The sequence below is a fragment of the Anser anser genome, assembly GCF_964211835.1.
Source record: "Anser anser genome assembly, chromosome: 3".
Classification (NCBI taxonomy): Eukaryota; Metazoa; Chordata; class Aves; order Anseriformes; family Anatidae; genus Anser; species Anser anser.
Window position 1 is genome coordinate 89,553,531 of NC_139722.1, and position 69,815 is coordinate 89,623,345.

The 69,815-nt window shown below is 47.0% G+C and overlaps 2 protein-coding genes and 1 long non-coding RNA gene across 5 annotated transcripts; 1 reads left to right on the forward strand and 2 right to left on the reverse strand.

Moving 5' to 3' along the window:
• The first annotated feature begins 3,243 nt into the window (after window positions 1-3,243).
• On the forward strand, window positions 3,244-30,149 carry CMTR1 (cap methyltransferase 1). Of its 3 annotated transcripts, none has more exons than XM_083828471.1 (24): window positions 3,244-3,437; window positions 3,644-3,778; window positions 7,350-7,492; window positions 9,848-10,006; window positions 11,358-11,450; window positions 12,173-12,244; window positions 12,888-12,982; window positions 13,087-13,159; window positions 13,362-13,560; window positions 15,629-15,747; window positions 15,995-16,091; window positions 17,332-17,464; window positions 17,985-18,164; window positions 18,571-18,627; window positions 19,393-19,450; window positions 20,083-20,151; window positions 20,329-20,460; window positions 20,976-21,098; window positions 21,822-21,913; window positions 22,569-22,637; window positions 24,045-24,092; window positions 24,634-24,746; window positions 25,278-25,386; window positions 27,152-30,149. In XM_083828471.1, exons 2-24 carry the CDS (start codon window positions 3,649-3,651, stop codon window positions 27,282-27,284), a joined length of 2,496 nt encoding a protein of 831 aa, XP_083684597.1. In that variant the 5' UTR covers window positions 3,244-3,437; window positions 3,644-3,648; the 3' UTR covers window positions 27,285-30,149. The 3 variants fall into 3 exon arrangements, with proteins under 3 accessions (XP_083684597.1, XP_083684596.1, XP_083684598.1); XM_083828470.1 differs by having other exon boundaries at window positions 3,244-3,427; XM_083828472.1 differs by having other exon boundaries at window positions 3,253-3,403.
• Window positions 30,150-30,617: 468 nt separating this feature from the next.
• CCDC167 (coiled-coil domain containing 167) lies at window positions 30,618-41,376 on the reverse strand. The gene is made up of 5 exons (XM_083828483.1): window positions 41,230-41,376; window positions 35,354-35,448; window positions 33,163-33,215; window positions 31,187-31,329; window positions 30,618-31,086 (listed from the first exon to the last, which is right to left on the reverse strand). Exons 1-4 carry the CDS (start codon window positions 41,266-41,268, stop codon window positions 31,226-31,228), a joined length of 291 nt encoding a protein of 96 aa, XP_083684609.1. The 5' UTR covers window positions 41,269-41,376; the 3' UTR covers window positions 30,618-31,086; window positions 31,187-31,225.
• On the reverse strand, window positions 37,769-41,223 carry LOC310896318. The gene is made up of 3 exons (XR_014581383.1): window positions 40,899-41,223; window positions 39,941-40,100; window positions 37,769-39,378 (listed from the first exon to the last, which is right to left on the reverse strand). It is a non-coding gene; the product is annotated as an uncharacterized lncRNA (long non-coding RNA).
• Window positions 41,377-69,815: the final 28,439 nt, after the last annotated feature.

Genomic DNA, 69,815 nt, shown 5'->3' on the forward strand with positions numbered 1-69,815 from the left:
GGCCTGCCAGCTTAGTTTGAATTCTTTATCTTCCACCATCCACTCATTATTGAAGTAAACTTTTTTTGTATGCATATAGAAGATAAAATGATTAATGATGAGAGTATTCCACTATTCTATGTCAGGCACAAAACATGCTAAAATAGTGTTATTTTGATAGAGAACAAATTAAGCTATAACTATCTTAATTTTTTGTCCACCTTTTGACAGTGTTTCATACAAGCTGTGGAAAAGTATGTAGGTGAGGTTATTTTAAGATCTGTTCACAACTTAGTATATTTCATAAATGAGTTTTTGGTGGTAAAAGGATTTAAAGTGGAGATGTTTCTCTTCCCCTCTGCATTATGAACAAGCATAAGATTCTACGCTTGTGCTCTTTTGTAGTCAAATACAGATTTGAAAAATTTGGCCAGAATTGGCCAGTTGCAGAGAGTGGAACGAGGGAGGTATTAAACAATCTTCTGCTGCAAACAAAGGTATGTATCTGAATGCGTAAGTGAGTATAAGTCATATGTACCATTAGGTGTTTCTTCATCTATTCAGCACTAGGAAGACCCTAGCAGTGCTGTGTCTGAACTTAAGGAATGTGCTTCAAAGTGAATTTGGAACAGTTGGAGAAACAGATAGATGTGAAAGCCAAGAATGGTGACCCCGTGCAAAAGATTTAAGAAACTTCATCTTTCCCTCTTTCTGAAAAAAAAAAAAAAAGGCGAGGCAGCTGTGAGTCTTCAAATGCATCAAAAGCTGTTTTGAAGACAGAGTAATCTGTTTTTCCATGCTTATAGTGACAAGGACTAAAAGTAATCAGACTTAAAATTGCTATAAGGAGAGTCCTGGTAGCATTTTTTTCTACCTAAATGTCTCAATAATACAGATAATGAGAAACTGCAATACTTTAGGGAGATTTTTTATGATGTAGAATATTCAGCCCTTACAAATAGGTCAGGTACACATTTGTCGAATGAGTGAGTTTTTTCCATACGTTTTTCCCTGCCGCACCACCTACGAAATCTGTGGTATGTGAAGTACTATTTTTTTTTTCTTTCAAAAATTTTGTTAATTTCAAAAGGTGGTGTCTATACCCCACTGGAAACTATTTTAGAATTTAATTGAACAATGCTGTATTTATGTATAGTTCATCTGTATTTGGGGGAAGTAGGTGATGTCTCAAGGTCCCTTTTCCTATGATTCTTTGGAGCAAGTCATTTCCCCCTCCCCATCCTAGTGCCTGAGTGCTCTGCCTGGACCGGTCACTTCTTTCTTTTTCTCCTGCTGAGTAAGTGACGCTCTCCTGTTGGTTGTGTGGGACCTTCCCTAATATTTGCTGCATGGGCTCGAAGTCTCTGCAGACTCTAAACATACTTTAAGGGTGGATACAGCATCCAGGGAAGGGTGGGTGTTTACAAAGGAGGAGCTCAGTGAAGTTTTTTTTTCTTTAGTGGTGCTATCGCTGCAACCTTGACCCTGCTTCTTAGAGTACTGTGAAGATGGTGAGTATGGATCTTGTTCGTGAGGTGAGTTCTTAAATCCATACTGAGTGTTAAAGTAATTGGTTGGAAATTACTGTTGAAGGAGGGCACAACAGTAGTGCCCTGTATGTTGGTGGGACTTGTCATGAACTTCTAGTAGACAATATGTGCCTATCACAATTTCTTTTCCTTTACAAAATCGATCAACAACAAATAAAACTATCTTTCAGATTTGGAGAAGAATAAAACTTGAGTTGCTATGAATTGTCGTATCAATGAGATACCAATGTTTCATCTATTCCAACAATTTAAGAACCTCGTTTTACCGTTGTTTGCCTAGATAAGAACACAGATGCTTGTGTTCTTTTTTGTTTGCTTTATAAAGGAAGTGTGCCACTGAAGTCATGAACCTGCTATGAAGGACTCTTTGCACACATGAATAATAGTCCTGAACACTGGGCCAGTTGCATCACAGTCACTCCCCTGTTTGAATGTCCACTTGCAGGGGTCATGCCTTGCACTGTTACCTGTCTTGGTGTGGCATCAAGCACTTGGGGTATCACATCCAGGATTTAGGTTACAACTCATAACAGTTGTAGGGTTGGTCACAGTTAATCCACAATATCCTTGATGTATGTTCAAGACTTGCTGCTGTCTTTTGGGAGAGCTACCTTGTAGGGTGATAAAAATACCTACATCAGCAGGAATAACTAGAAAGGAACTGTAGCGCATGAAGGAATGGGACTGTCACCAGAGAGATGCTGTGTTGCTCAACTCCTACTGCATTTCTGTGGATTCCGAGATCAGACTGGCAAACACTTTCCTCTCATGCATCTAATCCACCTTCCTAGTGCTTGGTGAGCTTTAGCAGCAACTGTCATGTAACTTTGGAGAACATGTAATAACCATTTTACTAGTCGGGCCTTTCACACACCCCACCCCTATTTATTTATTTATTTTCCTAAAGATAGGTAGTGTTGTCCTTGCTGCTCCTACTTCCTTCCTCCTAGTCCCGTTTGCCGGAACTTCATATATGCAGGCATACAACTTACAGCACCTAGATAATCATAGATGACGCTTTCCTAGTAGTGTGCAGTATTCCTGTCTGTCAGTGCTCTCCTGTTGGCTTGGTTTTAAGATTAAGCCCAGGGATTTCAAGTTTTGTGAGAAGCAGCAGACAACTCTCTAGTGCCTGAAGCCATCACAACAAGGAATCTAGCTGTGTGTTAGGCTTTTATTGTGTGAAAAGCTTTAGCATCCCTGGCCTTACAAAACGTGGTCTGGCGACTGAGGTGTGGTTACCGAAGGACAAAGTGCCTGGAGGGGAGCAGCTACAGGCTTCCCAGGGGCGAACATTTTCTGGAGAGGCCTGTGCAACTTGAGCTCACGACACCCAGTGCGTCCACCGAATGGAGCAGGAGTCACCGAGCAGAGCCTGCAGCCATGACTGAGGGGGGGGGGGACTGGCAGGTTGGGGAAGCACTGGGGCAACTTTTCCCTAGAAAAATGCCATTCGCGAGGCTGCGGCCGAATGACCGGTGCCAGCGCTTTGTGCACACCCTTATACATAAAATATTCAGAGCGTGTGCGTGTACAGACGGTGTGTGTAGGGTATACACAACGGGTATGTACGCGTAAGGGGCGCTCTCCCCCTCAGCACCACGGCGAGGGACGGGCCCTTCCCGCCCCGCCGTTGCTAAGCGGGGGGGGGGGCGCTGCTTCCGCCCGGGCGGCCGGGCGGTGCGTCACTGCCGTGCGCCGCCGGCGGCGGGGGCGGGGGGCGGAGGCGAGCGGGGAAACGAAAGCGGCGGGGCCGGGAGCGGGCAGCGGCCGGGGGCAGGCGGACGGGGACGGGGGGCGGCGGCCGGAGCCCCCCCCCCGGCTGCAGGGAGGAGGAGCCGAGGCTTCGCGGCCCGCTGTCCCGCCGGGGCTGGGTGCGCGCCCGTTCGGGTTTGGCGGTGAGAGGCTGTAAGGGAGCCCCGGGGGGGGAGTTGGGGTTTGCGGGGGGAGGTTGGTGTTGGGGCGGCTCGGGGGGGCCCTGCTGCCGCCGCCTGAGGGAGGGGTAAGTTGGGAAGCGTAGCGGTGAGTGCCTCGTGAGGGGGCTGGGGTCTGCTCGCTGCACGCGGGGAGGTCGGTCCGTGCGTCGCTGAGCGGCTGCGACCTGCTCCTTGCAGGCACGATGAAGAGGAGGAGCGAGCCTGACTTCGGCAGCCCCCAGAAGAAGCAGAAGAAGAAGATAGAAGACCTGGGGCTGACCCTCAGCTCCACCTCAGACGACGAGGCGCAGTTCAGCAATCATACCACGCAAGGTGAGGCTGGAGGCAGGGTGCGGCGGGCTGCTGTGGGGGCCCAGCCAACGGGTAGGGGCTGGGGGCACGTCTAAATCCTCATCCGTGGCCCTCATCCACGAGGTGTGGAAGGTGGAGGTGGATGACAATTGCGTGCCCCAAAGCTGTGGAATTCTGGTCGTATGTGAGCAGCGTTAGCCTTCTCAGGCTCAGGTGCTACTTTTGGTTTTGAAACTTCCAGTAGCGAGGGGCTGTGCAGTAACAGAGCATGACATTATTTAGGAGAATCTTATTTAAGGCTGACTTATTTAATTTGAGGGGAAATTTCTTCTCAGAAAGAGCAGTCAGGCATTGGAACGGGTTGCCCGGGGAGGTGGTGGAATCACCGTCCCTGGGGGTGTTTAAGGAGAGGTTGGACATGGTGCTTAGGGACGTGGTTTAGTGGGTGATAATGGTAGTAGGGTGATGGTTGGACCAGCTGATCTTGGAGGGCTTTTCCAATCCTAATGATTGCATGTTGGAGGTGTTTAAGAGATGTGTGGACAGGGCACTAAGAGATGTGGCGTAGTGATGGGACTCGTTAGGTCAGGTTAATGGTTGCACTTGATGATCTTGAAGGTCTTTTCCAACTAGATAATTCTATGATAATGCCTCATTGTATTAAAAAACCAACCAACCAACAACAACGAAAAAAAACCCACACCAATATTACTGCCACATTTTTAGCAGATGGGAGAAATTGAGACATACAAAGTGGGTTGACTGGGGCTCTTGTGTTGTAGCGCTGTCCCTTTTGCTGGTTCAGCGTGATTTTTGTTGTTGCTGTTGTAAGCTGTGGAAGCTTGCAGGTATTTGGTTTCAGGAAGAGAAACTGCTTTGGAGTTTGTTAACTTAATTGCCTGCTTTGTTCTTTAAGCTGGAGTTTGCTTTCTCACTTGGAGTATACCAAAGATGAGGAGAGTTCCCTACACAATTGTTATCCCTATTGTAGAGCGCTTTAAACCCTCCCAGGGTAGTGGTACTACATGTTGTCTCATACATGTGCCTGCTGCTTCTCGGTCTTGGGATTTCCCTTGATAATAGTATTAGTGAAAAAGGGTCTGAACACAGAACGAAGCCTTCCTCTTGTGAAAACAGAAGGGGATGTGTATGGAAGATGAGTGCTCAGTTTGGGAGTAGGCGTAGTGACAGGGTACGGTGTTTGTACGTGTCTTGCAAGACCACAAGTGAATGAGGAGGTAGACTTGTAGGGTGTTGGAGTTGGGATAAAGGCTATCAGGAACTGAATGCAGGACTAGGCTGAAAAAATCAAAAGTTTTTCTTTTTTTTTTCCCTTTTTATTATTGAGTTCAGTTATGGGTCAAAATAGGCTGTGAAACTTTATGGAACGAGTCAATGCAGTTCAAGGAAGACATTCTGGATAGGTTTAAATGTTTGGTAGTCTGTTACACCCGTTGTGGTTTCAGATGAAAAAAAGTAGGTTGGAAGAGAGAAGTGTTTTGAGATATGGTGCATGTATTTGCTGATCATGGCCTAGTGAATGTTAAAAGTAAGAAGAGATTTAAAGGAACTTTCTTGAGATTTTATAACAGGTATTGTGCTTGAGGCACATCATGAGACCTGGAAAATAAAAAATAATGATAATAAAAAACAGCTCAAAAGCAGACATCAAAGATAATTGAAGCCGTGGACTGGAGAAGCAGAAAGCAGTAACTGGTCCTAAAGTAAAATCCTTTTTGATCCAGTTCATCTCTAAGAACTTTGTGAAGGAAGGAGAAACGTAGCTTGTATGACAGATGTTTGGAAAGCAAGATGGGCATATAATATTGCAAACATGCTGTGTCATAGCTTTCTTTGTCTTTAGCTGGAAGTCTCAAAGGTTGGTACTGTAAGCTCTAGCACAGAAGTTACCTTAAAGGGTGATAGTTCAGCTGCAGAGGTTGGACACACATTGAAACAGTTTTAACTACAGCCGCATATTTCACTGTGGTCTCTCACTTTCTGACCTCTTGTAATGACCTTTGCTAATTCTCCAGTTGTTTCCTGTTACTCCACTGATGCTCTGTTATCCATAACAGGAAAATACAGAGGTCTGTGAGTTGGGAGAGGAATATTGTGTTTTTTTTCTTACATCAGAAAAATTTAAGAAGAGTTCAGTCCTTTCTAGGTTATACCATGCTTTAAACATGTGCAGCTACCTAATTTCTTTTTAAGTGATAAAGAGGAAAAGGTAAACTCTATTAACAGCAACTTTTCTGCGTTATCTCCTGGCAACTTAGGTATTTCAACTTGTAGTTGTGTAAAGGAGTACAGGATGACTTCTAGCCCTCTGCAAACAAGGAAGGCTTGAGAGGCAGAGGTCTGATGAAGAGCGCGGCTGTGCTTGTGGTTTGCTGCTCCAGTAGTCTTTATGGCCTGCCCCACTGCTGGTGCTAGACAAATTTCAGGAAGGAAATTTGTGCCGTTGCTTCATCCTTGTAGTGATCACACCACAGGAAAAGGGGGGGAACTCCCTGGGTTGTAGGGCCTCCCTCCCTCCCCACCTGGTGTGGGGCAGTCTGAGACAGCTGTGACATGACTACCACCCGATTCCTGCCCAGCTCCTAGCTACACTCAGAGGAAATAGGTTTGGGCATCTCACAGCTGTGAAGCAGCAGTGAAGCACTGCGTAGCTCATCCAGGTCTAGCTTCTTAGGCCAAATAGATCCCAGGGTAGAGCTGGGCGCAGGCAGAGCCCAAAGTTTGGTGCTCATGGAGGTTTGGCTGCATCAGTTTCAGGTGACTTTCAGGTGACAAAAATTGGGGCGCGTGCTGTGTGTGGTGTTCCATTTCTGCCTTGATTGGGTGATTGACTTCTTTAACTTCCTTGAACGTTGGTCATTTTTTTTTTAACCTAGATTGCCATTCTTTTGCATGGATTTGTATGCATTGGTAAACTTCTTTAGAGGTGAAAAATGGTCTCTTTCGGTAGTGAACTTATGGCTTTCGCTGCTGAGGCAGATGATGGAGTCAACTGAAGTTTCTTGTGGGGTGCTAAAAAGGATGCAGCTCTGTCTTTCTGCATTATCGGCCATTTTGTAGATGTCCGTGTACCTGATTTTTGTTCAAGTCAGGGATGCACATGCCTCTCTAATTAGGTAGGGAAATGAGGAGAATCCAACACTGTGTGTTATCAAGGTGTCAGTAACTGCTGTTTATCCTCAGGAAGGAACCTCTGGACTGTCTAGGATTATTGTAAAGCTCAGACACAGCACAGTGTGCTATTGTGGTCGTGCCGTGGCCTGCTGTGCTGCTGGCATGGGGTTTGCCAGGCCCTTTTGGGTATGTGGAAGCCACTGTCTGAGAGAGGTGGTGTGCATCCCTGGGACAAAGGGGTTGATAACCAAGTGTTGGTTCCATGTGGTATTTTATATTGCACCTGAGTGCTTCCTGTAACGCATTTGAGATACTGAAGTGTACTGTCAGACTCAGTGTTTGTTGAGATAATTTAATGAGTCGCACTGTATAGCTCTTGATGTGATTACTTGAGATGTCTTGCTTTTTGTCCTTCTTTTTTTTGTGTGTTCACTTCTCTTGCTTTTCTTGTTTTCAGAGTCTTCCAGTAGCAGCAGTGGGTCTGAGAGTGAAAGCGATGAAAAAAGACCAGTCTTCAGCAGTGAGTTCAAACAAGACTCTCTTGTGGAGGGTACTTCATCCCGCTACTCAATGTACAACAGTGTCTCCCAAAAGCTCATGGTAGGTCAAAATAGTTTGGGTCCAAACTATCGAGATCTGATGAGAGCAAACTGAAAAGACCAGTCTGTTCTGAGATTTTTTCACTGTGATTCTGATCATTATTATAGTGAGGTTCTCTGTTTGATCCAGCTAATAAGCAGCTGGGGGAGGCGGAGAGAGATTTGTAGATGGGGATTTGACTTTTTAAAAAAAAATAAAGTTGAATTCACATTCCAGGCCTTGGAGCAGGGAGGTGAATGTGAAGAGAAAGATTTCTGGTTCAGGCAGTTTGCTGAGCTAGAGAAAGAGCCCTACCTTGTGTTATTTTGCAAATATGTATGGTTGAGTTAACAGATGCCCTGTAAGAAAGGCCTTTACAAATTCTCGGATTGATATTAATTCCTTTTAGTCTTGGCAGCTGGCTGGCCTGCCCTTGCAGAATTATTACCGTAATTGTTAAGGTATTTCTTTCAAGCAGTGCTGCTCTGGTTTATGTAGGGCCAGAAGTTTCTTGGAAACACATGGAGTTGTGAATAATAGTAACTGTGACAGCTAAACTTTGAAGATGATCATCAAGCCCTTCATTACACAGTGTTAGCATGGGGAAGAAAGAATTTCTAGGAAGTTTTAAGAAAATTGTTGACTGTTTCTTTCTCATGGTAGTCCCAAAATTAGCAAGTTTTTTCTGAGTCTAGAGGAAATAGCAGGTTGTAGAGAAAAGTTTCTCCGAGTCCGTGCTGCTACACATTTTTCCCAATGCAAAATTCATCACTGTGGTATTGTGAGCATCATAATCCTGAGAGCATTTCTATTCTTGACAAGAGAAACAAAAACATTATCGCCAGGGGCAGCAGGAAAGATGAGCCATAGTTATGTATGACTTGAAATGTGACAGGAGGTCTGGGACTTGGAAGAGGACTGAACTCAGCTCTCTCTTTACGCTGTGCTGCTCGCAGAGGAGCAGGGGTCAGCAGTCCGGTGCTTGGTGGTACACCAGTGTGTAACTTCCATGGTGGTACACCAGCGTGTAACTTCCTTTGCCAAGTTAGAAGTTCAGTCTCCACTAGAAGCTGGGAAGTGCTAGTTCTTGCTAGTGGGAACAGGGAGCTGCTGCCTTTCCAGGAGATGGAATGCTGCTAGCCAGCTCTATCATCTCTCATACGGAGCAGGAAGTTTCAAGTCTTGCTGAATTCAAAACTCAGCGGGGTCCAGAGGCTGTGAGGTTCTGATCTAGCCCCTCTGGATAAATCCTATTGCCGATCACTGCATGTCTGTCCACACGCGTTTTTGTAACTGGGCTGCAGTTTGCTGATTCTAGCACAAGACTGCCTTTCTCTTGGAGAGTTCACTCCCGATCCAATCACCACGGTACAGGAACTTCTGCTACTGAATTCAGAAGGCTCTCCTTTGTAAGGCCTCATAAATCTGAATACAAAGATTGATTGAATGTCTGGTTGGACAGCTTGGTAGCATTAGGTAAGTAAAAGGAAAATAGTTCTTCATTACTAGATGTTCAGAAGTCTGTCCTCAGAACTGATGTATAGCAGGCTCAGTGGCTGTCACACTGGATGTACATATTTCAAGGACTGCCTTTCCAGATAGCAAAGGCAATGGGTAAACTCCATGTACCTTTGTATAAAAACTGTCTGATATTATTGTGCTGCTTCTCATACAGGTTGATAACAAGCAGTGTCTTTGTTGCTTTTCACAGGAGGGAGCATATGGATGATGTATTCATCCAAGTGAAAATTCTTAAGTCTGTTATTTACTTCTTGTTTTGCGGATAAATATTGGAGGGAGTAAAATTGGCTGCATTCATGCTTTTTTTGTTGTTCTCTTATTGCTAAAAATAATAAATAGAAAAGCTGTTAAAGTAGCAATTAATGAACATCTTTTTTTGAACTGAAGGGATGGAGTGTGTTTCAGGAGCAGTGTGTTTTGCATTCCTCATCTGGGTATTAGCTGAATTTTAACTGATACTTGCAATGTATGTGACTGCATGTACACAACAAATAATATCACCACAACATGATTTTTTTCTCATGCCAACATCTTCTGGTTTATGAATTTAAAAACCCACTGAACACAGTGGTGGATGTGTCCTTGCTACTTCTCCTTTGGAGCAGTGTGTTCCTGAATTTTTCTAATTTGTTCTCTTTTCAAACGTCATTCTTTAGATCCGTTTTTTTTCCCTTCCTGCCTCAGTGGAGTGAACTCAGTATTAAGTCGTGAAAGCCACTACTGAGATTAAAAGTTCTCAGTGGCTCCAAGTCACTTCAGTGTGATGGCTCTTTTCTGGGCTAGTCTTTAATCCCAGTGGCAGTACATAAACTCATATCTACTTGCCTCAGTGTGCTCCCTTTGTTTTCTTTATAGGCCAAGATGGGCTTTCGGGAAGGAGAAGGTCTGGGAAAATACGGCCAAGGCAGGAAGGATATTGTTGAGGCCTCCAATCAGAAGGGAAGGAGAGGCTTTGGGCTGACCCTCAAAGGATTTGATGGGGAGCTGAATATCGATTGGCAGGATGAGCCAGAGGTAAGTATTTACTGTTTTGAATCCCTTTTCCATTGCTGGGTTCAGGATTTGCTCTCTGGGAATATTTTTATAGTGCTGATATAACTGCTACTGTCAAGTGGTAGACCCAGGCCCAACTTTGTCCCATGACAAAGCATGTCAAAACTTGTTTTATGTCACATGCATTAATGGTCTGGCACAAAATCTTTCAGGTGGAGTGTTGCTGTGATCTGTGTGATTTGTTTCTGAGCTTGTAGTAGAGAATGTGATGGGAAACTGTTATCAGGCTGTTCTGAATTTACCCTTTTTATTTTGCATGTCGTTTTTTATACCTGCGTAGGTGGCTTTTTTGTAAGTATTTTTCTGGATGTGTTTAGTAGTCGTATCTAAACTGCTGTGATGTTTTATTCCTGTCTCTTGACAAGCTCCTCAACAGGAAAGAAAATTGGAAAATAGAAATGGGTGTTGTCAAGAAGTTAAAGCCCAGTTCTGGTATTATTTGATACAAAACAGCTGCTGTATCCTTGTTTTCAAGAGGAAAAAAAACCAACAACACACAAACAACAAACAGTGCACAAAAAAACACTGAATCCTAGGGATCTGGTCAAGTGGAGGCCAAGCCAGAAGGTCCCAGCCATTGTTAGTGAAGGGCAGCAGTGCTATTGAGTCACACGGTGTGCTTTATTGTACTTGGTTCTCCTTTCTTTGAGTAGTTTTCAGTGATTGGAAATAATAGCAGAGGTTATTCCTCCAGAGCCAGGAATTTGAAGCCTGTTCTGTAGGCTTATTGGCTTAGGGTTCGTTCTTCACCATGTTTCTGCATCTCACAGCAATTGTTACCTGTGACTTGCTCTTGTGGATGATAGTGCTATAACAAATGTAAGAAGGTGAGATCTTAGCAGCCGTTCTTTGTGAAAGAGCGGCGTCACTGTGGTCTTCACTGCCAAAACAATTTCTTCCCAAGATCATAAGAAAATGTTTAAATCCTGAATTAAGTCATGGAGTGGGGGAGTCTTTCAGAAGAAACTGTGTGAATGGATGTGTAAAACGCCACCAGGAAGTTTTTTTTTTTTGTCAACCGTCTCCTTTGCAACGTCTCTAAAATGTACCTTGAGAGCACGAGGCTTTAGCTTTATTGGTTATTTATCAGATGAGAGAATAGTACTGTTCTTTTGTTGGTGGTGTTTTTTTTTTTTTTTTTTAATCTGATGAAATGAAATGTGTTTTAGGCAAGGAGGAAAAACTATAGGGCCCTAAAGTCATGGCATAACCCTCTATGGTAGGATTGGTAGGCAAACCTTTTGGGAGCAACTGGTAGTTACATTTTGCTAGCAAAATCTTACTTGACTCTTCCCATGTTTTGTTTTTGCAGCCTAGTGCCTACGAGGAGGTGGACTGGTGCCTTGAGTGTACCACGGAAATCCCTGATGCCCAGGAGCTGAAGGAGTGGATGACTGTGGGGAAGGTAGTTTTTTAGATCCCAGTACTTACCAGCCTAAGAAGACACGGGAATGCTCAGCCTGAAACAATTGCCTTGTCAAAGAGTTGTAGAAAATCTAGGCTGGAGGAAGCCTCTGGAGACTGCTCCTGCAGCTTTCTGCCTAAAGCACATCCAGCTAGATCAGGTTTCTCAGGGCCTTGGGTTGAGTTCTGAATATTTCCAAGTACGGAAATCTCACAAGTGTTTTGAACATCTGCTTCAATGTTTGCTAACCCAATTAGCAAAATTATCTATATAGCTAATGGGCATTTATTGTGTTGCAGTTTGTGTCCATTGTTTCTTGTCCTGTCACTGTGCATCTCTGAGAAGAGTTGAGGTTCACTTTCTCTTATTTCCTACCCTTAGGTAGTTGTAGGTAGGAATAGGATCTTGCCTTTTCCGTCTCCATTCTGAGCAAGCTTTTCTATCAGTCTCTTATACATCAGATACTTTTGCACCCTTGTCATCTTGGTGGCCCATTTGCTGGGCTTGCTCCAGTGTGTCAATATCCCCCTTGTACTGGGGAGTGCTGAGCTGTATGAAGTATTCCATGTGTGGTCTGAAGATGCTGAATAGGAGAGAATTGTTTCTCTAGCTGCTGGCTGCACTCCTGCTGATACCACCTAGAATGTGGTTGACAGACTTCACCCTTCACAAGTTCATGTTGCCATATTTGCTAACTGTTGTGTGTTCTCATCCTGCTCCAGAGGAAGATGGTGATTGAAGATGAAACAGAATTCTGTAGCGAAGAGCTGCTACGTAACGTCCTGCGGTGCAAGGTGAGTCCTGTTCCTTAGTGAAGAGTGGAAGTTTGGGGCAAGCAAGTGAAATAAACAATTGAAAGGGTTGAGTAATTGACTGGTGATTGGCAGGAGCTCAGAACATCCTCTCTCACCTCTGTGTGACTGGTGTGACCTAGAATCCTGGTTGCTACTGCCTGTTTGTCGATCTGTTTTGTACCTCAGCCTTCAAAGAGATGAACAAAATCAGTGGTGTTCCTTTCTGGGTTAGTCCAACTGAAAGGTTGTAGACTTGAATGAGCTAAGGAACCAAGCTCCCTTTCTTTTCTTGTGTTACATGTTTCCTCCTAGATTTGATCATACCCTTATGAATTGCTGTGTGTGTGTGTATATCTGTGAGAGAAATACCTTCAGCTGTGACTTCTTTTGAGGTGGCTAACCATGCTATCAGGCTCTGGAGCTGCCAGTACAGAACTCTTCAGTGTCACTAAATTTGATTAACAGTTGGGGTGGCTTAGAAGAAGAGTGCTTATTATGTGACAGAAGAAAATTCTGTATTGGTGTATCAAACCCAGCATAGAGCACTCTAAGGAGCGAGAAGCTTGAGGACAGGAAATGCTTATGCTTACCTATCCCTTGAGCCTATGTCAAGTCCAGGTTGATTTTGTTTCTGTTTGTGCAGAGCGTGTTTGATGAGTTGGATGGAGAAGAAATGCGTAGAGCCCGAACAAGATCCAACCCCTATGAGATGATCCGTGGAGTCTTCTTTCTGAACAGGTCTGTAGAACGTCTGGTTATGCAGCCTCTTTCCCATGTATGTCCACTTTCAGCCATGGGAGCCAAGGTTGAAACTTAATAGGTCCCTATTTATGTGTTCACAGAGCTGCAATGAAGATGGCAAACATGGACCATGTCTTTGACTACATGTTTACAAACCCGAAGGACTTCCATGGGGTGAGGGCCTCCCTTTAACTTTCAAACGGCAGTACTTTCTCAGTGGAGAAGGTGGAGAGAAAGGAGAATCCTTAGGATACTGGCTGGGAAAAGAGATGCTTGAAAGACATTTCTCTGGCTGAGTAGTGCAGTTGATGGTGTGTGGTTTAACTGAGGGGAGCTGTTACTGGGTGAGTAGAATTTCCTCAGTTTCCTTTCGCAGAGGCCCTTGATAAAGGAGCGAGATGCAGAGCTGCTCTACTTTGCTGATGTGTGTGCTGGTCCTGGGGGCTTCTCCGAGTATGTCTTGTGGAGGCGGAAGTGGCACGCAAAAGGATTTGGCATGACCTTGAAAGGACCAAATGATTTTAAACTAGAGGACTTCTATTCTGCTTCCAGTGAGCTCTTTGAACCTTACTATGGTATGTAGTGCATGCATGAACGTTACCTCATGTTTTTGCTTGTGCTCCAGCTTCTGCATCAGGAGTGCGGCTGGCATTTGTACCAACGTGGGGATCTTAGAGGAGCCTGTTTCTAGATAACCATTTTGCAAAGTAGAAGGGGGCTGTCTTCTGAGAATGGGGTTGAGATCGGTGAGCTTGCATATCAAGTCACGCTTCTGCACTTATTTCCATTCTGCCAAGAAGACGTGTGTCCTCTTGTAATACTTTGTACTCGCTTATCTGAAAACTGCAGAGTGCTTTAAGATGGCTTGACAATAGTTCTTCCCACTTGACTGATGTAATTCTGAAACACACTGAGTTAGATGAGTTGCCCAAAGATCTGTGAGAAGAGGCAGAGGTAGAAGCCTTACTTGATTGACTGGCAGTATGCTTCTGTATCAGACCTCTGTGGCTCTGCTTTGATAATTGGTTGTGGACTCTCAGTACAGATAGCTAAAGCAGATTAGGGCTATAAGCTGTACCTGAATCACTGTGACTAAATGAGCTTTTTAATATAAAGAGGTTTAAACTAATGTGTTACCATGTCTTTGAGGCAAAGTGTGCGTAAACAGACTATTACTGCACCTTACCTCATGGATGGTAACTTGTTAAGCTAGTTTATGTTTGTGCCATCTATCTGTGTAGGCTCACGGAGTAGGAAGGGGAGATAAAAGGATTGATAGTCTTCCTGCTTCTTATTTCGGGCCATGTAAAGGAAACTCAAGTGTGACTGTCCTGTAGAGAAGATGGTAGCCAGTTTGATTTTCCACTGGCATGTTTTTCTTTATCCTGCCACCACTGTGACTCTTGATGTCTGCCACTTTTGACATCTAACCATGAACTCTTAGAGAATAGCTAATCTTCAGGATTAGATGTGTTAAAGAGAAGGTTTGTGGCAAGGGCAGCAGGGCAGATAAATGCCTTGTTCTAATGCCTGCAGCATTTGGATCTTCATAACTCACTAGTGCTTTTATGGAGAGAAGGAGATACCTGGAGAAATGAATAACCCAATGACTTTGATGCATTTTCTTGATTCCCTTTCTGTCTGTTGTGCTGTAAAATCTAGGGAGATGTATACAACTCTCTTCCAGTGATGGGAAGGAAGTAGATTGCTGTGATATTTGTGTTTTGAAGAATAGTAACAAATCCTAGTGTCACTTTGCTTACTGACAGGGTGATTGACGAGGAATTTGGTTATCAAAGCACTATCATGCATCCTGATCTCTGCTGTTTTCTAGTCTTGCAGTTGTTCAGTTAATAGAAGCTGTAGTTTTTAGAAGATTTATAGGGACTAAAGCCAACTAGAAGTTCCGGCTTCTCTGAAGTCAGAGTTGGTAACCTCTAGAATGCAGCTTAGATGAGCTTTCTAAAACACTAGCCGGGGGGACAATGCATCTCTTTAAAGAGCCTTATGGGAAAATTACAAGCCTTCATGCAAAAAAATAGGAATTTCCTTTTTCCTACTCTCTTTATAAACTTGTTTGCATGTGAACAATTTTTGGGGCTGATTTTTTTTTTTTAACTCCAAATTATGTTGTGTTTGGAAGTAGGTGATTGTTTCTTTAGAATTATTCTAATTTTTAGTTGAAGGTTTCCAAAGCACCATGTAAACAATTTTGCCTTTGCTGTAAAAACATGTTACTAAGAGCTGAGCTGTGCAATGAGATTGAATCTTACGTTTTTAGTGGTTTCAGCTATTTGTCATTTCTACTTGGGTGAGAATATTACGTTGTAATGCAGTCAGTTCCTGACTCAGAGGAGGGCAGCAAGTGATTTGTCATTTGTTGTGGCTAATATAAAAGTCATCTTTTGAGCATGGTTATTGTATGGCTTTGTTTAGCCGTGACCACAGAAGCTAAATAGTTTTTCTAAATTAACAACCATCTTTGGTGGTGAACCAGGGAATATATTAATGCTTAGTCACTTATTGAGGTCTGTGTAGTGTCTGACTAAATGTTAATTGCATTCAATAGATCACCTGTTTGTACTGATCTTTTGTACTGATCTTTGCAAACACGTTAGTAATCGTCTCTTCCTTTCCCCTCAGGAGAAGGAGGGATTGATGGAGATGGAGACATTACTCGCCCAGAGAACATTACTGCTTTTCGGAATTTTGTTTTGGACAATACTGATCACAAGGGAGTGCATTTCTTAATGGCTGATGGGGTTAGTCCCTTTCTTTTTCTTCCTGCACTAATGACCAAAACTGGTACCTTGTACCTCAGTCTGCATATGATATTTGATGTGTCTGCACTTAAAACATGAAATTCATTAAGGCTTGTCATTAAAATTCCTGGTGGCAGTGTTTTGTATTGTTAAAAAACAAACAAAAAAACATGATTTAGCTGTACAGAATTGTTTGCTTGAGCAACAGATTTGTGGAGATGCTAATCATATGTTATATGCTTTGCAGGGCTTCTCTGTTGAGGGTCAGGAGAATCTGCAGGAGATCCTAAGCAAACAGCTGATGCTTTGTCAGTTTCTTACAGCACTGTCCATTGTCCGGACAGGTATGTTCCGTCTGTTAATCATCTTCTACCTTCTGTCAGGTGTGGGTGACATTGCAGAAGGATGCCGTAGAATTTTATTAACGTGCCATGAAGTCTGCCCTGCCATGAGGCTGTATTGCACAGGATTGAGCGTATATACGTTCGTTCCAAGATGGTTGTCACAAAGCTAAGAGAACTGGGACAGAAAACTTAGGCTATCTATGTCTGTTTTTCTTTTTATTACGAGCAGGAGGTAAAATGCAGTAGTTTAAATCTCTCACAATATGTTATGTAGCTGTCTTGGGCTAAGGTCATAGTGTGGTAACTGGATAGTATATCTGAGCTTTATGGTATCAGCTGGCCCAGCTGCTTTCTGATCATTCTAGCAGGCTGGTTGGAACACAGTGGTACTAATCCAGTTCATCCTTCCCTCTAGTTTGTGGCTTTTCTCCTTTAAATCTGCCATCTCTGATCAAAACCAGCTCATCAGCTCATGCTGTTCTAGCTGTAACCCGTTACTGCCAAGTGATGGACATTACAGCTGTATCTGGTTTTGATGGTTCCTCTCTTCTGCAGAATTTAGTTAGCATTTGGCATTGACACACAAGAGCAGAAGATAGGAATGTTTATCCCATTGTCATTTATCTTGTGTCCTGTGTTCAGAAGTACTTGAGGCAATGATCTGCTTAGCAGTAGTCTTGAACATGATATGGTATAAGGAGTAACCTTCTTTAAGTCTTTCCTCTCTGAGTAGATATAACTGCCAGACTGACTGCTTTTTGGTTTAGGGAAGTTGGAAAAGTTGTTTGAAGGCAAAGGGTGGCATGCATGCTTTTCTTTCTAGATGACAAGCAATTCTGTTTAGGTAACATCAATTAGTTTGTTCTTCCAGCCCGAAACTTCTTGTTGTACATAATGGAGCTGCTCTTCTGAGGCTTTTGCATAGCATGCTGCAGTGCCATAGGGGCATAGTTTGGGCCTGGGAAGGGAGGCTAGGGAGTGGTAGAAGGCTTGCTCTTGAGAAAGCACGCATACTGATTTGATCCTGGTCAGAAAACTGCTTTTCCCTTTGCTGTAGAGATATGGGGAAAGATGGTTCATGGAGCCACATTGGCCTGCTTCTTGGAAAGTGTTTTAGATACTGTTTAATTGTACAAAACCACTTACTGTTTCTGCAGAAGAGAAGATTAGTGAGGTGCCTGGTATCTCCTTGTTTCTTTATAATCTGCTGGTGTCACTGTGCTTCCTCTCTCTGCTCCAGGAGGACATTTTGTCTGCAAAACCTTTGACCTGTTTACTCCATTCAGTGTGGGGCTTGTTTATCTGCTGTACTGCTGCTTTGAGCGAGTGTGCATCTTTAAACCTGTGACAAGCCGTCCTGCTAACTCGGAGAGGTGAGATTCTTGAGCATGAGGGATTACTACAGAAAGCCCGTCCTCTAAATTCAGTGATAGATGAATTTAGGCAAATGGAATCTCTGTGACCTCACTCAGTTGGCAACTGTTTTGGAGGAGAAAATGTTTTAGATGCCTAGCAAATTATGATGTTTGACAAGGTAAAGAGGGTATTTGCCAAAGTACACTTGATTTTCGCTGCCTCTACTGAATTCCTTCCGGAGAGAGAAGCAGTGGAACTGAGTATGTAATGCTGTTATTGTACCTGTCAAGTTTAGCAGAATTGATTTACTACTTTAGGGAGATCTGTGGCATTTTGAATAGGGTTGAATTTCCCAATCTTTTTGGAAAGTGGAAACTGACATATAATGACTTTGTGATAAGTGAAATTTCACCTTCTTGGGGGCTGCCTGGGGGAAAGAATTCCTGGGATTTGGGATACTGTCCTGACAATGGGAGCATGGCAGGAAAGTTGGCTGCGTGGAAAGGCCCGAACGCAAATGATCTCTCTGCTCTGCAGGTACGTGATATGCAAAGGGTTAAAGCTAGGGACTGAGGACGTGCGGGACTACCTCTTCATGGTGAACATCAGACTCAACCAGCTGCGCAACTCCGATGTGGATGTGAATCTAGTTGTCCCACTGAACGTGATCAAAGGGGACCAGGATTTCTATGATTACATCGTCCAGTCCAATGAAAAGTGAGTGCCTGTGGGCAAGGAGGGCTGCTGGCTGTAGGCAGGTCAGCCAAAACAGCTTTCAGTTGCAGATGCTTGCACTCATGGAGAGGCTCGTTGATGCTGCTGCACTGCTCTGCTTCTGTTCCAAGAGGCTTAGCAGGGCAGAGGGGCCCTGTGCAGAGAGGGGTTATTACTGTGAGTGACTGTTTGGCTTCTGTGTACCGTCCTCCTGTGTAGACTGGAAAGGAGGATAGTGCCTAGTTCTTGCTGGTGGACTTCTGGTCACTCTGATTCATGCTGACAATGATCCAGTGATTCTCTTTGAGGATCAGTCAGGCTTCTGCCTGTTGTCCCAGTAATCTTCCATGTAGTTTGATCTTGGTGTAGATAAACTTGCTCCCTGACTGAAATTTTCCATCTCTTTTAGCCACTGCAAAGTTCAGATAAAGGCGCTAGCTAAAATTCGTGCCTTTGTTCAAGACACGTGAGTATATTCCTCTGGCTTTCAGTGAGGATTGAACTAACTTACTGTAAATCAATTGCTTTGCCCTTCTTTAATGTGTTCTTAATTTGAGCTGGTACTTTACTTGACCTTTAGAGCCAGGAAAATTAATAGTGCTTTTAGGTAGCTCAGTTTGTCTCTGCCTGAGTTGCTTGCAGAAAAGTGTGGGTAGCTGAAGGAGTCCTGAAGGTTGATGGTCTGTTGTCACCTTTATTGAGAAGGCTACCATGCACTGCGTGCCTTCTGATTAACATACATGGGCCTGCTTCTTAGCAGGCTGGTATGTTCATACCTGGCTGGTATGTTCAACCCTACAGTAATTGGTTAAGATGGGCATGGTTCTTAATTTTTCAGGGGTTAATCAGAGCATCTAAGTTATGTACCTAGAGTTACCTAAAGCATGCAACATGAATTTCTCACGTTCAAAAAACCTAAAGCTATTGCAATGTATAGCTATTTCCCTGACGTGACTTTTCTGTTCAGGTGTCATTCAGAGATCACATAATAGAAAGCTGAGTGAGCCTGAGAGCCAGAAATTGTCTAAGAATGAATCCTAACATTAACGTTTTTTTTGTGTGGGGAGGGAAGCAGGAGCCTCTTTTGAGTGTAACCTGTTGAGGAGCACTGTATGTTTGTCATTCCCAAGCCTGACAATGAAAGATGCAAATTGGATGGGGCTGGGATATGCTAATGCTGTGAGAGCAAGGAGGTTTCACCATTTTAATAGTCTGCTTCTTTTCTCTTGAGGACGCTGATCGAGCCACGGCAGGCTGAAATCCGAAAAGAGTGTCTCCAGCTATGGGGGGTAAGTAAGCTGCGAAGCAGGGAGATTGTAAAGGTGATAAAATCCTTGTTGTGATGAAATAAGGATGGAGCCAGAGTACAGATAAGCTTTCTAACCAGAGGCCTAATATGTTGTCCTGGGGGAAGGTCAAAGATTATTTGGAGCTTTTCATGTAAACAAATAGGATGATGCTTGTAGGTTATGTGTATGGCTTAACTGAGCAGGCATCTGATTCCTCTGCTTTGCTGCAGCTGAGAATGTTCGATAGCATACAGAGTGAACTCAGCACCTAGTGGTTTTCATGCAGTAGAGCTCTCCAAAGGGTCTTGTTTTATGAGTCTGCACGTTCTCTTTCCTGAGCCTTTGACTGTAGTGAGGTCATACATATGGCAGCGTTTCACTGAAATGTGGATGGAATCAAAGATGTAGCCTGAAACTTTTTGAAGCTGCCTCAATGTTTCCTCTGAGACATAGTATACCTATGTTAAATTTGAAAAACATCTGAGACCTTTTCTTTGCTAGATGACCTCTCCAGCAACTGAAGTCCCAAGAGCAGGAGTTTCAGGGGGCAAGATGTTCTGTCATGTATTGAAACCAGAAAGGTACACGTAAAAGAATAACACTTATTATCAATTGTTTGGATTTTCCTTCAGATTCCTGATCAGGCCCGTGTTGCTCCCTCATCTTCAGATCCCAAGTCCAAGTTCTTTGAGCTGATCCAGGTAAGACTTCACGCAGAAGCTGCTTCTGCTTCTTCTGAGTTCTTTTGTATAAATAGGCCTTTTCCCTGCAGGAATTGAGAGTAAGAAGTCCTGGATTATTGTTTTATGGAGAAATTGCATTTATCTATCTGTTGATGCATTGTATCTAACTTGCCTTTTCCATACGTTATTCTTTAGGGCACGGATATTGATACCTTCAGTTACAAACCCACTCCTCTGAACTCCAGTACACTGGAAAAAATCCGCCAAGTGTTAGATTACCGGTGTATGGTGGCTGGAAGTGAGCAGAAGTTCCTCTTGGGACTAGGGGTAAGTCCTGAGAACAGTCAGACTTTACATCCAGGAGTTCTGCTGGTTCATTTCAGTGCTACTATTTTGCCTTGCAAATTCATCCCATTCTTTCCTGACCTCAAAGGCCAGGAAGGATTCTTATCAGCAGTCCTGGATGCTGCTAGTTATTTTATGCTTCTTTCTCCTGACTTCACTACTTTTCACTGTAATTAACCCTGTTTTTGTAATTCCAGCCTACACAGAGACCCGTACTCTTGCTAGTGTCTCTAATTGCTTTCACTGTCCTTTTAAAGGTGTTCTATTTCTGGTTCATTATATAGGTATGAAAAGTTAATGACCGATTAGAAACGATGTTTTTGTGCTTTTGCTGTAGAGATTGAGGTTCTTCCTTAAAATTTCCCACAAAGAAACTGCTTGTGACGGCCTAGCACAAAAAGATTCTTCGACAATGCTCTGCAGTTGGTCAGAGGTCTCTCTTCCATCCCTACCCTCATGAGGCCTTGGGTGAATCTGACTCTGCCTTCTATACGCAGAAATCACAGATCTACACATGGGATGGTCGCCAGTCAGACCGCTGGACAAAACTGGATTTGAAAACTGAGCTGCCACGAGATACCCTTCTCTCTGTGGAGATTGTTCATGAGCTGAAAGGAGAGGTAGGAAGCTATTCTTTCTCTTACAAGTGGCTGCAAATAGAATGGGCAGTTTCACTTATTCTCTGTAAGGTACTGCAGAATAAATGTTCCATTTGTGCCAGGTGTGAAGGTTTATTTTGTTTGATCTTTAGAGAAACTATTTCAGATTAAGTTCCTTCTTTCTGTCCAGTGCTAGAGAGATGAGCTTTTAACATAGTTTTGAAACCCCTTTGGACCTGACATACTGTTGGCCTACATGCCAGCAGCTGGTGACATTGCCACTAAGACTTGATCTGTTCTGTGGCTCTTCGGGTACGTAACTGTGCAGTAGTGATTGCAGGCCTTGGAAGAAGACCCTTGAGGTATATTCACAATATAAGGTGTTGCTGCCTGGGAGTGCGGCTGTCCTCTGGCACCTCAAATGAGGATGCTGTAGTACACTGGGCTTTGTGCTGTGCTACCTGATGAGGCACTATTGTGCCAGAGAGCTGGTGATGGTAGCTGTGGTCCTGCTTTCTCTCCCTCCCTTGAGACAACTGTGCAGTTGAGATATGCCGGTTCTTGGAGGCTGGCGTGTTACTACACAGTGGGCTGCAGGGAACTGGCATGCTTCTAGTATCTGGAAAGGTGCTCTCTCTGGAAGAGAATGATGCATTGCCAAAAAAATTGAAAAGAAAAGCTATAAAAGAAGCTGAAATAGCAACAGACAGTCCGAGTAGTAAGTTTACATATTACTTTCTGCAGGGGAAAGCGCAGCGAAAAATCAGCGCTATCCACATCCTTGATGTCTTGGTGCTGAATGGCAATGATGTCCGAAACCAGCATTTCAACCAGAGGTACGTAGGCTCTGGAGAAGTTTCTTTCTTGTACGTGAGTCAGAGTGACTGTGAAATGTTTTTCATGCTAATAGCAGAATGCTGAGCACAGGGAGACAAGTGCATTCAGCTGAAACACTGCTGTAACGATGAACTGTGACTGAACCACCTCAAAGTGAAGTGGGTATAGCCTTTTCTGTCTGTACTGTCTCTGTGTATGAGGGCAGGTCTAGCTCCATTCTTAGTCTGGAGTGAGCCAAGCACAGTATGGATAAACTGAGCACCCTGGGAATATGCATGAGCCTAGCTGATAAGTGGCTCAGGGAGAAGGAAAGACCCTCTGTTTCCTTCCTCAGGGGAATGATGTGTCTCCTAGTCTTGCTTGCCTGTTTAGGCATCAATGTGTTCAGCAATACACAGGCTTGTAGAGGAGGCTATGGAAACCCATTCCGAATGGATATGGGTCAGAATCCATAGTAGCCAGTATCACTGGGCACTGAACTGTGAGGGTGTGGTAAAAAAAAACAAAACTGTTTCTCAAGTGCCCATTTGGGGAGCAGTGGAGGCAATCTGCAAGTACTGAAGTGTCTAGTTGGTTATTCTGCTGAAACTGTTACCTTCCTGGTACACCAAAGATCTAGCTCAATTGCAGGATTCTCTTTCTGTTCTTGTTCAGGATTCAACTGGCGGAGAAGTTTGTCAAAGCTGTTTCCAAACCTAGCCGGCCAGATATGAACCCGATCCGGTGAGTGACTCTTCTTTCCCTCAGCCTTGCATGCCTTGGTTTTGCTGTGTTCAAGGATGAAGATAAGGAGATGAAGGACTTAAACTTTAAGCTGAAATTCATAGTTGGGTTTCACTGGAAAGAGGCTAAAAGTCCTTTCAATATCTGAGGTGAGGCTGATAGTAGAGAATTTGTGCCCTCCTTTCACACATCAGACACTCACGCTTTCATCATAGTGGACTGGCCAGCGCTGGTCTCAGATGTGTGCTGATGTCTACCGCACAGCTAGCTTATTGCAGTCTTTTATGTCCTTGTCTGCCCTGAAGGGTCAGCAGAGGTACAGAGAAGCTGACTGTTAGATAAATGCAATGTGTATCAGCGTTTGCAATCTCCAGATGGTTAGCCTGAGGAGAAAGTTTTAGTTACAATGTCAAGAAAGTTTCTAACAAAGGGCTTCAGCTTTGGTTGCCTCCTGACTTTCTATTTCATTAATTTTGCTATAGCGGATCACGAGAGCATTGTTGTGCTGGGTATCAGATACATATTGTGGACAAAATAGTTTCTGTCTCAGAAGGCTTTCAGTCTAGCTAGAAGTGCTATGATATTGCAAGAGAGGCTGGAGTATGGCAAAGAGGATGTTCTGCTTGATGATAGATGAATGGGAACTCAGACTCAAGACAGTCACAATTTCTGGAGGAGCCTGAAGCATTGGCAAGAGCTGAAGATGAAGCAAGGAGGAGGCCTGTCGAAATGGGTAGTAGAAGGGTTCTTTGCTCTCATGAAAAGGTGTTCAAACTGTGCTGTTTGAAGCCTGATGATTATAGCAGCATGTGTCAAACAGGTGGTTGGGATGTCTGATCAGAGGCAATGCTTTTGAAACTTTCTGATTCGTCTTCATCTCAGAACAACAAAAACAAAAGCAGCTTGACATAACAGGATGATGATTCCAAATCGTCTTTACTGATTAAAAAAACAAAACTGTTTTTACCTCAAGGTAGCTAGCAAGTTTTTGGTGTCTCTCAGGATAATGGTGAAGATCTTTCAGTTTACTTTTACTGCAAGGCCAGAACCTGCCTGGGGCTGACCTTGGTGAATTTACCTCATGGGAAAACAAAAGCACCTGACTTTCACTGTTCTTCCTCTTCTGTATACTGAGCCTGAGGTAAAAATGTACAGCTTCCTTAGCAGTGAGGACACTTGTATGTTGCTTACAGCAACCCATCTGTGAGAAAGCAGATGTCACGTTTTTTCAAGCCAGGAGAAATAAAGCATAAGATTGGAGAAGGGTGAACCTTAGTCATACTCAGCCACCTCATGCTGTACAGAATGAACTGTTGTTGCTTCTTACAGGTGGGACAGAAAAAGAGGACAGTTCAAGTTTTTATTTTTTTAATCGCCTTTTTTTCTTGTTTCTTCTTCCCCCCCCAGAGTGAAAGAAGTGTACAGATTAGAGGAGATGGAGAAGATTTTTGTGAGGTAAGTGACTGGCTGAAATGAGACGTTCCAGGGCCTATGGAGAGACTGTCAGCCACCAATGCATGACAGCAGAGGAATGGGAGGGATGTGCTGATTTGTGCTTGAGCAGTCCTGGAGAAAGATTTTGTAAAGCTCTTGAATCATGCTGCTGAGCCCTAATGCCACAGACTTGGCCAGTGTGCTTTGCAGAGGTAGGAGAAGCAACTGCGCTTGAGTATTTGTGCAGAACTGTCAGTGGCTTGAAAGATTTAAGAGTTCATACCTGAAATGGGAACCCCATTAGGATTCAGTGTGGTAGGTCACAGATCCTTCATTCCAACACTAGATTTGCTACCTGATATAGATGGCTGTTTTTTCTAGCCATGCAGGGGAAGCAAGAGGTGGGATTTTCAGGGATGTGGTGATTTATCCTGTCATATTTTCACTGTGATGCTCTGGAAGGGGTGTGTGGGTGTCATATTGCGTGCAAGAGGACGATAAAGGAAGAAACAGGAGATGCTGTGTTTAGCAATCTCTATCACTGTCTTCTCTCAACATTCAGGTTAGAGATGAAAGTCATCAAGAGTTCAGGGGGAGTACCCCGGCTATCCTACACAGGCAGGGATGACCGGCACTTTGTACCCACAGGACTCTACATCGTACGGACTGTGAATGGTAGGAAGAGAGAGTCCCCTGCTCTTCATTTTTTTTTCTCTGCACTTTCAAGTAAAAAGTATTTGACTAGGCTCACTCCTCCTGTAACTCTGTAAAAAGTTAATGGCAGTATTCCAATGGCTAGAGATTGACTGTTGTAGTGAGCATAGCTTAGATTGGGAAAAGGTTCAGGGTGTTTCTGTGATAGTTTATTCAGTTGCAGTTTGATCTGTTGTGTGGGTAAATCAATTTATTTACAGGACTGCCTTTTTTGAGATTATAATTGTTTACCAAAAAGATATTTTCCAGAGTAATAGTACATGGAAACATCCTGTTTGGAATGTCAATTTTTAAATGCAGGGAGAATGGGATTTTCTCAGTGAATGCAAAAGTGTGGGAGGCAGGTGGTCTTGAGGGAGGAAAGGGAAAAGGAGTAAGAGAAGAATCACTGTTATAGATTCCTTGGCCCTGTTCGCACTATATGTGCGTTTCTACCACGCTTTTATCCTCATTCCATTTTCGATCTAATCCCTGTGACACTTTTTCTGCAAGATCCCTGGACAATGGCGTACAGCAAAAACTCTAAGAGGAAATTCTTCTTCAACAAGATGACCAAGCAAGCAACATACGACCTCCCTGCTGAATCCATCGCACCCTTTCAGTGAGTACTAGCCGTGGCAATTGCCAGAGCTGAGGCTGTGGAAAGGTAGCTGCATCTGGATGGTTGGAAGGGAGTTCAGGTGTGCTCTGCTGTTTTTGCAGTTGTTTGCACTGCAAGCACAGCTTGGCCACCAGCAGGGTGTGCTGCGTAAGCTGATACCTCACAGATTTAGGAAGCTGCTGATCTGGAGTTGTTGCTTTTGCTGTTGATTGCTATGAATAACACAAATCTTCTCACAACGTCATGCCTCCATCTGCAGCAGAGTGTGAGTGAGTGAACCTTGCTGCACGCAGGGAGTCCTGCAACTATAGTTTATTACATCTCTGTATGTTCAGATACTTCACTGGAAGTTGCTAATTTAAAAGTCAGTCCCAGTTAATTTAGCCCAAACTCTGGTATAAGTTTTAGGTATCCAGAGGTTGTTTAATGAGAGAGTAGGAGAAAAGCAGTATCCCCTTGGGAAAGGATTGTCACTGGACTGTCATTAACGCTGTGGGTGCTGAATGCCACCTGTATCCATTGGGTACTAGGCCAAGGCAGCCTTTGAGTACAGCAGATCCTGTGTCTGTCTGGTAGGTCAGGGCTCGTGGGTGGAGATGTTCTGCACACTTTGCCCTCTGGTGGTCTCAAGAGATATCCTCCACTACCAAGGACTCTGCCTCTAAGTGACAGCTTGACCTGAAAAAGTGCTCCCGACTCTCTTTCTTTGAATCTCCTTACCTACTTTTCAGTTGCACTCATAAGAATCTTTAAGCTTCCCTTAACCAGCTAAATAGGAGAAGGGGCTTAAAACTGTGAAAGGAGAGGCACATGGTGTTTTTTTCCCCTCCAGGCCTCAGGATGGGGTTAGTTCTGTCGAAGTACCCAGAAATAGGCCAGTATGAACCTTTATGAAAGGCTGAGAACGTAGAGCTCTTGTGTAGGACTCCAGAAGGGATGTGTTGTGTTGTGGTTAGCGAGTACTAATGTGTCTGTAATTAGCCATTGACATGTGCTCTTGTCACTGTGCTAGTACTGCTTTGTTAGAACAGTAGCACTAAATAAGCTATGAATATTGTGTCAGTACTTGTACAAAACTAAAAGGCTGCTGTGTCGGCAGTAATTAGCAGCTCTGTTTTCATTATGGCTGGGACTGTGTTGATGCAGCGAGGGGGGACTGTGCCTGATGGATGGAGTGAGAGATGGCGTTGTAGGACCGGAACTCTCAGCAGCTGAGTAGAGCTTGGTTATTTCACACAGGGGGAAGGAAGGGATGGTCATAGCTGTTTTTGTACAGCACAAAGGGCTGTTCATTTGCAAAGCTCTATAAGACAGCTATTACTGATTCTAGTAGGTTTGTCGTGAGTGATTAGACTGCTAGTTGCTTCTGCTGGCAGACTTTCTAAATTCTTCATTAATGCCTTTCCATTGCCTGCAATGACAGTTTCATCCTCTGAAAAACTTGTGGAGGGAAGAGAGGGAGGTTTTCCCTAATGATCTGTCTCCTTCCAGCAAATACTGAACTGACTCTTGAGTGAAGTTAGAATTAATAAGTTTGCTTCCATGGAAATCTCTTAGGCTAGGAAGTTCCTGTACATTATGGGCTATAAAGTTTGTAAGATGAGCGAATGGATGTACTGGTCTAAGGCACCCCTTAGATAGAGTACCTGTGTGGCTCCCAGCACAAGAGCAGCTGTGCCTGTAGTGCACTTTGTGGCTAACAGGATGACAGGGTTTTCCTTCCCCTCTTCTGCCATACTAATCCCGCTCTCTTCTCTGTCCACAGTGTCTGCCATTACAGCCGCCTCTTCTGGGAGTGGGGGGAAGGTGTCAAAGTGCACGACTCTCAGAAAAGGCAAGATCCAGAGAAGCTATCAAAGGAGGATGTCCTGTCTTTCATCCAAGCACACTACCCCTAACCCTCTGCCCTCTTGAGGGGCACCGGGTGGGGCTGAGCCCAGCTTGGATTCTTCAGGGCCTGACAAGACTGGGGAGACTCCACAGCTATCCTGGTCCTCTCCAGAGCTGATTCCCTGGAGGTGACGTAACCAGGAGGCGCTACGCAGAAGGCTCAGGACAAGGCTCTCCCTTGTCAGTGTATATAGGAGTATGACCCAGGTAGCGCGCCTGCTGCTGGAGCACCTATGGTGACTCCTGGAGTCGAGTCCCTTTTGTCCTGACCTACTGCGTGCATGAGGCCAAGGGGCTGGCAGCTTTCTTTGCTCCTGTGCAAATATTCAGCAAGGTTTGTGGAGCTCTGTGTGCGTGTCAGGGCTCTCCAGGCTTGTGCTTCCCTGGCAGTGGGAAGGAGCAGAGGAAGGTGGCAGGGCTGGGCAACAGCGCGCTGAAGCAGTCCTGCCTTGTTCCTGGCAGCTGTCCATCTCCTTGGCCTCGTGAAGGGCCTTCGCTACCCCGTGGAGGGTAGTAATTCATTGGGGAATGCTAGCTTTGGGGCGCAAGTATGTATTCTTGTTGGTATCTCCGACGTTTCTGCTATCGAAGCACTTGGCTGGCCATCGGCAATTCCGATGCGGTGGTGTCCCACTGGACAAGAGCCAACACAGGTGATGACTGGACTTCCTGGCACCGACTTGATGTTCTGGTGCCACGGGTTTCTCAGACCTCTACAAGCTGCTGTGATAAGGATTTCCCCTTTCTAGGTCAGTGACTGATCCTGAGGCAGCAGCCTGGGGTTAACCTGTGAGTGTCTGCCTCATGGTACTTCTGAGACCAAGGTGCTTTGGTTCTTGGTACTCAACAATATTACCCAAATCTTCAGGAAGGAAAGCGGACGTGGGAGGGAAGACAAAGGAAGTTTGCAGTGCTGGGGGTCTTTAGAGGAAATAATGGGAACATAGGACTTTGTTAGACTTTGTTAGAAGACCCAGGGCTTCAGCAAAGAGAGATCTTGACTTTGACCATGTTGGTTAATAGGAAGAAATCCTGTCCCCTGACTGCTCCCCTGGAAAGGATACCAGAATTCAGTTTCTAAACGCCAGAGTGGGCTTTGACACCCTCCAAGTCTCATCTGGCCCTGGCACTACACCTGGGGTGAAGGCACACAGCTGTGACACTCTCAGCATGAAATTTATGTCAGCAGACTTCTCAACGCGTTTTTATGCTGGGCTCAAAGTTGTCTTCTGTTGCATGATTTACCTTCAGTTCTGGCTTCCATCGGGCTTTTGCCAGGTCTTCCACTTAAATCAGAAGGTAACTCGCAGTTGACTGCTTTTAGCTAAGCAGTTACCCCCTTTTTTTGTTTGCTTTTAAACACATATTAGCAGTAGGGAGGAAACTGATTTATGGGTTGTCTGAACTGTGCCTTAAAGAAAGCTGTAGTTCTTGGGACTATAGCAGTTGCTTATTTTTCCCCCCAAAGTTGTATGTAGGATTTGAAAAAGCTTTATGTAGTAAGACATGGAAGTTCTCACTTGCAGGTTTATAGGTGCATGGGTGCCCTGCACCCCTCCCGAAGAGGCCGTAACAAGGGTGGCATGTTGTGGAAGTCTCACTTTCATCCACCCTACAAGGTCCAGCGTCATGTATAGGTTTTGTCCTCCTTCTCAGCATGCAGTGAATGTCACCCTACAAGTAGGCCATGCTCTCTGAGCTTGGAGCACTTCCGTGTCTTCACAAGCACATAATTCCCATGTGCCCGTGTTTTATTTCTCTGCAGTTTGGTATAAATGAACATAACAGCTCGATCTCCTTGCACCAGACAAATGCAGGTGCAGGCTTGGTGACTGGAGAACCACACCCCTCGGCTAGGGGAGCAGCACAGGAGCTGGTCTGTTGCTCTGTGGAAACTGGAGGCAGAGCTAGGGCGTGGATGGGTTATGGATAGGTGGCCCTGAATGCTGTGCAGGGGAGTGATTCCATTTTTTGTCAAGCTCCAGCCTGAAGTGATGATGTGGGTAAAAGGTTCTTCCATGTGGTTGGTCGATAACCCTCAGACGCGGGTCTACTGAAACAGCTGAGGGGCTGCACGTTGTCACGGGGTCCTGTGGACGACCTGTAGCTGCCCTCTATTTTCAAGCAGAGGCAAAATATAAATGAGAAAGGGTAGGCTCCCCCCCGTGAAGAACAAGAGCTCTGTCACCGGCAGTTTGCTCTGGCAATGGCACTTCCACGAGGGATGAGGAACCTTCCCTGGGGGCCAAAAAAAAACAAAACACAAACAAAAAAGCACCTCCAACTGTGTGGTTTCCAGACCTGTGTGCAGTTGGCTTTTTAAATCAGTAATTTGAGGTCTGACGTTTCTGCAGACAGCCTTGAGGCTGTTCTAATGCCGGCAAGTGTGCTGCTCCCTCTGCCAGGCTCCTGTGCTAAGTGTTAGGTACTCCACTCAGGGCTCTGGTCTCCCTGGGGGCTGGCAGGCAGAAGGGTGACGAGGAAGTATGCTGCGGAGCTTGCAGGCTTTGGAGGGTGCAAAGGAAATCTCAATAGCTGCAGGCTAGCTTTTATGAACAGATACTTCCTCTTTGCCCTGTTGCCTCTGATTCCTCCCAGTTTTAATTTGCTTTTATTTTTATTTTTGATGCACTGAACCATGATTCTGAATCCCCCTTCAAGAAGGCAGGCATGAGGCACCGTGCTGCTTGCTTCCTTGATGCAGGGTGAATTTGGAGGGATTATGTTGGGAAGGGGGGTGAGGAAGGTCTTGCTGAAGGGAATGTTTATGTACATTAATTGCACAATGTATTGTTATTAGGCTGTGTATCATTTTGTGTTGATTTCTCTGCTTTCATTGTCTCTATTACCAATACAGCCCCTTTAGTTCACAACAGTGCTTATTTACTTTGTTTCCCACAAAATCTGGGCTAGCAGTTTGCGTTAGTGTGGAGACAGGAGTGCCTTGCACAGTTACAACTTTGAAGGCAGTCCTGTTCTCCTAAAGGCCTTCCTGACAAGTGCTTCCTCAGGGCTTCTCCACATCTCACTGGACCAGGATGAGAGGAGGGACTGCAGGGCCCTATCTCCAGCACTCCTTCCTTACTGGTGTGCTTGGCTGCTTTTCCACTGAAAGGAAGCAAATGCTTGAAACCAAATACTCAGGCAGATTCCAGGCCACAGCAGTGCAATAATCCACTGTTGAGACCTTGCCAACCAGATATATCAAAGTGCCTAACCCCATCCAGCCTTACTGCGATGGAATGTGTGCCAGCAGTGAGATGGGAGACAGCAGGATCCTAACAGAGGAGTGGCCTGAGAGACCTGCTACAAAACTGGGGAAGGAAGGAAAAGCTGGGAGCTACAATGTCAACTTTATTTAAAGCCCTCCACAGGCACTTCCATGCCTGGGAGGTGGTAGTAAAATCTCTTCTGCAGGTGTTGATTCTCAGAGGCACAAAACGGTTACCAAGCTTTGATGCACAGGAGAGGTAGGTAGATCTTTTCAAAGCCCAAGCAGCAAGATCTCAAGTTGGCTGCTATGTGCTTGCAGAAGAGATACCTATTTCCCATCTGTTTTTATGGAGGTAGGGTTCTCCTGGTCCTGGAAATTAGTGTGGAAGAGGAAACATCTTTATTTAGCTCAGTTCTGTCTGCAACCAGCAAGGTCCTCTTCAAAAAGAGCATACTACCTTCCTACATCAGGTCTTGACTGGATGTTTGGTAAGACAGCCCCACCTGGAGTTATGCTCGACCTGCTTTCCCAGCGTGAGTGTGCTGTGGTGTCTGCTTTGCCTGCTGGACCTCTCAGTTCTCAGAGAAAAAGTTTCCCTACAATGAGGTTCGGAGAGGACAAATGAGAACAACGCCCTGAAATGCTGATCCTCACCCTTGGGGAGGTGCAACGGTGAGAGGACGAAGAGTTCCTTACAGGAGAGCCGTCTGGTCAGCAGGGAGAATTCGAGTGCAATCACATAGTCCAGCAGGCATAGATGAGAGCGATCAGCAAGGCCATGGCCACAGCAAGAGCAGCATTCTTGCGATTTTCCTTCCGAAGCACACTCAGTTCCTTCTCTGTGAAGCAAACAAAACCCTTGCCTGTGAACATTCTTGTGTTGTTACTCTATCTCCTTTCAACATGGTCTTACAAGCACCATCTCACCATGACCCAGGGGCAACTCTTGGGATCAGTCTCCAAAGCTGCTAGTTCTAAACTATTCTGGGCAGGAAGGAGCCTAGCAAGAGCCCTTCTCATTTGCTAGTGCTCATCCTGTTAATCTCAGTAACTGCTCTTAAGAATGCTTCAGTCTCAGTCCTGTTTGCAAATGACCTTGTTCTGGGACCATACTAAGGGCAGCCTGGTTCATTAGAACAACTGTTTATTCCTTAAGGCAATGAAGAAGAGGACGGCATGTAGAGAGCTATTTTTACTCTCTATTTTTTCCCTAGGCATAAGTTCAGGACTCTCAGTCCAGTATCTTTTCCCAGTCCTTAAGCTAACTCAAATACAATGAACTAGCACAGCTATCAGAAGAGGCTCTTAGCTCTTCTTTCTGCCCCCGCTCTTCGTGTGGTACAAGTATTCACAGCCACGCAGCAACCTCCTTCAACGCACATGGCTGCAGAAGTGGTGGCAGGGGCAGGAGGTCACACAAACCCCAGCACAGCTCTGCCAGCTTCAACTGACAGAGCAATGGCATTGTCATTCATGGCCTCAAGTGTGTCAGCCTGGAGTAAGTACAGATTTAATTTGAGGCCATAGTGATGATCTAAAAAGGCTGGGTGCAGAGGCACTGTGTGTTCTGTTCCAGGAGGAGCAGCCCTCACCATTAGGGCAGCCTGTTGGATGATGGCTGACTGCTGGTAAATGGGTGGCAGCCACAGCCTGACCCTTCTGCTGTCTCTGGTGGTAGGCCCTCAGGGAACAGGTTTGAAGCTCTTTAAAATAATTGCTAGTCTTCTGGAAAGAGTCCTTTAACATGAGTTAAAATTGTAAATTCACTGGCCAAGCCTTGGCTTTCGGTTCTCTAAGTCTAAAGAAACACTTGTGCTTCTCTCCCATGTGCTTGCGCTGCTGCAGAACAGCTCTGCTCAGTGAGCTGAGCCAGGAGGAAGGCTAATTTCACACATAACAAGGTGACTGAAGCATCAGGCTCCCCCTATCGAGACAGCAAAGCTTCACTCTCTGCTTTGGTTTCACTTCCAGTAAGACCAGGCTCAATATGCAGTATAAAGGGGTCCCCATCCTGCCTACAGCCTAACTGCAGTAATTTAGAGGGAACAGCAGCGGCCATTCTCCCTGCTCCACGCACATGATGATGTGCCTGTACTTGCTAGGCTTGTAATGCTCTCCAAGAGAGCAGACTGTCTTCAATGTGTAAGACATACAGCCATGCACCAGCAGCTCATCAGGAAAAGATGTTCACAGAACCAGGGGAGAATGTGTCCCACAACTCAGTTCAGTGCTTCCAACGTAGTCAAAGCTGCTGCCTAGGCAGAGCCCAAACGTTCCAGCTCCTATCCTGTGAGCAAGGCAGCAGCCTCACCTTCCCTTAAACCTGCATAATTAAAAAAAACAACAACAACAACCACAACAAAGTGGAGAAGTTTTTAAAAGCCACTCTGTTGGCTAAGATTTTCTAAGGACACGGAGTTTGGGGTACATGAAAAGCACGTTTTACCCCCCTTATCAGCTGATATACTATTTTTTTTCCCTTAAGATAACATGTCTCAAGAGGGAGGATCTGGACTCCTAATACACTGACCAGATTTCCCTCAGTTTTGCTCCGTTTGGATGAGCGTAAATTCAAAAGACAGAAATTATTGTGGCAGGAACTTGAAGATGAAGCTAAGCTGCAGCACTGATGCCATCCAGCCCAGAGGGACCATTTTTAATGAAGCTCTTACCATAGTTGTCAGCTTTGGTCATTAGTAGGTTTCTCTCTCTCTCCAGTGACTTCCTGTAATGAGAAGAGGAGTTCATTACCTGCGAGGCACAACACAGCCTATTTCTTTGCTCCTATGATGGAAGAGAAACTCTGGCCCAGTAGCAGGAATATTTGCTCACAGAATGAGCCCCTCACCCTTCACTGTGGAGAGGTGACAGTTTAGAAACCCCCTGCTGAGCAAAAAGGATGCAGCAGTTTCAGATGGCTTTTTCCTCTCAAGCTGCTTTGTGTCTCTCCTTTGAGAAGTGTCAGAACAGTGCTCTGCCTGCTGGAGAGCCCCCTACCCAATTCCCCAAGGTGGGGTAAGAAATTCTGCCACGGCTACAAGATGAGGCATGGTCCGTACAAGCTCTCTGCAGGATCCTGCTCCTCCGGCACATCTGGCTCAGTGCTGGTGTAGTAATTCTCCTCACTGATTGAAGCCTGGATCCCTTTGCCAGGGTACCCAATTTACATACCCTGGTCAGCTTGGAAACAAGCTGAATCCAAACCCAGCAACAACCACCTAAACAACCTGTTGTTCGACTGAAGACTCAGGATAACAGTAGTAACAAGTAAACAGACCTACCCAGCCCTTGTCTGAAACTGCACAAGATAATTAATATACTGTTTAAATATAAAAGCAAACCAAATTGCCTGAAAGCAGCTGCATTTCCATTACAGCAGCAGGGACGTGGCCACTCCTTTCAGACTGTGTGCATACAAACAAAGCTGCACTAACAAATTATCTCATCACTGAGAGCAGAGAGAAGGCAGAAAGTGTAATAGTTTGTTGTTCCCCTTGGGGCAGAGCAAGAACCTGCAGTAGGAAGAGATTCCAAACCTATGTGTACAGCTATTAAGTGCGGGATGGCAAGAAAACAAGCTGCATAAGCAGCAGGAGAGGCAAGAAGGGCTCTTAGAGGCAACTGGAAAAAGGAAACACACAGTGCAGCCAGGAGGATGTGAGAAGACATTTGCCCGCATGACTGAGGTGCTACTCAGAAATCTGCCTCGTGAAGGGAGTCAAGGAAGGTGCTTTGAGAATGAGACGGGAAGAAACTGATAACTGAACTTTGAAGCAGGAAAGCAGAGCTCTCCTTTGTGAACTATGTTTATCATGGTACCTTCTTCCATGGTTTTTGAGATCATCTGGATTAGGGGAACAGGATTTCCATTTCCATCTCCACCCAAGTTGTAAAATTCAGAAAGTGTCCCAGAAATCCCTAATCTTAATTCTTTGCTCTAGGCGCTATATTTCAGAGAGAAATCATACAGGTATATTCCATCTTGTCAAGTTACTGCAACTGTAGGTTTGTTTGATGGCCACTTCAGCAGCAGATGAAGAATACAGATAGTAAACATAGGAAGAAAAATTTAGGTAACGGACTGGTGAAATGAAGAGCTAGAGATGAGGGATAAGGGAACACAGGACCCTGTCCAAATATGAATGGGGGATATAAAACTCCAGTAAAGGAGGAGGAAAAAAGAGAGAGGGTGGCTCAAGAAATGGCAGGCAAAGCGAGATAACTGAATGGAAAGGAAGAAAAAAAGAACACAGGCTGAGGCTGGTAAATATCAGGGTGTGAAAAAGTCATCACTGCAAGGATGATTTGTAACTGGGTTCTGTAAGAAAGCAGACAACAGGAACTTTCTCTTCCTTGGTCTGTAATTGAACTTCCCAGCCTTTTTGGTGGGAGCAGAGCAACAGGATGCTGATGACTGGAAGAGTGTCTGCAGGCACAGAGATCTGAGAATCAGCTGGGAGATGTAGGATCTCTCGCTTCGTGCTAGAGAAATATCAGGTTCTGCCTGTGTCTGCTATAAAATCCAGCTCAGAGGCCAGGTCAGTTCAGCTTTAAAAGCTTACAGCTAGCCTGTTTCCCAGCAGGCCAGGACCCAGCTCTGCTAACAAACAGCCAAGTTTTGGGCACTGCTTGGCTGGGTGCAATACAGGTTTGAAAGGGAGGCTGTTCATTAGATAAATCTCTCTGTGTATCACTGAACTCACATCGGCATGTTCCCCAAGTAAGCTCCAAGCTGGAAGAAGAGCCTTGTCATGGGGAACCACACATTCCCATCCCTCCAAGAACCCTTGCTCAGTCCTGCAGCAGGATGACAGCTAGCTGAAGTGTGCAGCCGCAGCTGCGAAAGGAGGTGCTCATCCATACCTTCCTTCAGGGCTGAGCTTCTCCCTGCGCAGTTTGAGATCCACCTCCTCCATGCTCTGTCTGCAGAGCGCCAGCTTCTCCTCCAGTCCATCAATCTGAAAAACAACGCACCAGTCGCTGTCATTTCCTCTCCAAGTAACACGGATCCATCCCCACTGAAGGGTGGCAGTTCAGCCACTCCACCTCCTTCCTCCCCAAACCAAGGGAGGAGCAGACCCAGCTCCGCGCAGAGATCACAGCACAGAGCCCACCACCTCCTAGACATCAGCCTGTGCTGCACCCCGGACAGCTGTGTTATTGCAACCCCAGACACAGCCAGGCCAGCTCTAACACTCCCAGCTGTGTGGCTGGCCAGCACCTTTTTTGAGATCCAATCCAGTTCCAGCCTGTTCTAGTTTCTTTGTATGTGGCCCCACAAGCAAAGACGTGACCCAGGCTGTCTTTATGCCATTAAAGTGGTATACAACGCAAGGGACCAGCCTTGGGCAAAGCCTCAGGGATAAGGTCTTGATTTAGTGCTGCAAACAGAAGTAAGCATTCGTGGGACAAGACTGCAAAGCACCCTCGGCTCTGTGTGTGTGTAGGGGTGGGAAGGGAAAAACGCTGATGCTTGTGGGCACATGGATTGCCCAGGCATTAGTCCTACCAAGGCCAACAGCTCTCCTGGGAATCATTCCTCTCTTCTGCCTGGCAACCAGAGCACAGACATCTTTAGGAATACTTTGTCTTTCAGGCTTGCTTCCAGCAAGGAAACTGTGGAGTAATCAGATAATACGAACACGACATCGTAGCCTGAAAGATGGCCTTGCTGCCCTGAGGTGGCAGTGACCTCTCTTTTCAGCTACCTCACCCCACGCTCCTGCTGTGTCTGGTTCTCCAAACAAGGCCAAAGCTAGCTACATCTCTGGCAGCGCAGCCTTTCTGTGGCAGCAGCCCTCACAAACCAGAAGGTAAGAGGCAGCAGGGTCCTGGGGAAAGTACCTAGGCAGTATATCACACCAACTGCCTGGACACCAGAGAGAGAGCACAAACGGTCCCATGAACAGTGATATGGGAAAAATAAAAATAAAATCAAAGGTACTAATCCACAATTATTGCTGCTGCGGGGGATCAGCTCTGTCCTGAGCTCGTTAGCAATCTCACACCTTCTGTTCAGGAAAGGCAGGCAGGAGTTACAAACATGCAGGATGGGGCAGGAGGCTTGACGTAAAGGGGAGAACAACACAGACTGCAAAAAGGAGCTCGGCCAGTCAGCTGAATAGTCTCATGGCAAGGCACACAGCAGTGCTGGGGACAGGGGCATGGTTAAAAAGGCTCAAACCTTTGCATCTTACTATTCCAAAGTCCCCCAAGTTAGCTCTGATCACATTTATCAGCAAGTTCACTTAATGGCAGAGTGCAGGAGAGTGAAGGAGGGGTGCCCACCCAATCCATTCAGGGCGCTCAGCTTTGAGAACGACCACCTCAATCACCCGTTCCCACCATCTGCAACCGATGGTGTCTCTGCTTCCTCCCGTGCTAGAAACCCTCACATACACCTTGCAAGAGGTACTTCAACACGTGTCACCTGGCTCCTCCTCTGCCAGTAAACTTACTACAGTGCCCCATGCCTTCTCTGGAAGAGGGGCTTAAAAATCATGGTAAGTAATGCAATTTAATGAGAGCTTTGGTTAGTAAGCTGCCAGCCCACCACTACGTTAGCCACGCCGTTGCACTCCCCATCCTCTCCACCAGAAGCATTCCTTCTGCTCACTTTGCAGCTGCTCTCACTGGTACGCTCTCTGCCCATGCTGTCATCTTTTCATGAGAAATAACACAAGGATATTCAGCCCAGCTCTGCCAATGCTCTTACTTTCTGCTGACTAAAAATCTCCAGATTCCACACAATACTTTAAAAGTTGCAGCTGTTTTTACTGCTCTTAAATCAAAACCAAAGTTTGGTTCCCCTGCTGGAGAGCAATAATTTGCTAATAAACCACATGCCCTAGAACTGCAACATCGGTTTTGCTGAGCTGGGGGCACAAGGGACGCAAAATAATAATAATAATAAAAAAAGGCAAAGAAGAAGGAACAGATTGCTGAATGAACGAATTATTTTTTTCTCTCTGAAATCCTGCAACATCTTTTCTTCAGGCTGGTCTGGGGCATTAGAGGTTATAAGGAAGGTTGAGAGTGAGGATTTTCAAATGTTATCTACTCACAGCGCCTTGGTTTCCTTACTTGTAAATTAAGACAAAAGTATCTGCCTCCTGAAGATGGCTCATGTACAGGAAGAGCCCCAGATGATGACCAGAACTATAGGCAGAGCACCATCTTGACACACCCCTGCCACTGCTTCACTTGGGATTTAGGGCCTGCTTCTGCGTGCTAGGAATCTCTTAGCAGAGAAGCCATCCAAGCAACTCTTCACTGCAGGGCAAAGGAGAGTGAGGAAGAGGAAAATAAGCATGGGGAGAAATTAGGAACACCTGGGAATTACTGATTACTCTCAGGCTGCTGAGAAAACTCCCAGGGGAGCTATAACCTGTAAAGCTGTAGCAGCAGAACCTATAAAGTTTTGGCATAATTCCCAGCAGCAGCTCTCCGAGAGAGCAATCCTAGCAGCAGGTGCATACCTGAGCTCGTTGCGGATGACAAGCCTTCCCTCCTACTAACTGCTGCATGAGAAGGCCAGCTGGGGCACGTATCTAGGCCTACGGAAGGCCTGCATGAAGACAAAGAGCCAAGCTCGCTTAGCAGGATGCACTGCACCTCACCCTGGCTTATCTTTTTAGTGGCAATCTCACAACAGTTGTGGATAAGTTGTGAAGAAGAATCCTCGCTCCTCCTGGCTCTCCTGTCCACAAAGGCATTCTTCTGGGACAGAGCTGAAGTGCAGCACGTGGGAAGCTCACCTTACAATGCCTCAGGTTCACGTGCTCCACAGCAGGGACATCTTTAAGCAATGTCTTTAATTAGTGCCAATTAGAAGGGGCAAGTGAGACAGGTGCTTAACACAGCAGCTCGGGGTACACAGAGCTGCCCCTCTGCTCCCCGTGAGCCACTCTGGAAAGTGAAGTCCCAGCAGCTTCGTCCCCCACAGCCTCCCTCACTCCAGAAAGCATGACAAGGTTTTGAGCCATTTCCTCTGAAATCTGGCAACACCTGCTCACAGTCCAGACACTTCTTTAAACCAGAGGGACCCAGAGCACATTTCAATCCAAACTGACTTACGCACTTATTACAAATCTTATTTGTCAGGACTACATTGGGCAGGGAGCCCAAAATGGCTCACATAAAAGGCAGACCAAGAAAAAAAAAAAAAAAAGAGAGAAGGAAGTAGCTTTGCTTACAGAGTTGAGCTAGATTAGATCCCTTTTAATACATTTTGTAATGAATTAATAAAAGCTTTCTTTCCAGCAGAAAGGCTAAAAGCACTTTTCAAGAACTGGCATCCACCCTCTGCTTTTATGAATTTCCTAATTAAGATGCTGGCAAAGAGCCACATCACATATACATTGACATCCAACAGCGTTGGGTAATGAGGATTTTGTCTTCTGACCCTCATAAAACAGATCAAAGCCAAATGAAGAGGTGGGGGCAAAGAAAAAAGCCTTCCTTAAGCAGTCTTCTGATGCCTTGTCACCTGCCAGCACACTTGAACAGTTCTTTTCACAGAAGAATTAGTGGTTCTTGCATCCACAAATTTGGCTGCCTTATTAAGAAAAACGGTCCAGCAGGGACCGATTTTTTGCAATGTTTAAATTTAAATGCTAACTTGTAGTTTGGGTATACACACATTTTTTTTTTTTTTAACCACGCTCTCAGAATCATTCACTTCATGCCAAATCATTTTGCAAATGTTGTACCCACAGGCTAGGCAACATTTACCAGGCAGGTTACTACACAGCAGAGGATGATCCACCAGAGAAGTCCTGCAGATCAAACCTTTGTGGTGGTAGAGGAGAAAGGGCTGGATCCCACCTGCATCTCCTTCAGCCTTGAATCTATCCAGTTAGTCGGACCCCTGCCTCAACTCAGTGGCTCTGCAGGACAGCACACAGATGTGACCACAGAGCATTCTGAAACATCCTCTAAAAACAACTTCAGTGAATAAGGACTACTACTTCCATCCTTTTCCCTATCCTTAACTCTTCCATAGGCACTGATCAGTCTTTGTCAGAAGCAGGATTTGGGAACTATACATAACAATACTTTCTCCAAATCCACATTCAGTATTTTGGAGCTCAGGCACTCACTGAGCACCTGCTCTCTTTGCACTTACTAACCCTACCTGTCACCCCTCCCCGGTTGGCTGAGCCACAAGGGTATTTTTAGGAGCTACAATACCCCATGGCAAGGAGTTTCATGGCACATCCACAGGCTGGGGGGAAGAACCAACCCCTCCCTGTTTGTTCTGTCCCTGTCACTTGCTAGCTTCACTTGAAGGCTCTTGTTTTTATACTGAAGAGAGTGAACATTCATTCTTTGCTTAAAAATTACAAATGGCATACAAAGAATATAGACCCATACTGGGTCCCCTTTCAGTCACGTTTTCAAGTTTAGAAGAACCCATCTGCTTGTTTCCTGCATAGAAAGTTTCCCCACCTTTGATCATCATTGCCACTCTCAAACTCATTCCACTTTCATTATATTGCTACAAAATTGACCAGAGCCTTCCCAGTTTCCTTTTCCTGATGGATCTCACGAAGACAGTTCTGTACAGCTCAGTGTTGTCAATGGGGTTGCCTGCTGAAGGACTACAAAGCTATAAGAAAGGAAAAGTGGTTTGAGTTTAAACCATCACAACATTATGGAGACATTTATATCACTTTAAACCAGGTTACATCAATTGCACCTGCAATTTGTAAGTGCAAGCTAATCTGATAAGTGTCCATATAGAAAATTGCATTCATTTAGCATCATGACTCCAGTTAAACAAGCATGACTCTGCCTAGATTAGGCTTTTCAAAGACAGCCATGCATCATGTCATATTAAGACTCATTTGGAAAGTTTTATCAATCATAACAGCTCAGAAGATAACAGTGAACTGAATGGAAGTTTAAATTATGAAATCAGCATCTTGGCTGTCAAGTATTCAAACACCTGACACGCAAACTTCACTGCCTCTGGCTTCAAAGGATTTTGTTTTCTTCCTAACTTTCAGTCAGCACCCCTCTCATCATTGCAAGAAGGAAGGACTTTATCTTTTAGTAGTATTTTTGCACCAAGAGGTCACATTTTCATTTATTACACCCCGAAGAAGAGCAGTTCTACAATCCTTTCAAAACTAGCTTGTTCTACCATGACAACACACACACAGAAATCTAAAGATACCACAAATTCCAAATGCTTTGCCAAAATATTCTGTGGCAACCGAAACCAAACCCTTTTCATTCTGTGACCAGCGACCCTGATTGGGTTCACCCTTTTTAACACCTCCCCTTTTGTATGGCAAAGCCTACCACCAGCTTGTCTGTCTCCTTGTCTGTCACATCTCAAAAAAAACATTTCAGCTCCCCTTGCTAGGCTGAGCAAAGATACTCGGGCAGACAGCACACTCACCTCCAAACTCCCTTTAACTGTTATATTTGGGTTAGAGAGCCCAGAAATGTCTGTTTCTCCAGCGTCACCTCCCCACAACGAGGGAGCCAGCGCTAAGCGCAGGAGCAGACCGAACTCCCCTCAGAGCGCTGCCGGTCCCAGCGGTGCCATCGCACCACAAAATGGCGGCCGAGCCCAGCGCCCCGTGTCCCCCCCGGCACCCACCGGGAGCAAGCAGCAGGCAGAGACTGACTACGCCGCCGCCCCTTATCTAGGCCTCTAAGGGTGCTCCGCCGCCTCATATCGCCCCATATCGCCCCACATCGCCCCTCGGCCGCCGCCCACCCCTCACCTCCCGGGCCACGCTCAGCCCCTCTCGCCTCCTGCCCATGGTCCCGAGCCCGCCCGGCGCCGCGCATGCGCAGAGCGCCCGCTCCCCGCTCGCCAGCCCGGGCTCGGCCACGTCGGCGCGGCCGGCGCCATCTTTGTGAGGCGCCGTGCCGGGGGGTGGGGGGGGACGCCATCTTTGTGAGGGCGGCTCTGGGGATGGCGTTTGAAAATAAAGGGACGAAGGGGGCCGTGGTTTTGTTGAATATCTTTTCACCGAGAGCTTTAGGTTGTCTTTGGGGCTCTCTTCCCAAAGCTTTGTGTTAAAGCAGCTGCAGGAAAAGCCAGCTGCCTGAGCTACCTGGAGGTAGCATTTTGTGCACGCCAGCCGGTTCATTGCCAGATGCTGATCACGATGTTACATATGCATGGCAGCTTTTGTCCCGACCCTGGAAAGCTTTTTATGAACCGTTGCTATCTTGCATTTAAAAAAATCATAAACAAGCAAGAAACACCACTGAAATGCATCTGTTTTTGTGGTAGGGCATCACTGCTACATGACAGAGAACAGCAGAGCTATCTGCTGTCCAAAACCAGAAGGCTGGGCAGCAGCAGCGTTTATTAAAAAGACAGGCTGAATTTTCTTTTTCACTAAATACACTCTGCTGACTGAATTTCAGTAGGCTCTCAGGAATGTGTATTCCTATCATAGAAGGAGTGCTAATACTGGTGCTTAATTTGTGTGTTTAACTTTTCTTTCAAAAAAATCCTCTGTATTTTCCTATGGCAGGTGCATGCGTCTGTGATAGCATCATTCTGATTTTCTGCCTGGAGAAACTGAGGAGTAGGTGTACTTTTCTCAGCTTCCAACTTTGGTGCGTGGCTATGTTATGGGGTCTACATGGGTGAACTCAAAGGAGCCTGAACTCCTACCTCCCAGGTGAGACACAGATAACCCTTTTCCAAGCAGAAGGTCTGTCAGAAGGGCGTAAAGAAGCTGAGTTGGACCAAGCCAGCAGCCCTGGGAAAGCAAAGCACTGGGGGAGGGAGAAAATGAAGAAGCAGGAGACCGTAATTTTTTCCCTTCTTAGGCAGAAGACTTGCTTAGTGAGTGTAAATACAATCTTAAAATGCATAGAGGCTTGAAGAAAACCCATCTGTTATGGTTTGCAATGGGATGAAATAGCCATCAGTGCAGCAGAAAGCATTTTCTCCTTTACAAAGGTGAGTATTGATTCAGGGGAGAACTGTCAATTTTCACATGCACGCTTCTTCACAGAGAGACGTACACACACCATTTTGCGGGCAGATGAGCGTGACCTTTGTTGTCACATCTTTTGGGAAGACAAAAGGGGAACTGGTTCCTCCCTCACAAACAAGCCATTGCTGCTGCCATTGCAAGCAGCAGATTTTAATTCATGCATTGTTCCTCCTGGCCCTTCTGAATCCATCAGGCTGATAACCTCATTATGCCGCTCTCCTGGTCTTGGGTCTCCTCGTTCTGCCCTGAGCTGGCACCCCCTCTTCAGCCTTTTTGCTGTGTTACATCTTCATTTCTTTTGTAATGTCATTCAGGTCATCTAAGCACTGACACAAGAAAGAAACTTCCTTTTCCTCAGCAAACTTTTAATCTTTTCCTTCTTGAAACCCAAAGAACAGATCTGGAAGTTTTTCACATGCAATGACATAATCTTTTGTATTTTAAAATGTCTACAGACATGAGCATGAATTTGAACTACTCTATGTCAAGTGGCTGCTGGCTGGTCACAAGCATATTTAAGCTGGAAATTAGAAGTTTCTAACTGTGAGAGCAATCAGGTTACAGAACACGCTTACTGCAAGAGGGTTAAGAGGAAAAGAATGAAATAGGTTTTATTCATCTCTTGAATGGGATGGTTTAGCACAATGCCTGTTAGAGGAGAGCCCAGGATGTGACGGCATATAGCTGAACACCAAATCGCATATCCAGTAATTAGACTGGATAAGGCTCTGGTGAGACCCTACTCAGGGCCTCTGATTAGGCTACCACCACTGAGCTGGAAGGGTCACATCGTTGCAGTCAAAATGAGTGTGATGAAGTGATATTAGAAACTGTAAAGATTACACACGTCAGTCTGAAAGGAACATTCAGGGGACTTTCCATCTACGCACCCAGAGTCAGGACTGGATATACCGATGGCACCCATGTGAATGTTTGCCTTCCCTGCACTTAACACACACCAGGGATGCTGCCACCTCCTTGATACCCATTCTACTGCTCATTGAGTGATAGCTGGGAAGGTTTTCTTCCTGTTTATAACCTAATCAATCTTGTTGCATCTTGATCTGTTCTCAGGAGATGGGGGGACCAGCATCTTCCTTCAGTGATATCCCCCACTCCTGGTTTCTCCCTGGTAGACTCAACCCTCTTCATTCAACCCTATGCACTTTGCATCGCCTGTACTGTTTGTTACCTTTTTCCAGTCCCAACATGAACTAAGCCTGTCTGAGACCTTGTGGGTATTGAGAAAGTGAAAAGGCACTCCCTTGTCTTATATGCAGTATGACTTACTAATAATAGCCAAGAATGACATTTGCCTTTTTGTGCAACACCTTCACAATGGTAATTCATACTTAGTTCTTGGTTTCTGTAACTCCTTGATCCATTTCCTCAGTGCTGTGGTCTATTCACTTCTTCCCCCTTTTTTTGCTGGTGCATTTAATTTTCATACATCTCAGTACAGTATTTTGCACCAGCCTTATGGGATTTTAGCTGACTGATTGTGATATATTTCTTCAATTTGTCACGGTCTTTTGATTTCCAATGCTGCCTACAGTCTTGCAAGTTCTTCCAGACGTGGGGCAAGCCATGTACTTTAAACATACTTTATTTCATCATCTAAGTTATTGAAGAAGCTACTTGATAGAACTGGTGTGACATCTCTGGAACAGATCTCAGTAAGTCCTCCTGGTCTGACTGCAGACCACTGGTAACTGCTTTCAGAGTGCACACCCATAACAAATATCGTACGGGATTGTTTCAAAAAGCCTTACTACGCATCAAGGTAGCTTTCAGTGCTGCACCTGCTCTCTCCACTATTCCAGTTACTGCAACAAAGAAAGAAAGTTAACCGGTTTGATATGATTTGTTCTTGGTTTTCTCTTGGCTGGCTTTTTCTTATCACCTATTATTTAATAATTTGTTCCACAATCATTCGGGAGATGGAAAGGTAATGACTGAGGACTGAAGAAGCAATGTTTTCACGAAGGTATAGGGATACTTGCTGATTTTTATCAGGGCAGTGCTGACTTTGAGGGTAATTTAATAGAACAAGCATTAAGTCTTCAATGGTAATTAAGTCTTTACTAGTAAATTAAACAATGTCAAGAAATGATCCCAGAATACAAACTCAATCATCCATGTGAAGTGTCAGCACATCCCCAGTATGGTTTGGCTTGGTCCCACTAGGACTGTCCCAAACAATGTCCGGGCATGATTTAGGAGTTTTGACAGGCAAAGGACCTTTCCCAATAGGCTTTTGCACGAGGTCACTGTTTCAGAGGAGAAGAGAGTTTAATAATATGGATGTAAGCCATTCAGTGCTAGTTTGCAGGATGTGTCTAGGAGAATGTTCCTGTGCACTCCTGATTTACTACCTTCCTACCTCTTTTTGCCTTCTCCATCTGCAAGATTCACTGTGCTTTGTAAGCACAAATGAATCAGTCCTCTGACAAGCCTGAGAGGAAGCTGAGGCCAGACACCTCACTTTATAGACGTGAAGAGTGAGACAATATCTGGCCCTGTCTCCACAGCAAGTAAGTAGCTGAGTTAGCGCTGAGTCCAGAGGCCTGATCCCTTATCCCTGACTAGGTCATGGGGAGCAATTCTCCATTCCCCAAGCATCTCCTTCCCCATCTGGTCACGAGGCAGTGTCTCAAGAGGACGGGACGTCCCAGGGACCTCCTGAGCACAGGTTTCCCCAACACAGCAGGCGGCCAGCTCTAGCCCAGTGCCACCACTCCTCTCCCATCCCGGCCCTGCTGTACAAAATGCAGCTGGTCTCCGGGACAGAAGGACACCCAGCACACAGGAATCAGCAGAACACGTCACGGGGGCTGGGGCAGGGGTTGTGTGTTGACCACCTGGAGGAAGGAAGGGCTGAGTGAGCTGGAGGGGGAAAACGAACAGAGGTGCTGTGAAACGGATGTGAGCTATAGGGACTGGAATGGTGAAGAGCTCAGGAACAGCTGATGAATGGCTGCTAAGGCATGCTGAATGGAAATTGGGCAAATAACCTGTCCTTAGAGCTGCCTGCGGCAACAAGGGCTTTGCTTTTCCCCCATATCCCTTCCATAGGACCAACATATAAATTCTCTCCTTTCTCCCCAAACCCTATAAGCAGGGATGAAACTGTGATTTTGAAACAATGACCAGGGGACACAGATTGCGGTGCAGATATATCTGCCCCTAGCGGGGACACTGCAGAATTAAACGCCACCAGGGAACAGAAGAGTGACAGAAAATGCTGTCAGGCTTCCACAGGCTTTGAGATGCTCCTTCCTGTAGCGTGGGGTGTTTTTTTTCCTCTTGGAAGATATATATAGAAAACCCAATGGGCTGCATCTTCAGTTTTGCATTCTCTGCTCCCACCTTGACGGGCTCCACACACGTTCTGGGAACAGCTTGAGACTGTGGAATTAATTAAATGAAATTAATCAAAACAACTTACCCGGAGACAAAACTGGCATTGGTGAAATGCAGAGCTGGGCCAAGAAGGGATTCTGCAGCCAGGGATGATGCCTGCCCTCATCGGTAGGTTCTGTTTGGGTGAAATCCCATGTCCTACACGCCTTGGTCAAACGTGAGGGGCTCTGCGGAGTTGTACGCCTCATGCAAGACCACACAGTGCAGTAATTGGAGCGGGAGCAGATGGAGTCCTGTTTTTCGCAGAGCCAGACTCTGCGTGTAATCACAGATCTCACTTTGATGCTGAATGAAGCTGAACTCCAAAGCATGCTGTCTTAGTCTGGAGGACGTGGGAGAACTGGAGCAATGGCCTTTAAAGATGTGATCCTAGAGGGATTCGTAGGGTCCAGTTGGTGGGTCTCATTCTGCAAAGCTGGGAGCTGGGGCACCGATTTGCCCAAATGCATTACTGAAAATTGGAGATGCCCCTTTGCTTTAGTCGCTGCCCGTTCCCCCAGGATGTGTCAGCCCTACTTTTCTTATGCCAGGTTACCAGTTAGGAGGCATTTTTCTGGGCCTGCCCCAGCCATTTGTGTTATTTGTTCTACAAAAGCATTGCTGTCCTGCTGTGAGCATGCAGCATCACACTGAGGGTCTAAAACGTTGCGTGGGCATAGTTCCTATCTATCGAGCAAGGAGAAGAGCACAGTTACAGGAAGAAATACATGGCAGAGTGTGAAACGCTCAGATATATCGTGGGGATGGGTCCCTTATAAATATCTGAGAACAGAGAGAGAAACCTAAGCAGCTTTATGAAGTGTTGTGTTATTGGGGCCGCAGCCCTGTGACCGAGTTTATCCTGCAGGCAGCGGAGGCGCATCCATCACAGAGACGGGTGCTGCGGTGCAGAGACGGCACAGGGCCCCGCTGATTGCCCGGCAAGTCATGGGGAGCTGCGTGTTTCTGAATCAGGGCACGGCTGAGTGGAACAGCACGCCCTGCTTTTAACATTTGGCAAGCATAAGCATCACGTGAGGAAAAAGGTGGCCGTCACAGTTCCCCAGGGCAAACGTGCTTCTGACCTGTTGGGGGGAGCTTGGCAGGTGCCACCTTGGCATCCATGGCAGTTCAAAATCGGGTGGCTGGCTTTATAGCCGTGTTTTTTTACTGGGGATCCTGCACAAGAGCCTAAGTTCTTTCTTGGAGATTTATCCCCTTGAATGGGCTCCAGGGAACCAGAAAGTACTTACGAGGCAAATGGGCTGCAGTGTTTTAGGGAGCTGAAGTTGGCCTGGTGAGGTGGAGCTCGTGCACGCATCTGTCTTGGCTTCAGAGGCAGTGACTGTTTCTGGTCCTGCACTGGGCAACTGGTTTCTAGCTCGGTGATCTGGCACCCACAGCCTCCATTCCTGGCTCCTGTCACCCCATTTCCACCTGCTCTACCTCCGGTCCCGGTCGGTGATGCTGTGAAAGGCACGAGGAAGCCGAACGACATCATCTGTTCGTCGTCAGCAGCACATTCTCCTTGGGTCCCCTGGGGGGTTTGTCCTACAAGATTCCGGGTCCTGCTGGGGTACCAAAGTGCTCACGGATTTTGTAGCATTGCTGGCAGAGGCAGGAGAAGCCAAATCCATGCCTCGTACTAGCCCATCCCCATCTGCAGGGCTGGTGAAGGACTTGCCCTGTAATGTGTTCTGTGCTTTTCTGGATGGCGGGACGCTGCCTGAAAAGAAAGGGCATAATAATCATGCTAAGTGCACCCCCCCCCCCAAAGTCCCCCGTGCTCAGCTTGGTGTTCACTCATTTTGGGCAGCCCCCCGTGCTCCTCGGAGGACGTTGCCGACCCCTTGCTTCTTGTTTCCCCTGGGCAATGGGGAAAATGGGAGGCTTGTGAGGACAGGGTGCTGGGGGCTCCCCAGGCGGGCAGAAGCAAAGAGGTTGCTCCTACACCGAGCTGTCTGCCAGCGGGAGGTTACAGCCGTTTGCATCCCTGCACGCTCACGTGTTGTGCAGGTAGGAGAGCGATTACATCCTTCCAGGTGTGTGCTGAGCTCTGAGGGAACGTGCGGCTCGCTGCCTCTGATCAAGGGGCTACCAGGGAGTCTGCAAATAGCATTATTTCTCCTGCTATCGCTTTTGCTTCCTCAAGTGACTTTCCGGGTGATTGGTGGAGACAAATGCTCCAGAAATGGGAACCTGGCAAGGAATCTGAATGCCCCCAAGTCTGAGATGGCCAAAGAGCCGAAATCAGACAGACAAACACACACATCGTTAGCCGCTAGCCTGCATGTGAAATGAATTGAGATTTCCTGAGCTGGGATCCAGCTGGCGCCCTAACGAAGACTTCCCTTCGTTCTTGCGAGCAGAAAATAAAAAACAACCCAGATACACCCCCAGCTTCCCCAGGCGTTTCTGTTATATAAGTAGTCCGGGTCTTGATCAGTGTTTCTTTGATTATCTCTGTGCGCCCACATAAATATCCTGTGTGTGTGCGCACACAAAATCCATCTATTTAACCACCCCACAAACCATTTTGCTGGGAGACAGCATGGTCTCCTGAATTTTTTATGTCTCTACTTAGGTTGGAAACAATCCAGGGGTCAAACACTGCGCTGTATCTCCAGTCACCTTGCCAGTCAGCACGGAGCATGGGTCTCTGATACTTTCTGAATCTCCGATCACCCACAGGGCACTAAATTACAGCTATTACACTGCAATTCGCTGTACAATTTTATTCTTTGATACACTACCTGCCTTTGTCTGTCTGCATAGCAGCGAGAGCGGTATGCATTATTTACCAGGCTAAGTACACTGCTGCTGCTAGTGTTGAAAAAAAAAAGAAGATAAGAGAACTGGAACAGGCTTGAAATATAAAAAGATGGCACAAATACGGCTTGCTGGGAAATGGTTTCGCTGTTATATAAAACTTTCTGAGGTTTTTCCTGCCTGTGCAGAGATGTAACCGGGGCTGCCAAGGAAGAGCAGAGGTGCTGGGAGCCCAGGCTGACCGTGTCGTGGCTTCAAGGGACCCCGTGACAAGTGCCGTGCCTGTCTGCAGGGTGCTGCTTCCTCCCAGACGGGGCACGGCAGGGCTTTTAATGGGTCTGCATCCCTCTCGGTTCGGCCAGAAATCCTCCTGTGGCTCCAGCTGAGGTACCGCACCGAGCAGGGATCGGGCAGCTGCAGCCAAAGCGGTTTCAAATCTAGTTTGTGGTCAGGAAAATGTTTGCTCGCTAGCTGGATGTCATGAGGCTAATGTGGAGGGGGGAGAGATCTGGGGTCTGCTTATTGCAGGGGTGGTTGAAGAGGCACTGGCCTGTATTGCGGCTCTGATTGTTTCCACTTTCCCCAGTGTTTGGGGGCCTGGTTCACTTTCTCTTCACCGTGCTTTCCATCCGAGCTGGCCCTATTATTGCTCAGCAATACAAAGTAGATTGCAGGTTGCTTTCTCCGGTTGTCCCCAAAAGCAGTCCTTACAGGAGATGGGTTTCTGATTGAAATCCTCCCTGTCAATTGCTGCTGGGATTCTTCCGGCACAGCGTGAACACACTTCTTGTCAAATTGCTAGCAAGATAGGGCTGTGTTTTCACCGGGCTCAGGCCCCCACTTCCTTCCGCTTGCTGGCAATGTGGCTTTGCCCCCATTTCAGAAGCTTTGCGTCCCTTCAGCTTTTGCAGGTCCCTGAACCAGGAGGTGTCAGAGGAGCCCATGGATGAGCACCCCCAAATCTCTGCCCTAAGCAAGCAAGGCTGCTGGTTGTACCTCCCGAGATAGGCATCTTCCTAAATTCAGTGCTAAGAAACAAATATTTTCCCTCTTGCTCAGGTGCACCAGCTGTGTGTGAGCCCCAAAGAAGGTGTTTCTGGCACACAGAGCATCAGCTGTGTCCCTGTCCCTTCGGGGCAGCCCAATCCAGTGGTGTTCAAACACGGGATCCCCTGTGCTGATGGGATGCAGGAGGTGCCATCCTTTTCAGTGCGGGTGTTGGAGGCTCCGCTGACGGAGCAGCGTGATACAGTCTGAGCGGCTTTTAGCGCAGCCAGGAGGTGCTTCAGGCACAGTCTGATGGACCTCGGGCTTGTTTCAGGGGCAGCACCTCAGCTCTCAGGGTGCTGCTGTGCCGGGGGAGTTCCCTCTGCTGCAAGGTTTTCCTCTGCAGACAGCAGAGGCAGCGGCCGTGTGAAGCAGGCTAATAGCTTCACTGCCTTTTCCTCTCAGATCGTCTGGCTGATAAATGGAAAGAAATTAAAAGCCAGTACCATTTTCTCCATTCCATCCTCTGCCTGACGTTCCTTACAGGTGTCTCAGACACAAGGAAGGGTTTAAATGCCCAGAAGCTCATCTGTCTTTTCCAGCCACAGCAGCTGGAAAAGCGATTCTCCCGCCTCACATATTAGGCTACCCTGGCTGCGTTCGTTTCTCTCCTGGGAAGAATAGGGCTGCTCCACGCTCCTCGGATGGCCGTGAAACTGGGACGGCGTGCACATCTCTAGGAGGAGGCCAGATACAACTGGCTGTGGTGCTGCTCCAGGCTCAAAGCCTTCGCCTTGGCTGTGAAAGTGGCGTTGGCAGGCAGGAGGAAGACCGGGGCATGGAGGGGAAGGCGGCTGCAGCACGAGGCACGTGTTTTCTTTTCTAATTTGGGATCTGATGTGTATGTGGCACATGCAGGTGGGATTTGAATGCTTTTTGTTGACTATGCAAAGGAATTCCGCTGTTCCCAGATTTCACAACCGGGAGGGAGAAGGGAATAAGCCAAACTACTTACCTCCAACCTCTAACGGCCAGTCCTTGAAATGACACCAAGCATCCTGCTTCAGAGCTGCCACTGGGGGCTTGGGAGAGGCAGGAGAGGTGCCACAAATCAGGGGAGCACATCAAAAGAGGAAACAAACAGACGGACAGAGCCATTTTGTGCACCAGCTGCTGCTAAGCCTGACAAACAAGGACCCCAGGAGGGATCCCCATTCTGCTGAGGGTGCAGAGCTTACTTCAGAGCCCAGCTGCGGCAGGAGTCCCCAAACCCAGCCCTGGGTGCGTTGCCCTGGAGTAGCCTGGGACATGGCTGGGACCTACTGTGTCCTTGCTTCTTCTAGGGAAAATGGTTTGTCCCCAGGAGGCATGTTTGGCATATGAAGGCAGCAGGTAAGCCAGCTAAGGTAAGACCCACTCTGCGAACTCTCTGCACTGAGGCAAGGCACCTTCCAACTCCAAAGGTGCTCAACAGGAGACCTGACTTTTAAATTATCAAGAGCAATTTTTTTTTTTTTTTTATGACTTCTCTTGCAGACCCTGAGTGGCTGTCAATGCTGGAAGCAGCAGGGACCTGAAGCTGCCATTTGAAAGACCTGACAGTGGGGGACTGGCAACAGAAACGCTCTGGGTGAGCTGCTTGGAGAAGCCTTCAGAGCCATTCGGTTCAGACACTGATACTAGTTAATTTCTGCCTCCCGTTGGAGTTTATTATTAAGAGCCTTGAAGCAGACACCTCACCCCTTTGAAATGTCCCCCGGCTCTCCCCCTCCAGTCTCCATCTCCTGTCACCAGCATCCCAGGCAGCTCCAGGGAAATGAAGAGAGAAGCTGTGAGTGGCAGACCCACACTCCTTGGTGAGAGAGCAAACGCCAGGAGCTGGTAGTGGTTCTGTTCAGAAGATGACATCCCAAATGACAGTGCTCCAGGAACAGAGATGTGGGCGACACCTGCTATGAAAGCAAAATTTCCTCAGCAGGGCGGTAGTTGCAGTTCACAAGGAGCCAACACCTCATTAATTTTCTGCTGTGTGTAAAATAAAGCTGTTAATGATATTTAGTCCTTCTTTTGCACCTTCCCTTTGAGGAGCTTGAAAGCATTTTGCAGGCACTAATTAGTAACGGGTTGCAACTCCTTGGAAAACATGGCAAAAAAAAAAAAAAAATCTATCTTTCATGCCTAGGGAGACTGAGGCACAAGGACGATGCGTTTCCTACGTGGTGCCAGGAGAGCACCATGTTGCCATCCGTGATATTGGTGCTTTTAATTGTCAGAGTGCTGGCAGCAGGAACGTGCTCTGGAGGTGACCAGGAGCTGCTCTTCAGGGGAGGTAGGGGTATGCCAAGCTGGGTTTGAGGCCTGCTCATGCTGGAGGTTATTTGCTTTTCCTTTTTCCTGTATTATTGAAGTTCAGTAAAGGAAACCCTTCATGCAATAAATGGTTAATTTATTAACTGGTTAATTGTCCGCTGCTTTTTTTTTTTCAGGTGGGAAGAGATTCAGGTCTTCTAGCTTCTCTTGGAAAAAGTCTATTTTCTATTTAGCCAAATCTTTGTCAGCTAACCTTGTTAAGGCCCGGCACAGGCATGGCAGCTTCTGTGTGAAATGAGCTGGATAGGGCCTCAGCTCACACCCTAGGGTGTAAGTACAGGGTCAGAAACCAGGAGCTCGTCTCTTGCCCAGCCGTGGCCAGCAAGGAATCCAGTGGCCTTTGGGACCTGGGACACTAAGAACGGAGGCCAGATCCATTGCAAGGCAAGGCAGAGGAAAGGACACCATCAACGCCTCCACCGTCAAAGCCCCAGCCTCCCTGAGGACAAAGCACGGCCTCTCTGGAGGTTTCAGCTGGCTGCCTTTGTCTGGGGCTGCACAAGAAAGCATGAGAAGAGGCGCTGCAAGACGCGGTCTGTAGCCAGTGCAACGGCACCATGCCTACGCTACCCGTTTTAGAGAGGTCGACAGACTAACGGGTTAATTGCTGATGAAAAGCCTCCCCCAGGTAGCTCTTACCCTAAAGTAGCAACAGCATGGCTGTGGTGTTCTCTGATCCATTAGGGCCTTATCTGGAGCTCTTTATTCATCTTCCAAAATCTCTTTAATTCACGTCTTCCCAGAAGACAAGCAACCCTCGTCTGACTTCATCCTACTTAGCGTATATAATCGTCTGTAGTAATCCACAAAAACACCACTGATACCTTCCTGCTTGGGTTATAGAAATCCGCTTTATCCTCTGTAGGAAGAATGTTTTTATCTCTCTCTTCCTTTTTCTTTAGACAGATTAATAATTTCCTGGGTTTATCACAACCCCCATGGGTGTCGGGCTGTTCCCCGTGCCTGGTATAAACTGCAGAGCTCTTGGAGGCAAAGTTCAGCATCTCTCCCACTATTTTAATAACACTCCATCACAAGCAGATGCTTTTTATTTTCTTTGCTTTCTGCTCTGAGGTCCTTCCTGATTTACCCCTCTAGTATCACGTAGGTTTGATACCGTGGGTGACCTGTGATGTGATTTGGTGAATCCCTCAGCAATACCGGGCAGCGAGGGCGTCGGGTGCAGGGGTGCTTGGTGTGTGAGAGCGAGCAAGCACCCACCACTCACCCAGACCTGCAGGGACGAGTTGGTTGGTGCCTCACCTAGGAGCACCCAGCCCCTCACAGCCCTGGGGGCTATCTGCAAGGGGGAGAGAAGGTCGCAGCTAACCCAGCCTTCCTCTGGGACTGGTACCCACTTCAGCCTCTGCAATCCCCTCCCTGCGTGAAACACACGTCTTCTCACACCGCCTCCCACTTCTCCATGGTCCACTGTAAGAACCAGGAGCTCACCAAACCATGCTCACAGTTAGTGGGCTCAAAATGGAAAACATTTGTTCTTCATGCACCGTGGCTTTAGAAATCCTGGCCACAGGGCATTGCAGTGCTTAAAGTTTGCTTAAAGTTTCCTCTTTTTTTTTTTTTTTTTTTTTAAAGGGGAAGCTGGATAGGTTCATGGAGGAAGAATGCAAAGAACTTTTCATGGTGACTACCTCTAGCTGCATGCACTGAAAAGACCTTGCAGGGGGAAGGATGCAGGTGGACGGATGCCTGGTTTGTGTATTACAATGCTCTTACCTGCTTATGGAGCAGTGCTCTTACCTGCTTATGTAGCCTATAGGCTCTACAGGGATGTTTTAAGGATCTGTGTTTTGTGCTCACACATGCTGCTTAATTCACATTGTTTTTTCTCAGTTCCAGATGGAAATGGTATTCACCCACCTGCTTCCTCAGCGTGTGTGCTGCCTAGGAAATCTTAACGAAATGTTTTGGGATCTTGGGATGGAAGATGATCCACAGAGGCAAGAACTGACATGTTGTTGACTTGGAATGGTGGCCTTCGTGTGAAGGCCTACAGGACCTATTGCAGCTCTCCCCTTTGGGACAGCTGGTGAACCACGTCCCTCTGGCACACTGTCCCTCTGGAAAGGAGGGATAATGTGCCACGTCTCACCGGGAACTATCAGCCCTCATCTCAGTGCATGGCGGTGAAAGATGCTGAGCTCTTCTGAGAGAGGATAAATGTTGAACGCAAAAAGGCACAGAAACAAGTCCAGTCTCCTCTGCAAATCCATTTAAAGGGATGTTAGCACCTAAGTATTTACTCTCCAGCTTCAGATAACTGGAGTATTTTATAACTTTGTCTTTCCTGTGAAAATGCTAAAGGTATGGATGAGGTCAATAAGACTAGCTGAAAGCAAGCCAACTCTTCTGTGAAAGAAGGATGCTTTGGTCAAATTTGCAAGAGATAAAGGAACAGCCTCATCTGGCAGAAAGCAGGCTGAATTCTCCTTTCCTCCAGAGACATCAGGCATCTCAGGCCTCAGGAACTGGCAGATGGCTGAACAATACAGAGACAGAAATGAAAAGCAACTAAAATCCCTTCTACCAGCACCTTATCAATGAGTGGCTCAGCTGTCCCTCAGCCCAGTGTCCATCCTCGTTCTCCTGCCAGCACCAAGAGCTGCAGAGAAGGACACGGCAGCACTGTGATGGGGATCCATGGGCTGGAACAGAGCCCAAGCCTAGCAGACATTTCCTCTCTTCCCTCCCAGCCAGGCAGCAGAGGTCCTGCACTGGGCTGGGAGGAGTTAAAACCCCTTACAGAGAGATTTTATTCTGTCAAGTGTAATGGTGCGTATTTTCATTATTCATATCAATGGCTTTTCCTGTTCTGAATGCTGCTAAGCCTCTGTCCTCAGTAAAATCCTGTGGCAGTGAACTTCACAGGTTAATTATTCATTGCGTAAGAATAGTCTCTTCTTTTATCAGTTTGAAATGCATTGCCTTTCGCTCTAATTTTGTGTCCTCTCTTCTTGTACTGTTGAACTGTCTATGTGGAGGAATGATTTACTTCTGCCCTTCCAGCCCTATTTTGTACCTAGTTTTTGCATCGCTTTTATTTATCCGCTCGGTGTGTCACCCTTGCACCCTTCAGGGTGCCACATCTAGCAAGGAAAGGTGTGCTGCCTATTGGCATTGCTTGCTGTGCCGGGGCCCACTCTGTGAGCCCACTCGTGTCTCTCATTAGAGCCCTGCGTGGCTGTGGTCCCCTAACACATCACAAGGCAACAGGCAGCTCCAAAGCAAACTCGTCTTTGAAGTCATGTTGTTGTTAAGACCTTTTTTTTTGGTTATTGTTTGAGTTTCCTCTTAAATGTTTTACTTATTTATTTATTTTAATACTTGGCAAATGCAGCTTCCAGCTTATTTATTTATTTATTTATTTATTTATTTATTTTCTATAATCAGGATGTTTGAAATTCGATAGGGACAAAGCAAGCTGAGATGCTCATGAAATAACGTGCCTCCAGGAGGTGAGGACTTGAGACTCTCCTTTTCCTATCCATCGAACAGCATAAGGCTTATGGAAGAAAAGCGAAGACTGATAACAGAGGTTCAACCAGCTTTCCACACTTTTCTCAAAGATTGATGAAAACAGAAACTCCTGTGTGATCTGGAGAGGTAGCAGAGGTACTCTCGTAGTAAAGCTACAGAAAGAGAGGAGATTGCTAAACTCTTCTTGCCTCTTTGATCGTTTGTTAATTCTATTACCCACACAGGTGCTGGTGCTGGTGCCACCGATTGTGTTTTAGCAGTTCTTTGAACCTGGTTTTGATCTTCAATAGCTGCTTACATCTTACTTTTGATGACTTTGCTTTCAAATGGCGCCAGTCCCTAGAAGGAGTGTGGATGGAGGCTTTTTGAATATCCGAAAAAACCACCTCACTTCTCCTTTATCTGCTGTTTTGCTGACATGCACAAAGCATCCTATTACACGTGTGAGGCGTGAATACTTTTGCTGAAGCAGTGTTGGTTTGTTCCTGTTATATCATCACTGCCATCTAGATGTTTTATTCTTTGCACTTTAATTATCTTTTCAGCTAATTTGCCTAGTTCAGAGTAAGGCTCATTGGTCTGTAATTCCCAGGATCACCACTAATGCCAATTTTAAAGATAGATATGCTTTTACTGCCCTCTAATCCTCCTTCAATAGAGTAGCTTATTTTAATGAAATATCATAAGCATTAGAAGACCTGGATAAACCACTGAGGCTCTCCTTCCTGATCAGTGAGTTCATTAGGCTGTTCCTGCACCTATTCTCTCAGTCCTTTACAATCCTTTTTCCCATTCTGCTTGAAAAGAGGGATCCTTGGCCGGCTTCCTCCTCTTACTCCCCTGTCCCCCAGACGAGTGCCCAGATGGATGCTGAGAAGGAGCAATCGCCTTCTTTCCCTACAGTGTCTTTCTGCACTCTGGTGGTCCCTTTCAGTCCCTTGCAACTGACTCCCAGCAATGCCTCCTGCTCCTGGCAATGCCTTGAGCAGAGGTTTCTCAACCATTTCAATCCTTGGACCAGCTGCTGTGGCCCCCCAGAGGCAGTACAGGCCACTGGTGACCAGAGGTAAGCCTTTAGATGGCTGGTGTGCCCCCCTCGCTGCCCTTTACATCCCCAAGGAGGACCAGAGGGCTGTGGGGTGAAATCACTTCTTTGCAAAGCTCTTTTCTTCAAGCATTTCTTCTATTGCATGGTATGTGGCTCATCTGAGCCCAGGTTCAGGAGGCTGAAGAACCTCAGCATGGGCTATGCCGGGGGCTAGCATGAGAGTCCCTTGTCGTCTAGCTTCCCTCAGCACCCCAAAGAGGGTGACACACATGCCAGGGGCTTAGAAATGACCTTATGGGTGAATAAAGCCTGGGGCAGATCTCAGTAAAACTGGATCCTGCATGAGGTATAAGAGGAGACAGGTACAGTGCCTTTTCCCTCACCTCCTCCCATGCTGAACTGCTCTTCTCAACTAGGATTGATTTATCTACATAAGAATGACATTTAAGGGCAATCTGTTCACATTTGGTACATAGCAATTTATAATCCATATCTGCACCTTGTTTAATCCTGCTGCTCTAAAGCAAGTCTTTTTATCATCAGCTGGAAGGCTCAGTAAGTGAAATGATACATCTTTGCTCATTAAAAACACAACTCCCCTTCTCTGTGATGAGTATGTAGCGTAAAACATTTTAGCATCCCATTTGCTTTTCATTTTCTCAAGCTCGCTATCTGTCAAATGAGTCTTTTGCCTCTTAATATACTGATTTTATATGTGTATGTATCTGCCTTTCTGCCTCCTCCATACCTGTAGGCTGCTATATCACAAATCCAATGGTGGTTTCTAAACAGCAACTCTCATAACCCCCAGCTGAATTCTCTCCTATTTTTTGCTGGTAATGTCACACCTAGGGACTTTAATATATGGATCTGATTATGGCACTTAAACATATGCTCTGCCTTGCTGGCACACAATAATCTATAATGTCTAAGCACAGATCTAAATCACCCCAAGTTCATCAGCAGTGTCATAGCTACCTACCTCAATGGACCTACCTCTATAGGTCCAAACCTACCTGGAGAAGGGGCCAAGATGTGTTTCATGCTATCTGCTGTGTTCCACAAGAGGAACCCAGCTCATCCAGCTTGGATTTGCTCATGGTTAGGCGTGGGATGGAGAAGACTTCGGCACTGAGCTGGGTCTCAGTGCTCTCACTGCAGCCAGCAGAGATGGGGACAAGGCAGCCAGCGGAGTCGGGAGGGCAATGCAAAGGGAAGAGCCTATGTCAGGGTGAGCCCCGCAGCTCTGGAGCCTGGCAAAGGTGGGATTTAGCTGCCTGAATACAGATGCCTCATGCTGTGTGGGAAGCATTGCCTTGAACTCTTATGCTGGGTTCAGCCTGGTTTTGAGGTTTGAAATGGGAGAATGGTTATTAATATTGAGTGTTAAGTGGTCATAGTCATCGCTCAGAAAGCACTGATGTAATCTCAGGGAATGAACTCAGACAGTGGTGTCTGAGTGTCTTCACCCTGCTGCATGGTGTCTATTGGGTTTGCATGTGGGGAGGAAAATATTCAAAAAAAATTGTGGAGAGCTGTCAAACTTAAAAATGAGAGTCCTTATGAATGCCATTAGAAATACCTGTTGTGGTAGGCACTGAACAAGCACGATAATCTGCTTCTTTGCTCAACAGGATTTCTAGCAGAGGAGAGGGAAAGAAGAAAAAGACATAAACTAAAGGCACTTTTTGATAACCCCAGTACACACCAGACACCTCTTTTATATCCATCCACCTAATGCCTGTACACAGTCAGTGTCCTGAGGAAATACACTGATGACACAGCTCCTGGAGAGTTGGATCATCATACGGATACTTTCTGGAATTTCTTTCTATGTGTGCACAGAAATAATCTGGCAGCAACATGTAAGAAGCCCTGCCTGGGTAGCTAGGGGACAAATGAGGACAGCGTGTTTAATTTTAAGTGTCAACACAACATGCTGTCCTCATTTGTTCCTCAGCCAAGATACTAGCATCTTTTTCTCTTAATTTGATCTGCTACTCCTAACCCACTTTATTTCTAGCACAACCTTTCGCCACAACAGTTACCCATCTGCCAGCTGAACAGCCTTTCTTCATGCAGGGAATAAAATAAAACATCTCCTTCTGTGCTGGAGTTCCCCAAAGCCCTAGACCAAGCCTGTGGGTGATGCCTGTTGGAAAAGCAGTCCTGGTGCCACCTGGGAGGGTCCCCGAGCATCCAGTACCCACCAGCCACAAGCTCCCAATGCTGCTGCCTTCTCATTCCCACCCTGGGGCTTCTCAATTTGCTTTTTGGCCAGAGGCAGCTGTATTAAGCTGTCAGCGTGTTCTCCCTGTTTTGACGGCCAGCTGAGAGCATCAGGTACCAGAGAGTCAAGCGATCGCATCCAGGATGGAAGCTGATTTCAAGCTCTGGATGTGATCATTTTGGAAAGTGTGGGTAATTCACATTTCCAGACACTGGAAGGACTTGCATGCAAATGGCAAGCAGCTGGCGTGGAGCTCTGATATGTCTTTCAAGCCATGAATAACACCAGATTAGAGATTAGCGAAGGCAGTGTCTCTGGTTAATAAAGGCAATAAATGTGCTCTGGGTATGTACATGCCCATGTCTGACCTCAGCTATATTTAAAGCTTTTGAGCAACTTATGAAGGATGGACAAATTAGCAGAGGTAAATGGAAAAGGTCATACAATGAAGTATGGGTTTTGCCCTGGGCAGATGATGGCAGAGCAATTTGATATCTTTGAGAAGACAGCTGATTTTCTAGAAAAAAGGGGATGTGAGAGATCATTTTATGCTTCAAATACATTTTTGATGAGGTGGCAGTGAGAAATCAGTGGAGCTGAAGGATTTGGGGATCAGTAGCACTGACAAGTAGGGTAAAAACTGTCTCAAGAGGAGATGACAGCAGAGTGTGTTTCACAGGAGTGAACTGACAAGGCTTAAAGGTCTAACGGTGTTCCTTGGGGATGAATCTTAAGACTGATGTAGTATTTTCATTAACGAAAGCATAGATGTCCTCTGGTGGAATCTGGTAGCAGGGCTTGGACCAGGTGCCTCCAGAGGTCCCTGCCAACCTCCACCATCTATCTGAGTGCTTTCAAACAAATGTAGTCTGGAAAAAGGCTTTGTAAGCATCAGAAGGCAGTGGGATTCTGCAATAGTTTCCCAGCAAGTATAATGGGAAAAAGAAATATTCCAGTGGGATTTGAAAAGGAACTTGTCGACAAGTGAGAGGACATGGTCATTTGCTTGCCAGCTGGAGCAGGGGTTTGGGCTCAGGTGTTTCAGTGGCAAGCCCGTATTTTTAAACAGCCAAGGACAAACGCAGCTTTTAGGGCATTTCTCCAAACCCAAAGGTTCAGTGAGGATCTCTTGGTATCAGCAGGTCAGCGCTCTGTTTTATATCCTTTCTTCTTCTGAATTATCATTTTTAAACCCTTGCTGAAAGTTCACTTCTTCCTGTTGGCTTCCCCAATTGGTAAAAAAAAAAAAAAAAAAAAAAAAAAAGCACAGGCATAGCAGACTTATAATACAATCTTCCCTGCTTTTCTAGGTTGCTGTAAATCTAGGTTTTGGGAAATCACATGTGTCACTATAATTGGCCTGGGCTGCCTCCCCGATGCTCCCTTCTCACTGCTGAGGATTTGTGCAGTATTTCCTGCTGTTGGAGAGTTATCTTTGCCCATCATACACCAAATATCTTTAACCGTGCTCCCTGGGAAAATGTCTCCATTCAGCAGTTTTGCACTGCTGGGCAACCGGCTAAGAAATACAGCCCCCTGATGGCACGGGCAGCGAACCGAAGCTCCCCGCTCTGCAGACTGCACCAGGAGACCTTTGTTTCCCTGCTCAGACGTGGTGGCTCACCCCCTTCGGGCATCGCTTTGTCTCTGCCTTTCTTTGCTCTCCTGGAGTTGTCAGCAGCCTGCCTTTCTGGCTGAGGGCAGGAATTACAGCTGCAGGAAGCTCTGTGCTCTTCCCTTACAGGGGCTTGGTGCATCTTCATTCCGTACATCCCAATTTTTTCCTGCAAGATGCTCCTCGTTTGCCTGCTGAACCTTGACACATCATGGGAAGCTTCCTCTACCACTCAGCTAGCATCTCCCAAATCTGGTCTGACGGTCCCCATTCCTTTGCTGCCCAAAGCCCCCTTGCACCAAAGCCAGAGGATTTGGGGGCAGGCACTGGGCACTGAGGGGCTGCCACCGCTGCTCTGTGCAGTCCCTGCCTATAAAACTGGCACTTGGGCAGGATTTTCTGACGTGATTCAAGCTGTCAGAGAAGGAGTTCCCAGGGTGTTGGCTGGGGTGGGGAAGGAAGGGAAGGTGGGCATCTCTCCCTGGTGGGATGCTGGCAGGGAGGAGGATCCTGTGTCACTTGGAGGTGACGGGAGGTGGAGAGGAGAGCCCAGGGGCATCTCTGTGAGCTGGCCCTGAGGAGCGGGCTGCATCATCCACCCTTTCCTGGCTGTGCTTCTGTGGAGCTGAGTTTTCCAAGAGAGAAAATGCTCTGCAGCAGGCCTGGACATAGCCACCTCAGCCCCTGCCATGAGCCCTAGGCCAGCCACTGCAACCGAGCTCACATTTGCTAGAGGTTTATGAGCACAGGAGGGAGGGAGAGGAAATTCAGGTACCCTCATCCAGGCAAGATGTGACCAGTGCATCCCAGTGCCCAGCCCAGCATGCTCATACTGGTCTGAATTACGTTTCATTTTGAGCTAATGGAGGAGCTGTGGCACAGGCTTAACCACAAGCCAAAGAGAACAACAAAGCACTGATGTATCTGTCAGATGAGAAGTGTCATTTTTTTCTTTCCTTTGGTACGGAGGTGTGTATTTTACTGACAGCTTCAGCAGTAAAAGAACAACAGCGAGATGTTTGTGCTAAGAGACAATAATCCGTGACACGCTGGGGATCTGTGCTCCTCTGCTCTCTGCGTCATAGATAACAGCAATGTCACAGTGCATCTCCCCAGCTGAACAAAAAGCCACCGCAGCAGCAGACCCGAGGCTGCAGCTCAGAGTAATGATGCCATTGCACTTGTGGCTATTACTCAGAGGCGCTCTCCTTCCCATGAATATGCTGCCTGCCTTCAGCTCTCCTGGCTGCGACGGGCGATCTGGCCAGCTGGTGAGGCTCAGCGAGGCTGAGATGTCAGCTTTCGGCTCAGCTTGGTGCTGCTGAGAACACCCCGAATCGCAGAGGCAGAGGGGCTGCCAGCCCTCCTGTGCACCCCAAGACCAGGGAGGGAGCACCCCATGAGCCTGGCAGCGCCTGCTACCTGGAGGTGGCAGCGCCGGGGGAGGCAGCTTTCAGGTCCCTGGAGCGAGGGCTGACAGTCCCATTTGCTGTGCCAGTCCTCCAGTCCGTGAAATGGGGATAATGAGTAAGTGAATAATTGCTTTATTCACTTCTTATCCCCCAGTTTGCAGAGCTGTGCTGCTGTGGGACTTGTTCAAAGTGCTGCCCTACTGCAGGCAAGTGGCAGTGAGAGGCAGAGGGTCACCCACCAGACTGCTGGTACCCCTTGGAAGGGGCTGGGACCACCCAGTGCCACAGACTGGTCACACTGAGCCCATGGGTTCCTCCTCTCTGAAGGAAGCGGGCTAAGCTGCTGCTTTTTAAGGCCCAGGAGACTGCAGGGAATGTTTCGAGACTCATTGCACCAAAGCCTCCCTCGCTTCAGAGCTGTGATAAGCAAAATATGGAAACAAACCCGGGTTTCGCCTCTTCTAATTACTGCTCAGCGCTTGAGATGTGTCTCTCACATTTCTGGCTGCCATGGGAAGGTGGTGATGTGGAAAGCTGATGTATATTAAAAGAGCACTGATTTGGCTCCTTGTTGCTGCTGGCTCTGCTTCTCTGTAGTGCCTGCAGTACACCCTGATTTTCTGTAGATGTTGCTGCACGCCTGCAGTCTCCCAGCGAGGATTTTTGCAGAGTCCCGAGCACCTGGAGAAGGTTGCACTCCCAGTTCTCTTCCCTCCCAGGGCCCCAGAAAGCAAAGATAGAGGGCTGGGGGCTGATCTCTGCTGCCTGGCAGCGAGCCTTGAAGAACCAGCCTGGGATGGGTGCTGAGATCACTGTGATGAAACCTGGTGAGCCACAAAGTTGGGAATTTGCCGAAAATTATCAGCATCCTTGTGTCTGGGGCAAGTGTCCGTGTTGCAGCACCAGTGCCACTGGGCTCCTCAGCACTGGCTCCGCACTGATGGGTGGTGTCTGAGATAAAAACAAAGCTGCTCTTATTATTTTCCTTCCACCCTGGGCAACCAAAGGCTCTGCAGGTATAGCACTCCCAGCGTGTCCCCAGGCATGTGTACCCACCCTCCTGGGCGGCCTGAGTCCCCTGGCTCAGAAGTACAAGCTCTGGAGGCAGAGAGGATTCCTCTTATGACTTTAGGCTGCCTCCGCAAAGTTATCTGCTGATTTACCAGCTGAAATTCACGGTGTGCCAGCCCACGCGCTCCCAGTGGCAGGTCCTGCCCTGCGGCTGTTGCCTGAAGCCAGGTTAGAGATTGATGTGACTGCTCCTGACTGCAGGAGGGGAGGCAGCAGCCAGCCGGGCCCCGGGAACCCGGAGTAAATCCCAGCAGATGGGAAATACTCCTTGTGACAGACGCAGGACCTTAGAAGCAAGGAGCCATCAGAGACGATTACCCTGAGATGTGATCTGTGCCAGGCACATACAGAGAGACTGGGGAGGCTCTTGCATCATTGCTCCCACTGCCATGTATTGTCGGGCTCCTCAGCCCCACGGGACAGGCGGGAAGGAAGCGGGCAGCAGGGTGAGGACGAGGAGTTATGCTGTTGATAGCTGTTTTTCCCCTCCTAACACCTGCAGCAAGCTACATGCTGGGTGATGGGGACAAGGGGCTATACCTCCTCCTTTCTCCGTGCTCCTCCTGCGTAAACCCACCCTGTTTAATTAATACGAATCTCTGATCTGTGAATGCAGGAGAAATTTCTCATGGGGAAATTACTTGCTCTGGTTTAAGAAACCAGACAAGAAACATGATGATGAGTTTGAAGAAACAGCCCTGACTAAAAACCACACAGCGAGAGCTGGAATACAGGACTGATGTATTCATACCAGACTGGACCAGGCTCTGTTGGTGCTGATCAACATTACACAGTAGGATTAGCACAAGTGTTTGGCATGTTTGCTTGTAGGTACTGTTGCTTTCCGATGCTTATGTCCTGAAATACAAGGTACAGTGCATGGGGGAAGCTGGAAGTCACTGGTTGTCACTGCACTGGAGCAGGGACAGAGCTGGGGGTGCAGGACTGGGGCTGATGGTGCTCGGGGTGCTCCGAGGCAAGTGCCACGGGGATGCCACATTCAGCGTGCAGGCTGTGGATTGCCTTTTAGGATATGCAGGTCCTCTGGACTCAGATATCACCCTACAGCTTCATCTTTAGCAAAGAGGAGGAGAGCTCACCAGATACCCCCCTTCTCTCCCGAAATACCAGGCACACACTGACTGGGAGCTCCCTGTCCTGCTGGCAGAGCTTGAGGCAGGGATGGTGAGATCCTGGCTGCGCTGGGCTCCCAGCATCGTAACGGCTGCTGGGTGTGAGCTGGGCTGGCCTGGGACCTGGGCACACCTGATGGGGACAGTGCTGACCCCCCCGTGCTTTCCATCACTCTCAACATCCCTGCCTCCGCAGCTGGGTTACTCCTGCTTGGCAAGCGGAAAACAAAACCCATCAGAGGCTTCAGCCATTCCTCCCCTGCCCTGATGTGCTGCTTTAAAAAATGCCCCTCATTTTGGGTAACCCCCAAATCAGCCCTGCTTCAGGGGTGCAGCTGGGGCACGAAGGAGGTGAGCAGGGAACATCCCTGGCACCACACAGCTGTCAGGCTGCAGGGCAGGCAGGCCTTGGCCGGGTTGAATGTGTTTTTTTTTTTCTTTTCTAAAGAATACCTTAGGACCTCTAAATCCTGCCCAGAAATCTGCTTTGTCAAAGGCCAGCCCTGCCTCCCAGAGTCGGCTCCCTTTATTTTCTTTGTGCTTCGGAGCAATCTGCTCCTACACATGTTAAGAAGCACTTAGCGAGTGACTAAAACAAAGCCTCAGAAAAGGAATAACCTAAGGATTTAATAAACTGCAAACGAAATTATATAAAAAAATTTCCCAGGCAGTTGAGTTTTCAGTGATTAAGAAAATACAATTTCCTGTAATTAAATCTTAACAAGAAATGTTATTAAAAACACTCTGTCCCGGCTTTTGTAATAATTGCCCATTCCCCCAGAACAGTAAACAGAATTAGAGTCTGCAACACACACTGTAATCCATGTGTCATTTTGATCAAATTTGCCTTAATAACTTTATCCGGAGAGAAAAGTTGAATCACGGTGTCTGAAATGGAAACCCCCGCACGGCAAATGTGACACGCGGCTCCTGCTGGGGCGGGTGACAGTGACAGCAGAGGGGGTGGTGGCACCGGCCGGAGGTGGGTGACGCAGGCAGGCTTTGCTCGGCTCACTCAGGTGCTGGGGACCTGCAGAAGGAAGCTCTTCCAGACCCTTTCCCGTGGGAAACCGCTGTTTCTGTCGGCGTTTCTGCTGCTCTGACCTCTGTCCCACGCGGCTGCCCCGTGCTCTGTGTGCAGGGACCCTCACCCAAGCACGGTGCAGACACCCAGGGCACCTCTCCTGCTCGTGGCTTTACCCCTCAGCATCTGCATCCCGAACTTCTTGGATGCCCAGGCTTCCAGAGACAGGGATGCCCCTGTGCACCTCTCCCAGCCCCACCACATCCTCTTACACCACTGTGGCCCCATCCCATAGACCTCCATGCAACGCCTGAGTCACCCACAATGGCAGGGGACACCCTTTGCTCACGTGCACATGCCCTTGGCTGTAGCCCTGCCTCTTGGCAGCCACGTTGCTCCCCATACAGCACCCCAAACCTCCCTGCTGGGGAGCCCTGCTCCGCAAGGGTCACTTGCCCACGTCCATGGCTGGAGGCAGAAGGGAGGTTTTCTCCCTCTGCAAGGTTTCTCTCCCTCCCAGAGCAATTCTTTTCAGGACATTGCATTTTCCCACCCAGCTTTATTGCCTTGTGGAGGTGTAGTTCAAGAGCCCGCTGTCCTTGTTCTCCTCTAGTGACCCAGCTTCCCAGCTAGGTGCTGCCCAACCCTTGAGAGCCTGTCACCCACAGCGGGAGGCTCTCCTCACTGCATTGCAGGAGATGCAAGCCCACACAGGTGAGGGGACTCGGCCTCTCAAAGAGGATCTGAAGCCTGACCTATAAACCCCATAAGGTGCTGTACTCACAGGGAAGCACAGCTTCAAACCAGAAAGGTACGTAAAACCAGCAGTGCTCCATCCCCTGGCCCTGTGTATAGGTACCTAGCTGTGAGAAGGGGACAGGTGCTACCAAGGTGGTGCTGGCCGGCCAGCATGGCAAATAGGAGGAAGATAGATGGTTAAACGTCTCTATCTATCTACCTATCTATCTATCCATCCATCCATCCATCCATCCATCCATCCATCCACCTGTCTATTTCTCACTCCAGCCCTCCTTACTCTACAGTCGCACCAATCCATCCATCTCCATCAGAGGACTGCCCCATTACGCTGTTTGATGGTAGCAGCTCCCTCTCGGAGTAGTGTTTCTGTGGCGGCAATCATCACGGTAAAGGCACCACCTATCAGCAAAAGAAAAGGCTCAGAAAGTGCTCTGCGCCTCTGAAATACGGCCGCAAACCATTTTCTCTCTCTGAAAACCCCCAAACAAGTTCACAACAGATGCCGTCTTTCTAAACAACAGCTTCTTGCAGAAACTAAGTTATGGGCTGTACGGCATCCAGCGGTAGCTCTGCCCTGCAGAAGCTGCGTGCTCCCCCTGGAACCAGTCCTGCATTATTTCAGGGAGGTGGCAGGGCAGGCTCCGTAGCCCACGTACTCCATCAATGCATTTTGCTGGCCAATTTCTTATCTGTCGGAGTCTAAAATGCCTGCTGCTGTCAGAGTGTTTGAACAAACTGCCAAATACGCGCTCCGTGTCACACTGCTGGCATCTGTTGCTTATTCTGGCAATAAACCAGTTTATACTGTCACAATCCAACCCAACAGTTCTCGTGAGTCTCTGTGCGTGGTGGCTCAGGAAGGCGGCTTCCTTTTCGCAAGGTTTTTATTAAAAGCAGCATTGGAGAGAGGAGCTTCTGTGCTGAGATGGTGGAAAAGGTTCGGGGATTGTTTTTTATAGCACGTTGTGCATTCGGTATTTTATGTGCGTCCTTCCTGCAGGGGATGGCCTTGATTCTTCTCTTCCTCTTGCAGGTGTAAATGAGGAGGCTTTTTAGTGGAGTTACCCTGCTGTGAAGCAGGTGTAAGCAAGAGGAAAATCAAGCCCCATCTAAACAGAATTGGCACAGATAAGGTCTTGGGAGCATGTCGGAGATTGCTGCTTCAGTAGCTACTTGAGGAATACTCTCTGTCAACCCAGGCAGCGGGGCCTTTGGCAACAGAAACCAAGTTTAAATAAAAACTTCCTCAGCTATTCAGCAGAAAGCAAGGCTACAGCAGTGCTAGGCTTCTAACACCGGCACAGCCTCCATGCCAGGGTGGGATCTGCATCCTTCCCTGCACCACCAAGCAGCTTGGGTGGGAATCTGGGGGATCCCAAGGCTGGTTTGGGCACCAAATGGCTTTGGCCCATCCAGCAAAGGAGAAATTATTTCAAAAGAAACACTGTCGTGAGTGAATCACACTGCTTTGAAACTGAGCTTCCTCTGTTGTCTCAGCTAAAACCACCTGAAATCTGCGGGGGGGGGGAGTTGTTTCACACTCAGAAGGTCCACAGCAGCATTTTTAGTTGCTGTGTATTGAAGTGTGCTGCAGACCCTTGTCTGGAAGCTGGGGTCCAGGGATCTGGGAAAATTTATCCATATGGGAGTCATCCTGGGGTCCTCCCAGCTGCTACTTGCCAGAAGTCCAGCTCAGGGGGATGAGATACTGTGGGTATTTCACCTTGTGCCTCTTTCTTTTGGAAGCCTGGCATTACTGCCCACTGGAAGGACAAATGTTTGGAAGCCCGTCTAGCTCCAGCCACTGGTGTGAAAGGGTTTATCCGAGCAAAGGAAGGAGAAAGTGCACAGCTGGCCGCAGGCCTTGCTCCAGGAGCCCCCTGGGTGGGTTATGAATCTTGGAGGACAGCAGTGAGACCTCCCATAGCACTTGCGAGGAAGGCAGCTACCATGCAGTGTGCACACTGTGCCATCAGGGGAGAATCCTATTGCTCACCTGCAGCCCTGGGCTACCATCATATCTTTTTCCTGGCCCTGCAAACACCCAGCCAGTGGCTGAGCTCACTTGGCTTGTACCTCACCTCCAAACTCCAGCATCCATTGCTTTGTCTCCTTCCAGGAGACACAGTCACTTCTCTCTTCCCCCTCCACTAGGGAGGGAGCAGCATGATATGATCACAAGTAAAAGGCTGGGAGGAAAGGTGTTTGTTCTTGTAGTAGCAGACAGAAACAAGAAAAACTACAGAGATTGTGTGCCTGGCTCAGTTTCATTAAGGCCTTTAGCTGTAAGCCAATGACAGGAATTGAGTTAAATCACTCAGGTCATGTTTTATTAAAAAAAGGAGAGAGAGATTTTAAGCCATTTTCATGATTTCCCCTCCCTTTGCGTTACTGCGAAATTTTAATTATCTCACTCTGCGCTTTGCACTGATCTTTGGATGTTAAAACTGAGACCTTAAGCTAAGGATCATGCTCTAATTTGGCATGGCTGCTGCACAGCAATGCAGCTCCCTTGGCACGCTGCAATCCTTGAATTCTCCCTCTAATCCTGCACTGGCTCAAGGAGCAGCAGAGCTCTCTGCTTTGCCATGGATATTTTGAGCACTGTCCATCGGATCCTTCCCTGTCCTAGGAGGCCATGCAATCAAAGTGACACTCTTCAAATCAGTGTGCCCCATAGCTGTGTGCATGCAGTCAGTAGTCTTCACACCCTCCTGGCTTTTAGATATCAAACCTTCCTTCCCCTTGAAAATGACTCAAGAACATCCAGCTGGTCCTACACCATCATGGAGAATGGGAAAGCGTCTGTTTTTCTCTAAGTGGACCCAAAACAACGAGGCGCAATGGGAGAATGCTGCTGTTGGCTCAGAGACTGCAGGCTGGAGAGCTTCTGCTCTCTTTCTCTTCTTCCTCATCTCCAGAGGCAGCATCCAGTGATGACCGGGGTTGCTGCTCAGCCCTGTGCTCCTCCTTGGTCTAGACACCTCCTTGTTCTGGCAGATGGGTGGCCTGGGTTGCTCACCGACACCAGGAGCTGATGGGTGCCCGCTTCTCTGCCCTGCTGGGAGCAAGTGAATTCCAGCAGGAAGGTGGGGAGAGCAGGCAGGTGCACAGATATATGAAGCTGCTTCAGGTAAATGTTGCAGGGCTCATCTTCTGGAACCCACAGACAGCCTTTAAAGCGCAAATGTGCCTGTCTGCCTCTGTTCGTTTGAATTTTGCTTGGCTGTTTTCTGAAGGGTTTGAATGGGCTCTAAGTTTGTACTGTGTTATGCATGTTCAATAATGCATTTCCTGCTCACAGTGTTTAAATTCTTATCTTCATTGTTATTTATTAAAACATCTCCAGGAATGTCTGGACATTCGTGGCTCTGCATCTCAAGTGATTCATTAAAACACCCACTTCCCCTGTCAGAAGCTCCACTCTTGCATTGTATTCCGATCTTCACCACCGAGAGGGTGAAAGGCCCCGTGTGAGGCAGGATGAAACCTTTATCCCACCGCACACCCACAGGACAGGGCGCTTTGTGCAGTCTCTTGCGGATGGATGTGAGCGTGTGCTTCCAGTTCTCCCCTCCGGTTACACGAGCATCTTCTCTAGCCTTAATGCCAAGCTCCAGCTCTCTCGCCCCCATCTCGTTGGCATCTGAATCTCGAGTTCTGGGTTAAAGCTGGGGAGAAACACCAACAAACTGCAAGGAGCCAAGGGGAGGGACACAGATGGCTGTGGGCTGGGGCCGCGGCGTGTGCGAAGTCTGGAGAAGCGAGGAGCTATTTGCTGTTTTCAACCACCAAAAGATCATTGCAAACAAGGTGGGAAAAAATTGTTCTCAGGGGTGCACAGCAAAATGATGAAGTGCACAAATCACAGGGAGAGAAATAAAGGCATAAAGGACAAAATTCTGTCCTGTGAGAGTGGTTGAGCACTGGGATGGGCACCCAGAGAGTCTGTGGGGTCTCCATCCCACAGATACTGACAGGAGGTTGGGCTGGGCTGGGCTGGACAGTCTCTTCCATCCTGAATTAGTGTGA

Coding starts and splice junctions, on each gene's coding strand:
- CMTR1 (XM_083828471.1), top strand. CDS start 3,649: ATGAAGAGGAGGAGCGAGCCTGACTTCGGCAGCCCCCAGAAGAAGCAG. Junction 3,779..7,349: donor CAGCAATCATACCACGCAAG/GTGAGGCTGGAG, acceptor TCTTGTTTTCAG/AGTCTTCCAGTAGCAGCAGT. Junction 10,007..11,357: donor ATTGGCAGGATGAGCCAGAG/GTAAGTATTTAC, acceptor TTGTTTTTGCAG/CCTAGTGCCTACGAGGAGGT.
- CCDC167 (XM_083828483.1), bottom strand. CDS start 41,268: ATGGGCAGGAGGCGAGAGGGGCTGAGCGTGGCCCGGGAG. Junction 35,449..41,229: donor GGCTGAGCGTGGCCCGGGAG/GTGAGGGGTGGG, acceptor GTTGTTTTTCAG/ATTGATGGACTGGAGGAGAA. Junction 31,330..33,162: donor GACCAAAGCTGACAACTATG/GTAAGAGCTTCA, acceptor TTTGCTTCACAG/AGAAGGAACTGAGTGTGCTT.